The sequence below is a fragment of the Pristis pectinata genome, chromosome 13 (genome assembly GCF_009764475.1).
Source record: "Pristis pectinata isolate sPriPec2 chromosome 13, sPriPec2.1.pri, whole genome shotgun sequence".
In the NCBI taxonomy this organism is placed as follows: Eukaryota; Metazoa; Chordata; class Chondrichthyes; order Rhinopristiformes; family Pristidae; genus Pristis; species Pristis pectinata.
This window is the reverse complement of record NC_067417.1, coordinates 32,790,061-32,862,149: the sequence shown is the minus strand read 5'-3', so window position 1 is coordinate 32,862,149 and position 72,089 is coordinate 32,790,061.

Here is a 72,089-nt window from a genome sequence, read left to right as displayed (position 1 = left end):
TAAATGTTTTGATTGTTTTTCAAGTTATTAATTGTAATAATTATTATTTTTCAATTTTTTTTTGCTTTTTCTGAATATCGAGAAAGTCCTTGTTTTTGACAGCCAGTGTGAGTGGATTAACCATCTGTCAAACTTTTCTCAGCATATTTGTGGAAGGGGTTCATTCTGGCCTGTTGACGTGACACTTGTCTTGCAGCAGACCCTGTCACCGCTCTGGGCCTTACCAATGAGCATCGGAGCTCCATCTGGGAGGTGCAGGGTTGATGTTGATCAACAGCCCAAAAAAACGTAGATTTCACTGAGTTCTTGATCAGTTTCTGAACAATTAACAGATCTCTCCAGCCACAATGACTGGTGGAAGCCTGAGAGCACGGATAAGAACTTGATTATGGTGTAGGAAACAGAAGATCAGGAGGAAGATCGCATTCACCATCAGGTAATAATGCCGATAGAATGTGTATTTTTTGATTGATTTTGACTGACAATGTAGTGAGGTCATTTTTTGCCAACCATTTAACAACTCTTCCATTCCTGGTTGGCTTTGGTGCTGATGCTAAAAGCAGTTATTTATTTTTCAGTTAACTGTTTTAAACCTGAGTTACATCATTTTCTTGGTGTTCACCCTGATGTCTGATCCTTCATACAAAGAGAGTGGTCAGACATGCTCAGGTATTCTGATTTCAGATATGGATTTTGAAGACCCATGATAATTTCATTATGAACCATATTTTGCTGATTTTTTTTTGTCCCTTCACTTTGACTCCAGAAGATTATTAAGTTTCCTGGCAATACTTTCAGTCAGCGATATCCACAATGTTGGGAACAATTGTTCCTAAATATGAAATCTCTTAATTAAGTTTTTTGGAACACCGCAGACAGCACAACGAATTGGCATGTACTGACGTCCCAGACCATTAAATTTTGTAAAGGTAAGGATAACAAAGAGAGGTAGGTGGCACTGAGGCCCAGTACTGAAGATTGCAAAAAGCTTAATACCCTCTGCCTATTCTTCAGCTACCAGCTACCAGATGGGGACTGCCCCCACGTGGGGTTACTTGTAGTCTCTGTAGACTCTTCAGTGTTGGTTCTTGCACAAGTAAATAAGAAGAGGTAAAGCCATTGACAAGTTATCCTTCACTGAAGCCAGCAACTCTCACCTAAATAGCTGTGTCTGGAACAATGTATCAATGTAATATGACATGGTACAGTTGATTCTTAAAAGCACATTACACTCAAATGCAATGCAATACTCTGCTCAGCATCGCACATTCAGATACATACACCTAGTTATCATGATGGAAGAATGGCAATACATTTCCATGGAGGGATGGAGTGTGATTTGGAGAGGAACCTGCATCGGACGGTTCTTCCAAGCAAGCATGCCAACATGTATCAGAGAGCAGCAATCGAATTCACACCTCAAATTCTCTTCCTCTGACTGCCTCCAGACATGCTGCAATTGGGAACCTGGTTCTTTACAACTTCCATTTCACTAAGCATGAAATTGGGACTGGGCTTAGATACAACAGCATCACTTGGCCACAGGTATTTATTGTGACAGCCTGGTGCTTTCACACTCAAACAGTTTTGCAAGTCTGAGATATGTATTAATATTATTAATTGTTTGTTGTCAATTTGCCCACTTACTGACCTTGATCTAATATGAGCCAGAAATATCCACATTAATTAAATAAATCTGATTTTCTAGTACCAGGTAGCTGCTAAGAGAGCAAGGTTCCATTGGAGATCGAGTCATTTAGATTATAAGGTGCAGCAATAATGTTCTGCACTCAACCATTTGATTCAGGGATCATTTTATGTCAAATATAGATTCATCTTTAAATAACTGCAGGACTTTGACCTGACCACCTGGTGAACATATTTTCCTATTCGATCTCTTTTTGTTTCCATATTTCCCCACCCTTGCCCTTCATCTTTCACTTCGTCCTCTGACTTTTTGTTTCTCTGGATCTCCAAAATCTTTATCAGTCTATCTACATGGACTTCTGTAAGGCATTTGATAAGGTCTCTTGTGGTAGGTTGATTCAGAAGATAAAGACGCATGGGATCCAAGGTGAATTGCAAGTTTGGATTCAGAACTGGCTTGCCCATAGAAGACAGAGTAGGGGTGGAAGGCTGTTATTCTGGCTGGAGGTCCGTGACCAGTGGTGTTCCGCAAGGATCAGTGCTGGGACCTCTGTTGTTTGTGATATATGTCAATGACTTGGATGAAAATGTAGATGGGTGGATTAGCAAGTTTGTGGATGACACCAAGACTGGTGGAGTTGTGGACAGTATGAAGGACGATCAAAGAATACAGTGAGATATAGATGGGCAAGTGTGAGGTGTTGCACTTTGGGAGGTCAAATGAGAGGAGAATGTTTACAGTTTATGGTAGGCCCCTTAATAGCACTGAACTACAGAGGGATCTTGGGGTCCAGTCCATACTTCACTGAAAGTGGCTCTCCGTGTGGATAAAGTGGTAAAGAATGCGTATGGCATGCTTGCCTTCATTGGTGGGGATGTTGAGTATAAGAGTAAGGAAATCATGCTGCAGCTATGTAAAATTTTCATCAGACCACACATGGTGTATTGTGTGCAGTTCTGGTCGCCCCGCTATAGAAAGCATGTGGAGACTGTGGAAAGGGTGCAGAAGAAGTTTACCAGGATAGGGCCTGGATTAGAGGGTATGAGCTATAAGGCAAGGTTGGACAAACTTGGGTTATTCTCCCTAGAGCATTGGAGGCTGAGGGGAGACCTGATAGAGGTTTTTTAAATTATGAGAGGCATAGATAGGGTAGACAGTCAGAATCTTTTCCCCAGGATAGAAATGTTAAATACCAGAGGACATGCTTTTAAGATTAGAGGGGGGAATTTAAAGGCAATGTAAGGGGCAAATATTTTACGTAGAGGGTGGTTGGTGCCTGGAATGGGTTACCAGGGGTAGTAATGGAAGCAGGCAGTTTGGTGCAGTTTAAGAGTCTTTTAGATAGACACACAAATATGAAGGGAACGGAGGGATATGGAGGAATATACACAGGAAGAAAACAATTCGTGCAAATTGGCATCAAGATCGGCACAACATCGTGGGCCAAATGATGTCTCCGGAGCTGTACTGTTCTATGTTCTATAATTACTTGGCATGAAAGTCTGTATTATTGATTGTAATTTGTTTATAATTTTAAAACCTGAAGATGTTGAAATGAAAAGTACAAATATGACAGTGCTAGGAGCCTTGTGATGGGAAACCTCTCAGAGGAAAAACCAAGAAATATACACAGATGCACAATGAGGTCCAATGGCTGTATATACTTTCCAACTGGGTAGGCAGCATATAGACACAGGAAACACAAAATATAAGTCACCAGTTTTCTCAGCTTCTTGCAGTTCCATGTCATTGGTCTAGCTCTCTTATGCTTTGCTGTTTATGAACTCTACTCTTAAGAAAATTGCATGTGTACTTTACTGTTTTGTTCCTTTTAACCCTTGCAGACTGCCGCAAACACTTATTTGAATTAATTAATTGAAATGAAAAGAAATTTTATGTTGCATTGAATTTTATTGCTTTGTACTGAATGTTATTTAACTGTTTACACAACTATGTGAATATTGAATTTTCCAATTTCAGGTAACCTACACCCCCAGTGTTCCTTTTGCATTGCCACTGATCTGCCGAGGTTCTCTCTCCATTGGTTACCTAGATTTGTCACTTATCTCCACCTGGTTCCATCTGCCATCACCCACGCACCTGAACACCTGGGTTTCTTCTCTCTTGGCCGACTGTTCCTATCTCCTCCCCCATCCGGTTCCATTTTCCCTTCACCCATCCCTTATCTGGTTCCACTTATCACCTTCCAGCCTCTGTCTCTACCTTCCCCCTCCCTTCCTTCCACCCAGCTCCATCGGCCCATCATCCCCCACCTCACCTCATTCCACCTATCATCTTCCAGCCCTTGTCTGACCCCTTCCTTTCATCCGGGTATCTTCTCTCAACACTCTCAGTCCTGATACAGGGGCTTCTTGCCTCCCTTGACGCTGCTTGACCCACTGAGTTCCTCCAGCAGTTTTTTGCCATACTTCTCCAATGTTTGATATAACAAATTAGGAAACGAGTCACTATGAAGGATTGGGGGGAGGGTGGAGACTCAATGAACTGACCAAAGGTGGAATTCGTAAGTTTATTTTTGAAGTAGCCTTTGGAAGAGTTAAGACGACAAAGTAAGGTGGATGGGAATTCCTGAAATCAGGTTATGATTGCAGAAGACTCTCCCATCCAAGCTGGAAAAAAGAAGGGAACTTGCAATAAGGCAAATTGAGAAGATCAAAGGCTGGGAGGTATGAGCTGGGCAGCAGACAGATATAGTTGGATGGAACAAAGCTCAGAATAGATATGTATATAGGACTGATAGCTCCCTGCATTGGGAATTAGAGAGCTTTTGTAGGTTGATGAGAATAGGGCTGTCAGTAAAATGGGATGTGATTGGAGAAGATGCAATTGGTGGGATTTTGAATGAATTAGGATGAATGTAGAGTTAGATCTTCAGAGACCAGTGAAGAAAGAAATTCAAAGTTGTTCATTGGAAATGGATGTGTTGCAGAAGAACTCTTGGAGGTGGCTGAAGATTAAAGTTCAATGGTGTCCTGAGCATGGATTATTCTTGTGGAGGTAGATTTGAAGTTAAAATCAAAATTAAAAGTTGAGTCCGATTTAAATAAAGGGTAGCACATAATATTAAACCAACGATTATTCAGCAGAGTCAAATATTGATAACAAACCATATGAAAATTATATAGAAGAATGGAATACCAATCCACCAAAAGTTTCGAGCTTCATTATCCACACTAATTAACTTCTTGTAAATGTCAATCCCAATAGTTGAAAGTATCACATATCTCAATTTCAATCAACACATTGAGGTGATCCATGGCCTAAGAAGATGCAATACTATGAAATGCATTAAAATATTAAACAACTAAGTCATGATAAGTTATTATTTGGAGTGAACTGCATCATGTGACAAAACTAATAGAAATTAAAGGTCCATTTCTTGAGGCACTGTACAGGTGTTAGGCCTCAGACATTTTGTTCTTTAAAGTTACAGGTTTACAGGTTCAAGTTGCAAAGAATGGACCAATCCTGGTCATTCATTTCCCTTTTAGTCTTGTCTGAAACAAAATTACCTTTCTGGAGGCGTGTATATGCATGCTGAGTGATTTATATTGTATCACAAAATATTTTTTTACAGAAGGAAGAATAAGATGTTGAAATTTAAATAATATGTTTGGTGCACAATTGGAATGTCACTTTGACAGCTGTTGCAAATTAAATTATGAGTCTGGTGCTGGTGGATTTGATCTCTTCTTCCCAGGTTTACTGATGATATATTGCCGTTTTAACGGACCATCGTTCATCATCTGATAATGACAAATGTATTATTTCTGAGCTTGTCATCTGTTCCTTGATGACAAATAGTCTGACTTCTACCAGTGATAATGGAATTTTATAATGATCTATCCTAAATTGAACCTAACTGACTTCACTGTACAGCGAGTGTTGTTTCTTTAAACCTTTGTGCAGTTTATGACAATGGATATCCAAGTTGTGGACAAGCATTCAGTTATTTATGGAGGATGGTGAATGCATTGCTTGGTAAATAAGTCTCAGGAGAATATAAGTACTTATTTCTTTTTAACCTTTAAAGATTGTTAAAAGCACCACACTGGTGTAATTATCATGCTATACTTTGCAGGTAAAAGTGGACAAAGTGTAATACACCTAATTTATTATCTGTAGAATGCTGAAAACAATATGTGAGAAAAGAAGGACTCCCCCCAAAAAATTTTTACAATGTACATATTTAGTATCTTCTTGACATACCCTGTTAAGAAGACTGAGATCCTTATTGAATTGGAACATCACCTACACCGAATATTAGCTTTAAATGAATCATGTTTTGTACTTAACTCAGAACAGCTGTAAGTGTTTAAGGTTGCTGAATTCTAAGAAATAATTGGTCTTCGTTTTCCTTCAGTAAACTTGCTGCAGAACTCATGTCATATTGTAGTAAAGCTCTTTTTACAACTCAAAGCCCCAATGTCCCCCTCCAGTGAAAGTACGAATTGCCCTATTGATGTTTTGCGTGAACCATCCAAAATGGAAATGAACATTATGAGCCAGCGACGACAATTGATACTTGTGCTACCTAGGCCAAATAAAAAACATCGATAAGATCAATGGCATTCTCAACAGACTTGGTAGATGCTAAAGCATAAAAGTAAAATATGTCTTTATGATTCTGATCTTATATGAAAAAAAGGACTGCAAGGAGACAAATTACGATAGAGGTGTTCAAGTGGCTCTTAGGCACATGAGTATGCAGGAAATGAAGGGATATGGACATTGAGCAGGCAGAAGGGATTAGTTTAGTTGGGCATTTGATTACTAATTGAATTAGCTCAGCACAACATCATGGGCTGAAGATCCTGTTCCTGAGCTGTACTGTTCTATGTTAAAAATAATTAGGGTGCTGCAGGTTATGACTTTGGGTAACTAAACTGCTGAAAAAAGGTGCCTGTTAGTCATGTTATTTTGTCATTGTAGAATAGAGTATATTGAAAAAGCATGTTCCTATAACAGTTCTGACAAAGGGTCTTCAAAACATTAACTCTTTCTTTTCCCATCGATGCAGCCTGACCTGCTGACTATTTCCAACATTTTCTGTTTATATTTTTGTGAAACATCATTTAGAAGGGAGACACTTCAACGTGGATTTTAATCCTGCCCACTTGGAAAAGAGTGAGTGAGTGGTGGTTGAAAAAACAGGTATGGAGTACTCACCCACGAGGAAGTCACCCAGCTCCTTCATTTGTCATTTCAACCTGCAGAGCTCTGCAGAGAGCTAACACTTGGAATGAAATTGACAATTCCTAAAATTAACTGAAAGGAAGCTAAAGATAATAAAGACTTCTAATCTACAGTTGCTTTAATAAAAGAGGTTTGGCATCACACAAACAAAAGAGAACCCTTGATGTCACTATTTATTAGTATCTCTTATCTCTAACATTCAGAGCATAAAGAACCTTCTGCAAGAACTTGAAGGTTAATGTTTGAGGAAAGATGTAGATATGAGCAATAATGCATGATGGATAAATCCTGAAGATGGACATATGTCATAAAAGAGGATTTGTAGAAGTTCTAAGAAAAGGGAATGAGAAAGCATCGGACTACTAATAAGAAGAAATATGAAAGTAATTAAAAATAATAAATTAACCAGTAATGAGTAAGATCACTAACGACAAAGAAGTTATCAGTTTTGAATTGTTATATAGGGCACCACAGGAAAGAAAATATATCTATTTTCAGATAACTTAAATTTCAATGTTACACAATCTATCACTTAAATCGCTTGGTAGAAAATACCTTTCAAAACTAGGAGCTGCAGTCATGGAACTGGTACAGGCCTAAACGAAAATTTGGAACTCAAGGCAAATAATGCATGGCCCAGCAGCATAATGATAAAGCCATCAAGTTTCAAATTAATTAATGTTTGTGTAACTGGGGAATATAATTAAACAAAAGTCAGATGCTTGCCATTTTGTATGCAGGTCAAGATGCTCTCTTCCTTGCTGTTGTACAAAAGTGGTAGTAGGCCTTATTCTTGAACTTCTGATAGGTGTTTAGTGCAACCAAATGGCTTGCTACGCCACCTTAGAGGGTAGTATGAATTGGTTTCCTTGAAACTGGAGTAATAGGTAGGCTAAGATTAGGATAGCAGTTTTCCTCTTCTAAAGGACATTAATTAACTAGTTTGCTTAAATAACATTCCAGTGGCTTTGTTGTTTTAAATCCAGCTTTTTCTAAACTGAATTCAAATTTTCATTGTATTGTGATTTGAACTCATGTTCTTCCAGATGACTGGGCCAGGAATGCAATTACAACACTATCATACCCAACATTGTAACCAATCACATTAAACAAATGCAAATCCAACCTACCATAAAGAGCTTTATAAAACTGAGGATCAAACTGGTGGAATGACTGAGATATATTAAATTATTTAAGTAAATGGGAATAGATTAGATTAGTTTCTTCAATAAACTTGCAGATTTTTCACAAATGGAAAAAGCTAATGATGAAAAAAGAATTAGCAGGTAAAAAAAAACTTCCCAAACCCAACAATAAGAAGTTGTCACTATCCACAAAAAGCAAAATATAGTCAAGAATAAAATGGAGAATATAGCATTGGGAAGTTCAAAAATACCAGATCCAGATGGAATGTATTCAAAACTATTCAAAAATGGGTCAGAAGTGAGGTTTAATTGGTTGATATATTGCAAGGCAGTTGGACATATATGCTTGAAAGATCACTCAAATCTGACACTTCTGCTATACTCTTGAAATCTTTAAACCGTAGCTGGAATGTAACCCATAGCTGGTAATTTAAAACAACTTCTCAACAAGTTGTTTAAATTATATTTTCATCAGACTGAAGAAATTCAAGAGACATCGAGATGGGAAACAAGTCCAGCATCCATAGCTGAATAAGAGATGGAAGTGAGACATTCCTGAACAGCAAAGAAAACATTTAACATTTAAAATGAATGCATATGTGGTATTTACATCAGCAAAGACATATTGGTGGGTGTTTTCACCAAAGTCACAGTGAATAATCCAATATCTTCTATGTTGTATTAGTTAACAGATAGCCAACAAAGTTTCATAGTGAGATCTAAATAACTTGATTGCCCTAAGGACAAATATACTTTTTTTTTAAATTTTGGAGTTACTTCGTGAGAATACTTGTTTATGTTTCACCCAGTTGTTGGAAATAGCTGATATTGGTTGGTTTGAATTTGTACATGACAGATGGCTCAAAGGTCACCGTGTTTTGTTTCATTCAGTTGGTTGTATTTTCACTTCCAGAATTTCATGGATAAGTGGCTAAATTTCTTGAATGATGGCACTCAGTTTTTAGAGATTTATACCCTTCCTCACTTCATTTTGTGCAATTTTTTAAAAATCCTTGCAGCGTATTGGTGAAACTAAGATCAATGGGTGTGGGGGGGGGGGGGGGGGCGTGGGGGGCGTGGTGCTCTGAAGCAGTCTCCAGTTCAGGGTAGGTGGAGTCCCAAGAGAAGGAGGTGAAAAGCAAAAGAGACCCTTTGACCTCCATCTTCTGCCAGAGGATTGTGCAGTTTGCATGGGAGGCAATATTACCCTGTCCAGCTGGAAAGTCACCCTGAAGGGAGGAACATTTGGAGAAAGAGGAGGCTGAGAAGAAACTCAGTCCAGGTATCCTAACCATGTTTCTTCCAAACGCAAAGCAGGGAGACTGTGAAAAACATAGGGATGGTTTCAACTGAACACAGTATAGGGATCTTACCAAGCAGACTCTGAAAGGTCTACGTTAAGTATAACTAAGATAACAAATATGTTGTGATATCATTGTCTTTTTTAACTGATTATTTTTGCTTTTTCTTTCTGCTCAATCTACTTTCAATATTTTTGGGAAACCGGTTAAAAAATAAAAATAACAATATTGCAGAGCCCAGATGACACTGTTAATTTAGGAATAACTGGTCAGTTTAAGGTTGGTTGTTTTTGACTGACTCAGGTTAAGCCATTATACTACCACTGTGAGAATGATCTCCTGAAGAACGGTAAATGCTTTCTCACAGCAAGCTCAGTGTTTCCCTTTCCTCCCTCAAAAACACAACAAAACTTCTTTTCTTTGCAAAGCTCATTTTGATTCCTGACTTCATGCTTGTTTGTTTGTGTTTCTGACAAAACCAACCAAACATCCTCAGGAACTCTAGAGTGATCAGTCACCTTATCGTGATCTTCCCACTGTTCCTTCAGTTTGTCAGTAATTAAAGTATAGTTTCTACCTCTGAATGGTTCAATAATAACTTTCAGAAGGGAACTGAATAAATCTCTACAAGGAAATACTTGCAGACCAAAGTGGAAAAAGACATGGGAGTGGGACGAATTGATAGTTTCCCAAAGACGTGCTGGGTCAAATATCCTCCTTCCATACAGCGTCATTCTTTAGCAAGGGAGTATTATATCTGGCTATTTGCAAACACAGCTCACTGATACTGTTTAAAGTTATAGATTAGTTTAAAGTACCATTGAAATTAGTGCTTATTCACCATAGGGCCATTTATTTCTAACAACCCCCTCAAGGTCAATTCCATTAGGAAAGAAAATAATAAAAATTCTCAATAGGTCAGACAGCATTTACACACTCAGAGTAGGGCTTGAATTTTTCAGTTTTTACTGATAATAACTGCAAAAAGTTGCCCGAAGACATATTTAAAAAGTTTGTTTGTGCATTTTAAAACTCTAAATTTCATTTCTTTCACACATAAAACTCTGTGTTGACGGTATAGTTTATAATGTTAATCATGCATTTTACTTTAAGGATGCAGCTCTTATAACATGGATATTATGCATAGATTACTAAACAATAATATTTGTATGTCCACAAGTAAGAGAATGCAATGGTTAATGATGTGTCTGGGTAACTCAGGAGGAGGTGGAAGGGGAATGTGGGGAAGAAAGCCTGGATTAGTATAAACATAGGCAACAAATTGAACCAAAAATAAAAACAGAATGAAGCAAGCCCTTGGAGTGAGAAACAGGCTTAGGGTTTCAGTTCAATGACCTTTCTTCCTCATCGACCTGAAATGTTAACTCTGTTTCTAACTCCCCAGATGCTTCCTGACCTGCTGATTCTTCTCAGTAATTCCAGGTTTTAGTTCCGAGTTCCAGTATCCACAATCTTTCACTTTCATCTTACAAACGTGGTTTTTGTGCCTTTTCCAGATCCAACAGCTTGCTGACAATCAAATAGTCAGCATCCAAATTCAGACATGTGCCCAGTAACAGACAGGTATTTTATTTCTCCTCAGGCAACATGGTCTCCTAGGCAAAGGTTCTTCCAAGTTCCCTTTCTACCTCTTGTACCTTAGACGCTGGTGCTCCTCGTGGTCCTTTAGATGTTCATGGGTTGTGATGGAGTCATCTATTTGAGCCCTAGATCCTAAAATGAACGGGAAGAGATCTTTGAAGGAATTCACAATGTTCAGAAGACCATCCCATCAAAGCTCACGATAAGTCTGTTACTCTAACAACTGGTCTTGCAATTGGCAAACGCTCAACTCATCAGCACTTTAATTCAGCCTAATTTTAAACAGTGTTGGTAAGCTGAGTACTTGCCAATGGTAGGACCAGCTGTTACAATAACAGAGAGAAATTTCCTTTACTGTTAGGCGGGCTGTGAGAGGTGGAAGCAGCGTTTGAAAACATGCTACTAATTAATATTAAAATGCATTGAGGGGAGAGACTGTCTAGGGAAGTTGCGCTACAAGGTGAAACATCTCCGGATTTGTCACAGGATGTTGCACTTGTTTTATTCATCGACACCTAAGTTTATTACAAAATTTTAAAGACTGTAGGAACACATTTTGGAAGTATCACTTATTTCTGCAGCTTCGTACCGGGTCTCCAATCGGAAGTTTTGTCTATCCTCGTAACTGATGCTCGGTTTAGGTTTATGTGCTTTGCTTGCAAAAGGTAGTTCATTAACCTCATGGGGTTAATTATTGTCCTTCATGATTATTATCAAAATCCATTATTTCACTTATCCTAAATATGAAGAAATGAAGATGATTCAGAGCAGGACAAGTGACTCCTTATTAAAATCTTTTATCAGTTCTTCAGCTAGCTTGTATCTTCCCAACAAAAATAGTTAAAAAAAGTTACTATTGCCACTGCATCGAGTCCAAGGGAAAGATGGTCATGAAATTCAGGCATCAACCCAAATTGTCTTCTTTTATTATATTAAAATATTTTGAAAGTAATTACATTTAAGGAATTAGGAATTCTATGCCTAAAGCTGAATTATTTTTCCTTAGTTTTCATTTCTTGCATTGAATAAAAGGAAAAGTCAGGTTTTATTGAGGAAAGGTTTTATTGAGGGAAGTTGCTCTGCACTGATATAATATTTACCTGGTATAATATTTATAGTGTAGTATAATGTTTACTTCATCAGACATGGTTCAGTTGTGGGACTCTTGTCAGTTAACGCACCAAAAGTCGTAGGTTCAAGCCCGAATCCAGAGACTTGTCACAAAGTTCTAAGCAGTGTAACACTGAAGGTATGCTGCATCAGGTGCTGACTCTCAAATTAGAGGAGGAGGGCAGGTAAGTTTTCTCCAATGTTCTGGCCAAAACATATCCCTCAATCAACACTGTGAAATCAAATTATCTGGACATTCACACGTTGCTCTCTTTCAGAACTTGCTGTGTACAAATTGGCAGCTGTGTTTTTACTTAGGAGGGTGACCAAATTTCAAAAGTACTTCAGTGGCTGTCAAGTGCTTTGGGACTTCCTGAGGCTGTGAAGGTGACTTATAAACGTAACTCATGTTTATAAATAAATATTTCTTTTTTACAAATATTGTGGAGCCTTGATGTAACATTAGTGTAACATTAGTTTTTATACAACCAAAATATTTGTTTGTGTCGGCTGTTATTATTAACATCAAGAACTTCTCTTTTCAAATAAGTTACATTACACCATATATTCTGACAAAGAAATGATATAAGCTGCTCTATTTTGGAGATCTCCAAATAACTCAAAGACGTATTCTGATCTGTTGTCATCTATTTTTAGAACTGCTGATCATTTTATAGACTGCACTGCAGGAAACTTGAAAAGTAAAATGTTGTCAATTGCATAACTCCACTGTAATGGCAAGGTTTCCTTCAGTATCAAAAGGCATTAGTGGGTTGATTCAAGGGAAAAGGCTTTTAAGGAACCATGGCATTCTCTGCTCCTCTCCATCGTTTCCTTTATCTTAATAAATAATGAGTCTGCCATTGGCTGACAATGAAATATTTTGAAAATAGTTTTAATGTATAGCTGGCAGAGGACCTGTTGGGCATTGATGAATTGAGCAAACAGGGAAGATGGCAAACCTGTGAAATATTAATGACCTGTTTCACAAGTGTTATTAGAAAATTCACTTGCTTGTTTTATGCACATTAAATCTCCACAAGTTAACCTGCAGCTGAGTGAATGCTGTTGAGTACAGAACATTGCTCTGTGTGTGTGAAGACAAAACAGGAAGGACTAATTATGCATGTGTGTATTGTACAACCATTCTTATTTCCAGAGGTCATGTTTAGTTTAGAATCTGTGCGCAGAATAATCATTTTCAAATCTGGTTTATCTGTTTAACTGATAAACTTAGTTTTGAAATCTTGTAAACTTGGTTGTGGTGAGTAGATGGAGTTAATTTAATGAAGGTTAAATCATAGTGTTAATTTCCAAGCTGCATTTCTCAGATTAAATGCACTGGAGGATACTTTATAGGTCAAAGAAATAAGCCTTTGCCAATTTTATTTATTGCAATGTTATTATTCATGTCTTGGAGGCATACAAGATTACAAACAAGGATTATTGAGTCCATTACATTATGATTATTACATTCCACATACTGAAAATGAATCAGATCCTAATGAGGTTATGGCTAGTATGATTTTTGCAATATATTTTAGTTGTAATGCAGATTAAATCCAAAATTACTTCTCAAAAATCTACCTTAACAGAACTATTTCATTGTACTTCTTTTCAGGATACATGCTAGGTTTGATTGACTATTAACATACACATCTTTAAAACGCTGACCATCTTCCTGCATATTAAAGTTTGCAGAACGCATGAATAATAACCGTTGTAACCATTGTAGTAATAAACTCCAAGTTATTACTGTATTTGCGCTCTAGGTCTTGCATGAAACTGATGAAGATTAGCATTCCCAGGGGTGTATGGAATTAATCCAGTGTTTTAGCCAGTTACATGAAAAGCAATGAAAGTACATATTAATTATGTTTATAAAATGTCATAATGAATGTGTTTATTAGTGCACTAAGTGACCTAGTAATTCATATTAATCTTGCACAGCCATCAATGTTATATTAATATTCTTTGTTTAAATAAGATGTGACAGATTAAAAGCTTTGTGAAATGTATTAATTTTTATTGTACTAGACATTACACAAAACCATTACATCATGACTGTACAAGACAATTTGCAGAAGGTAAATAAATCAGATCAAAGCCATTATCCTATGATCTAGCTCAATTATTCACAACATGTCCACATAATATTTAATAAATAATTCAGTATTTTTATGTGTATATTTTGTGCACATTAGAGTCACAGTAATCTAAATAATATCTGGTAGATATATTTTGCAAATAAGAATTCAATATTTCAACGAATATAACAATTATAATTAGCTCAGCTGATGATAAAAATTTGAGATCATTGATTGATTATAAATATTTGTAATGGCATGGCAAAAATTGTAGTTAGTATCTGATAGCAATGTATAGATTTGAATTTGCTAAAGAAATCTTAATCAATGCAGATTGTAATCTATTCCAAACCAACTATCTTCATTTAATTCTGTTTTGCAGAGCTCATCTCGTCCGGGTTTCATCTTTCTTTTTGCACTATCCCCCCACTCCTACCACATAGTGCATCCCTCTTCCAATGTCCTTTCCAAAATCCTGGGATGCTCAGCACAAAACAGCCAGACTTTTGCAATCATTAGTCACTGAATCGATCTACTTTCCACTTTAACCCATCAAATTAACTGGAAATAGCAGCCACAAACAGCTGAATACAATCCACCGTTTCTCCAAATAAATTACCAATGAGGCAACTTATTTAAGATTTTATTATTTGTCATTGTACTATTGCAACAACAACACAAGATTGCGATGGCACTCCCTTGCCTAATAAAAACCAAAATAGTAAATTGATAAGAGCAATTATAACTATAAAATAAAACAAACATTCTTACACAAATATAAAGTGTAAAAAAAATAAAAAGGCAGTGTGCAAATAAACCATGATAATATTAACAATGATCATCAGCAGCATATCAATATCAATATATTAAATAACACCATGATGAGTCCAGCCAGTAAAGGAGGAAAGACATAGTATGTGTATGTATGTATGTATAGGAGGTGCCAGTCCATGTTCAACAATTTAACAGCTTTGGGAAAAAAGCTGCATTTCAGTCTTGTAGTGTGTGCATGTGTTGTCCTATATTGCCTACCAGAGGGGAGTAGTTTAAAAGGGTAATGATCAGGGTGAGCTGGTTCTCGAATGATGTTTAAAGCCCTGCTTCGACATCAACACCGACATTTTGGAAAATTAAAATACAAAATATTTCCTGAATAACGTGGAGGAATTTGTAATCTCACAGGAAAAATGGAAGAAAGGGTTCAGCCCAGAGATTGCTGCATCAAAGTTAAAACAAATTGAGCATCGCTTGAGACATTGAGACCCAGTGGCAGCTTGGGTGGAGGAGCGCACTAAGGACTTGCATAGGACTTTACAATCTGTTTTGAAATCCCTGCTTGTGAGAGCAGCAGGGAAATCTACAGTGGAAACTTCCTTGACTGAGGTCAGAAGAACTGGCTTTGCTTCCTTCATGGTCAGGTTCCTTCTGTGGAGGAGTTTAGGTTCTAGAAATGTGAGGGTAGGTTTTTCCATTTTACAGAGGTATAGCAAATGGATACAGAGACACATCTTCCATTTGGTCTGCTCTCTTGTAAAGTAGAACTAGTATGTGACACCAATAACATGGGTGGAAGGTGCTGATTTTTCTCAGGAACCCTTGATTTCAGCCCGTTTTTGTGATGCTTGCAATTTGCCAGAAAGTAACAAGACCTTGCATACTGAGACCAAAACCAGTTTTAGTCCAAAGAGCTCCTTTTGATACATGGCTGCTATCCATCTTAGCAACCACTTTGCTATCAGACAGGAGAACATCCTAGGTTAGTGTGTATAGTACTTCACACATTGGCACCAAATAATATGATTGTAAGATACATTTCGTATTCACGAAGACACAAAGGAGTGGGCAAAATAATTATTTGGGTATTAACGTTCTGTGTATCGATTTTGCTTTTGGAAGTAATATTAAGTTGACTTCTTTAAGTGAGAACACATTGAATTCAAAGATTGGGGTCCACAAACAAGTATTTTACTATCTAGAGGAAGAAGAAGGCAGCGGCAGAAGAGAGGCCCTTTTGGAATATGTTGTCAGGTCAGTCTGTTCTCCCTGTGGCTCAGCCAAGGACCCCACCTTAAGGAATAAGAGTCCCCAGAACAAGAGGTGGTTTCTGCTCCCTGCAGAGTGAGCCATCATTTGGACCTAGGATCATAAGTAGCAAGTTACCATCACACCACACATATGCCTTTGAATATTACTGGTCAGATAAAGTTTAACCATTTAAACCATTGCACATTCACTCCATCAATATTCTGGTATCACTACTGGCCAGAATGTGTGTGGATCAGTGACATGATGATTGTGGTTGCAACACAACATTGGAGACTGGTTATTGTGCAGTACAGCTCCAGCAATACTGAATAGCCTTGAATTTGTTCAGGTCAAAGCTATCCCTTTGATTACCAGCCCATTTCCTGCCATCAGTAGTTAATGCTTTCACACAATGGAACTATCTTCCCCTGGATACTCAGAAGAGACGTGGAAGCCTACATATGAAGATTACACCTCTGGGCGTCATCGTGGCCTGGAGAAAGGCCTCCATGACACATCTAAGAGTATGTGGAAATGTTGAAAGACCCATTCTTTCCATCAGAGTAAAGCATTTGCCATGTTGAAATAACTGACATTGTGTATAAGCTGTGCAATGTAGAATGCAAGTCTCGGAATAAGATTGAATATGCACAAGTCATTTCACAAAGTGTCTGTTTGAATTTCAGGTGAATCCAGCACCGAGACAAACAAACCTGGATCCCTTATGTAATACTTTGTGATAAATTTGTCAGTGCAATTGAATTTTTAGATGCTTTCAAGACTGTTAAATTGGCATATTTGATTTCTTGGTCCTTGGAAAATCTCACCAATCTGTACAATTGCAATGCTCTGATACAATGCTGCTGCTACAGAGGAAAATAGATGAATTTACTAACTCGGGCAAGCCATTCCGTGGCTTCCTTTTTCCATCTGTTCACAGTCCAATGGCGAATGTTCATTCTGTCTTCAGGACACCTCAAATAATTGTGATACACAGATCCTCCAGCACAGTGCTGGGGGAGTGATATATTGTCAGAGGTTTCTCCTTTTGGGAACTAGAGTGGATGTTAACATTAATGGCAGTGACACTTTTAGATTTAATGATGTGGGACTAAATTAGATAATGTTCATAAAAATGAGCTAATAAATGAAAGTCATCATGGAATTGTTAAAGGCACTTGATTGCTTTTATTAAGTTCCTTGATGAACTAGTAAAGAGGGTTGATGAATGCATTGTGTTTTTTAATTATGTTTAGGGACTTCCAAGAGCAATTGCCCAGTACAAAGGATGGCAGAAAAGTCAGGGAATCATTTTTTTATGCAGTGATCTAAAATGAACTGATGGAAGTGTGGTGGGATCAGATTCAACAGCAAGTTTTAAGATATTGGGATAAATAATGGAACAGAAAAACATGCAGGGCTGTGGGAACAATGTTGGAGTGTGGCACTAATCGGCTACCAAGGCACAATACCCCCAAATGTCTTCTTTCTGTCCTGTATCATTTTATGATTCTATGGTTAATTTTATCATAGAACTACTGGGATAAAATAAAACCTCTTTCACTGTTCTGCTCGGTATTAAACCAATATGATCTCAAAGAAATGATTAGGTCATTTATCTCTTTATTACTTGTTGCACCTTGTTATGGAAAAAAATGACTGACAATGCAGCAGTGGTTATGTTTCAAAGGTATCTGATTGGTTACAATGTGCTTCTGAACATCCTGTGGAGAAGTCCAGGTGAGTTCATTGATTCTATAAAGCCAGTTATAGTGTAGAACCTGTACTCTAGGATGGACTTTACACTGATGAATTCCTTTGCAAAGGGCAGCATCCACAAGCTGTTTCTGGGTCAGCTGGAGCTTGAAAACCTACCGTCTGGAGGCAACTTACGGTGGCCAATTGACCTACCGTCCAGCACATCTTTAGAGCGTGGGAGGATACAGAAGCACCTCAGGGAAATGCATGCGGTCACAGGGAGAATGTCACAGAGGTCAGGATTGAACCCAGGTCTCTGGGGCCATGAGACAGCAGCGCTACACACTGGGCCACTGTGCCACCCATTATTCTTTAGGAGAAGGGTTCTGAGAACAAATTTTATAAGATTCAATAAAATTAATGGCATAAAATGTGAGTAATCAACACAAGTTGTTTTTGAAGGTTTTCTTGTAAATTTAGTTTAAATTGTTAAGGCATTCAAAGTTCCTGGGAGATATGGAATCACTGGTGCATAATTACAGTAACCCACTCTCACCAAACTCCACTGAATCCAGAATGTCACAATTTGGGAAAGAGCAGGAAAGTAAAAAGCAAAGAATGTTCTCGATTATGAACTGCACAACAAAGTTCAATTGTCTTTTTCTATTCTGAGGTAAATAGATCTTTTTCTAATATTAAAGTATCTGTTTTCCAACACCTTACCAATGATCTTCTGAAAAGGGTAAGGTATGTATTTGTTCCTAGATAGATGCAGGGCTTCCATCAGCTATAATTGTGATTGATTTGTCTTTCTGAGCATCACTGAGTCAATGCACTCAGTGTCCCTTCTGGGGACACTGGGAATTATGAGACTGTTGGCAGCTACTGTACCCTGTGCTTTGTGAACACCCTTCTACACATTGCAGAACTCTCAACTCAAATGTAATCCTGAATTGATGCTTTTCGTATCTGTGTTATCATGGGTATGGGCAACATTTTGTACCCTGGGGATAGATGATTGTTGTTTTTACTCCTTTCTTACAAAAATTTAGGTGCAATGTTGTGATAGTATTTTTAACATTGTACTCTTTGTTTCAACAATATTTTCAAATCAAATCAAGAAGAAATTCCTGCTGAAAATCCTGTGTTGCAGTAAAGCTTTGAAAGCAGAAGTTAATTCTTTTAAACTTGTGATTAAGCAAGTTTTGAGGGACTTACTGAAGTCTCTGGTCTAAAAGTTGGACTGTTCTTTGTTATATTATAATTTATATGCTAGATTGCACTCGTAGCTTTGTGAGAGCAGATCATAGTCAATGAACTCATCAAAATCGTGGTTTAAAAATGGAATTACTTAACATTCATCCCAGTTTACCTTGTCTACTAATGTTACAGGTGGGAACTTCCACTTGATTCATGCCAGTTTGTGCTGCCATGATAAAAACACCACTGTGCGCCTTGGGTACAGTTATTTGTTAATTTTATTTGCTCGATATAATGCAGTGGGTAATTTAACAGAATTGTGTATTCAGGACAAGTGACATGAGGACGGAATTATCATTGTTGGTAAGAACCTGGAGCTCCTCATCTAGGAAGTTGTTGAGGCAGGTGGTATGATTATACTTAAGGGAGGTTAGAGAACCACTCGAGAGAAAGGGGTTCACAATGTTATTCTGATGCCTTTAGAAATGGAAAGATGGGTGGAGGTTCTAGTGGGGCATAAGTAACAACATGAACTGATTGTGCCAATTGGCCTGTTTCTATGCTTAATATGCCATGCAGTTCATTCTAATTGTTACCAGTTGCTGTGTATAAAGCATATAAAACTGTTGGAAATATTGGACTGGCAAACTTCTCACGGCTGATTGCAAACTTCAGCAGTCTAAGTTAAATAGAGAGAGCAGCATTGTTGGAAGTGGAAGTTGGGGTGGCAAATTTATCTGACAACTCCGATGTGAGGATAGTTAACCCAAATGCCCCAGGTAGTTGTTGGGCATGTGTGGGAGAGAACAAGTAGCAGGGGTGCTGGAAGATAAGGAGAGAGAGATTGGGTCTAATGGGATTGCTCTCCATGGAGCCAGCAAGGACTCAATGAGCTGAATGTCCAACTCCTGTGTCATGTTAAATACAACATGAGATCTCACTCGTACAAGCAGACTAGGAAATAAAATGGATATATTTATTAACACAGTGCCAAGGTTAGAGTAAGACCAGACCTTGGTATGTTTTGGGGTGTGTTTGCAATCTTCTATAAGTGATGTAGAACAACAGTTGGGGTGTTGCACCATCATAAATTGGTCTTTATTATTGTTCTTTGTGCAATAATCCTTTGGGTTAAATATATTTTTCAGTGGAAACATGGTAGAAGACTGATGCCTAGTGCAACAATAAAATACTTGGTGGAACTCATTGGTGAAAATGAGAACCAGGTCACATATTAGCATCTGTTACACAATTATACTGTCCTATATACAGACAGCAGACGCCATTTGTACACAAAACTCTCCATTCAGAGGCCTGTAGTAATGACTGATGTCAAAAGCACCTTCTGCTGAAAATGTTGATGGATATATCAGAATATGGTAATTAAATCACTCTGCAATTGAATATAGTACTCAAAAACACTGTGCAGCTTGGGAGTTCAAAAAGAGAGTTACTCCCAGGGGAGTTTGTCTTAAATTCTGGATTAATTTCTCAAACTGGAAATAGCTGCTTCCTGAGTACCGAAGTGTGTAGTAGCTATGCAATCTTGTCATCACATATTCACCCTCAACCAGCAGGCATCTGTTCTCCATTTGAATTTTCACTGTGTTGTCAAAAATCATTCCTACCTACAGATGATTTAGTTTTAGTTGCAGGACCATTCCTAACTTTATTCATACCATAAACTTTTACTGCATTATTTCCATTACATGAATCAACTAATTAATTAGAAACACAAGTAAGAATCAATGCACTTTATCCACCTATATAGCGAGAACACCTGTCAGCAGCGACCGCTCAGAGCCAGGTAACAGTCACAACCTAATCCAAATTATATGGACAGGAAACTTGCTTCTGGCAATCAGGGCCACTACCAATACAAAACACAATCTGGAGTTTCAAAGCAGTTACTCTAATAATAGTTAACATCAAGGAAATAATTGGGAAAACATCAATCCAACCACCTGTCTTCATGATGTGACTTTTATTGTACAGATAGAGTGTTAGAATGGACCTCAAATTGAACTATCCACTGCAAAAGTCACAAATTTTAGGACAAAATGAAAAAGATGAATTTGTTCATTTGATTTCATTTTCTCATCCCCTCTGCTACACCAGCCTATCCTTGGACGAATGTAGTAACGTGGCCTCAGCCACTCTTTCTGGCAATCTGTTTGTGAATCACCCTTCCTGCAAAAATATTATTGGCTGTTCATCTGAACTTACCCTTCACTTGATTCCTTTTGTCCTGATCTGGTTGAATATTTGTTCGAATCAATGTGTATTTGCCTTCTCTCTCTCATTAAATATCAGTCAAAGGTCCTTGGGTACCTTGTATCACAGCTATTCTCCCCTTGTCTGTGTGGGTTTCCTGCGGGTGGTCTGGTTTCCTCCCACACTCCAAAGATGTACAGGTTAGGAAGTTGTGGGCATGCTATGTTGGCGCCGGAAGCGGGGCGACGCTTGCGGGCTGCCCCCAGAGCACTCTACGCAAAAGATGCATTTCACTGTGTGTTTCGATGTACGTGTGACTAATAAAGATATCTCATAAAAAGAACCAAAATTTGAAAACATTTATAATTCCTGTAATATTATGAAACTTGGGGTTTATGTTTCTGGAAGTACAAAAGATAAATTAGTTGACTGTTTGGAGTTGCTAAAATCAATAGATTGATTGAAATGGAGAAGGAAAAAAAGGAACAGATGGAATTCCTAAAGTGAACATATTTTCATATAAGTGATGGGTTGGTGCAAAATGAAGGTGCTGCAGTGTGAAATGGACACAAAAATTGTTCCATTTAACTCTGTACAACAATACTGCACAGACCTGTAATAAAGTCTGGCAGAAAGCTCTGAAGAGTAAGCAAGTGACCTAGGAACTGGCAAAGGAAAGTGCAAGTTCCATGGCCAATATCTAAGAGCAAATTATCTGATTATTATTACATTGTTGTGTGTGGGAGAATGCCGTGTGCAAGTTGGTGGCCATATTTCCTTCATTAATTACAAGTCAGAAGTACTTCATTGGCCGTGAAGTATTTTGGAATGTGTTGAGGTCAGGAGGAGTTCAAAATTAATGCATCTTTCTTTTTCTTACTCTCTGGTATGCCCAGGAAGCTTGGCTTCACTGGTACATTCAGGCGCCAGGTCCGTGAAGCCTGTCTAAAAAGGGCGGACCTATCACACCTCTGCCCCTTTCTCTGCATCTTCTCCATAGCCTCAAACTCCAGGATGAGATGAATTACCATGGAAAATTTCATGGTGCTTCAGACTCCAGAAGTAGCTGAAATGCAGTCCTTTGAAAACAAAAAGTCAAAAACTGCTAGAAATACGCCAAATAAAAAATAAGGAAAAGCCAAATCAAAAATAATAAAAACGTTGCAGAATGCAGTAATCCCTCCAAACAATAAAATCATGTGGGGATCTTATCCAGAGCCAGTGGATTGTAGTTTTAAGAGAGGAAATATCAAAGATAGGGTTTTGGAGTAGGAAGTATTTGAGGACTTTTACACATTCAGATTGATGATTTGATCTTCTGGGACGAAGATATAAAGTGAACATGAAGGTTGGGGTGGGGCTTTTCTCTCACTCACATATATTTGGAATCTCAGATGAACTTAAACTATGCCACTGTGTAGAGACAACAGCAGTCAGGTTACAAGCCACATCATCAGAGTATTCTGGTGTTTTCATAGCTCTCTGCAACAGTCTATTTTATTGCTCAGTGTTCTGGATGTGCTCAAAATCTTTCATTTCTCTTTAGTGGAATGGTCAATGTTACTTCTGTGGCTGCCATCTTTTTCAAATGTTTAATATTTTGGGAGTTGGTTTTCATACTTATCTCATTAAGCAAACATTAAATTAAACCTGTTCTAAAGATAAGTAATGGAATGAGTGGATTGCAGTTAATTCTCCCAATTCTTTACCCAAGATATTAGTTTTTGGAATTTCTCTCCATACGAGGTTTGCTGTTCTATTTCTCCCATTCATTCATTGCGATATATTATTCGAAATGTTAGGATATATTTTACCAGCATTCACTCCTGAACATTACTACTTATATTAACTGGAAATGTTATTATTTTTCTCACCATTAACTCTTCATTTGTACATTTCAGCAGTAGCAATCACATTCCTTATGTTTTCCAAGATCAGATTTTTGCCTGGGATATTCAACAGGTCCAGCAGCATCTGTGGAGAAAGAAATAGAGTTTACATTTCAGGTCAATAACCCTCTGCCTGCATTGGAAAAGTAAGAAAACGAGCATGTTTTAAGTTGGAGAGAAGGGGAGGACTGGAGAAAACAAAGGGATTGTCTGTGATAGATTGGAGATCAAGGCTGTCAAGATGCCGTCCAATGGAAGGAGCTTAGCTGTCAAGGAATGTAAGCAGAACAGATTAATGAGGATAGTGGAGAGAAATAAAACATGCTGGGACTCCGTGGGATGCTCAGCACAAAAGTTGCTGGAAATCTGAAATAAAGGGGAACGCTGGATATACCCAGGAGACCAGGCAGCATGTGTAGAGAGAGAAAAAAAAACTATTGGGGAAGACCTTGCTGGTCAGTTCTGACACAAACAGGAAAAACTGGATATCTGAAATTGTTGAATTCGACACTGAATCCTGACGCCAGCAATATTCCTAACTGAAAAATATGATGCTTTTCCTTCAGCTTATGTTTGGTGTCATTGGAAGAGTGTGGGAGGTCAAAGACAGAGAGATCAGACTTACAGCATCCGCTTTCCTAAACCTCATCACTCTTCCCTGCTCAATCTGTACAGTTCGGAGTACAGTTCATTCCAGGGTATCTTGTGTTGCTCAAAATGAATGGCAGTCAGGCTATGGATTGGATTTTCCTTATCACCAAGAATTTCCGGCAATAAGTTTTCAGAACCAATATGATTCAACTTTTCAATATGACATCATTGTAAAATATCTTTTCCCAGTGGAAAGAGTTAATAAAGGAGTTTATGTTGCAAACAATCTGATGTAATTCTGAAATTTTTCATTGAAAAATAAAATATGGAGAGATGTTGTCTCAACCATGAAACATATTAGAGCACCCTTCTCTCTGTCAGGAGATTCAGGGTTCATTACACTAACACCTAGGTTGCCTCTTCAGTGCAGCATTGTTGGAAATGTTTCTCTGAGGTTGAAGAGACCCTGGGCACCTTTTCAAAGAAGAGCTGGAGAGTTGACTCTGCTCAAGAAGCAAAAATTGCTGATGTTGAAAATCTGAAATAAAAGAAGTAGCTGTCCAAATGCCTTTTAAAAGTTGGAATTGTATCTGCCTCGACCACCTCCTCTGGTAGTTTGTTCCAGATAACCACTGCCCTCTGTGTGAAAAGCTTATCCCTCAGATCTCTTAAACTCCTCCCCCCTCACCTTAAATCTATGTCCATTAGTTTTCGATCACCCTACCCCGGGAAAAAGACTCTGACTATCTGTCCTATCTTTGTCCTTAAATGATAAACATTCTTTCATCATCGATGCTGTTCGACTTGCTGAGTATTTTCAGTATTTTCTCTTTTCATTCAAGTTATTTGTGGTGTCCTAGGCAATACTCACCTTGTCGTCAACCTCACAAAAAAATGTTTGTTCATTATCACGTTGCTGTATGCGGTTGGCTGTCATTTAATGTAGGTGACAATAAAAATTACTGGATGTAAAGTTACTATATAAATTCATGTTATTCTTTAGTTTGGTCTCAGAAGAACATTGAATCCAAACCATGTGCGAAGTAAACCATAACAATAATCTCTTCAATACTTTGTGCTCCCAATCAATATTTTCATCTATTATTGTATTGACCTCAGGTTTAAGCTTGTCACCAGCAAATTTCAGGCTCTCAGGTGACCAATGAAATGAAAGAGTAATTCAGACACATGCATTATGGTTGCTAGACAGAGAGGGATTAGATTAGGTTTAGCATAATCTTTGTGTAAAATAATAGCTTTTAATACTGCCACTACCTTTATAGTTGGGTAGACATCTTTAGCTTTGAAATAAAAATTGAAATTTGTTTCCATGCAGGAATATTTAATGAAAGTAGAGCTACACACCAATGTCAGGATCAAACCTTAAAGTGGCATGTTAGTGCAGTATTGTGCTGCTGCCTCATAGCTCCAGGGACTTGGGTTCAACTCCGACCCGAGGCATGTTATCCCTACTACCACGTGATTTTTGCAGGGTGACTTAGTTTCCTCCCACATCTCAAAAATGTGCTGGTGGGTTAACTTGTTACTATAACTTACCCGTTGGTGTAGGTAGGTGACAAAAGAGCCAAAGGGGAGTTGATGGAAATGTGAGAGAGAATAAGTTGCAGGGCAGCAGGAAGTACAAGGAGAGGGGAATTAGGATTATTGGGGTTGCTCCACTAGAAAACTGGCCTGGGCCTAATGGGCCAAATGGCTTCCTTTTGAGTCATAGTAAGAAAGAAACTAATGCAAACAAAGTTAATCTTTTCAAACTCAAAGATCATTTTGATAAAACGTAAATATACCCTTCTAATATATGTTGAAATATCTCATTTTATTGTACTGTCATTGCACTGCAATGTTGTTGCTGACTGAACAATGACTGAGTCTTTGAAAATAATGTCTTTCAAGTAGATGAGTTTGCCATTAAACTTGACATTTTCTTAAAACCCCAAGCTCTAATTGTTAGCCCAGGTCCATTTATCTTCGATATTTTTGCATGACTTGGGTCAATTCTCGCACTAAGAACAAAAAGTGCAGGAAACACTTAACAGCTGAGGCAGCATCTGTGGAAAGTGAGAGTTAAAATTTCAGGTTGAAGACTTTTCATCAGAAGACCCTTTGTTTTTATTTCAGTTTCCAGCATTGACAGTCTTGTTGATTTTTCAGTTCTATTCTGGTTCTGCATTAACCTATGAGCAACTGGGACAAGAAAATTCAATATCATGGTTCAGATTTCCAGATATCAGAATCAAATCCAGAATATACTGAGGCTTTATCTGATGCTTTGCTCCTTCATTTGATAACTTGGCGATACATCACTTCACAGCATCATTTTCCAGAGGAACTGGGCTCTCTTAACGCCAAAGCAAAATTTTTCTATGTAGAAATTTTAGCACAGAAGATGACTCTTTGGGTTTTCTTGCCTACACCGCAATGCTATGGTTAATGACGTGTTGGGTTTTATTACAAGGGGAAAAGAGTTCAAGAGTAAGGAAGTCTTGCTGAGATTGTACAAGCCTTTGGTGAGACCTCAGTAGAAGTACTGTGCACAGTTTTGATCTCTGAACCTCAAGACAAATGCATTTTTTAGAGTTAGTGCAGTCTACATTTATTTAATTGACTCCTGGGATAAGGGTGCAGTTCCCTGAAGAGATGCTAAGTGAGATTGGTCCCTGATCTCTGAGGTGTGAGAGAATTCAAAGTGATCACATTAAGACATTCAGAACTCTGAGCTGGATTGACAGGGTAGAATCCAAGAGGCTGTGTCTTCAAGCTGAAGAATCAAGAACTATGTTGTGAAATATGCAATCTTAGTGTGTTCTTAACCTCCAATGAAGTTCTTAAAGTGTGGACAGACTTCTGCATCCAAGACATGAAGAACTCAGACAAGGTGAATTAATCACAGGATCTTCAAGAACTACCTCCAAAATTTTCTGTATGCAGGCTAGATAGCAGTAAATTACATGACATAATCCTTAAAGGAGTGACAGCCTTAATCTAACAATAATTGTTCATATCCAATGTTACATGACATGGGGGAAGGACGGTTCATCCATTTTCAATGGCAATGAGGAGAAACTTTCTTACACAGGATTTTTAATATTTGAAGTTTCTCAGAGGGCTGTGGATACCCAGTCTCTGTGGATATGTAAGGTTGAGATTAGCAGATTCTTTTAGAATCGACTGGAAAGTTTACTTCGGGCACAGGATCACCCATGATTTTGTGGAACTGCAGCGCAGACTCAAGGGGCCACATGTCCTACTTCTGCTCCCAGTTCTTATGTCTTGTGCGAGGCTGATATTTACACAGACCCATTTTCTTATTCTAAACACTAACCTCTCTGCTTCTTTATGTCTTATGTGTCCTTTCTAAGAGTCATCAAGTATCTGTTTGAAAGCTGCAATCAATTTAACATAAATTGTTGTTTGAGACAAACACTTTATGTTGCAATAACATTTGGCATGAAAAAGTTCATCCTAATCTACCTCTTATCTTGAGATCCTGACCTTACTGATTTATTTACCACTGGAAATAATTTATCTCCTCAAGGGGATTCACAAAGGTACCCACTGCCCCATTACTCCATAATGGATCACATATTCTCTTTCAACACCTTTTTAACTAGTTTTGCATATGCACACAATAAACAACAGAGCTATTCAAAATATAAGGTACCTAGTGAAATAATTTTCATAAGCCCTGAATAGTTGATTAAGATATTAAATTTGCTTGCTACAAAAATGAACTCAAATCGGAAAAGCAAGCTGCTGTTCAGACATCAGCAGAAATACAATGCAATATTATTTCTTGTAGCCTTTACTCTCTGGCCACACCTTCTGGATATTAACAATAAATAATCAAATGGTTTTATAATGTTACTTCACTATAATGTAGGGAGCAGAACTGGGCATATTGGAGATCTCCCTTCCAAAACAGAGAAAAATATTGGTCATAAATGATTACCTAATGGCAATCATATCCTACTTAGAGAAGGTTATTTTCTTCACACCTAGTATTAAAAGCGAAAGCACCAACATAGTAAAATCAGAGTTTTTGTACACTGTTTAATTTTGTTTGTGTGAATTAAAAAAAAACATTATTTTTCCATTGAAGATAAAGCACGCTGCTAGGAATCAAATTTTTAAAATTAGACCATATAAAATCCACTAACTACCTCAGTTTTCACAGCACCACATATACTAAAGTGCACCAAAATGAAGAATATGATTCCGGTAAATGATTTCATTAGAAGCAAGGCACAAAAAAAATTCATCCGCCACCTCTTTCTAATAGCCATTTAGTCCAGGGTCAGATTTCAATAAATGAATCCCAGATTTCAGGAAAATGTGTCTTTTGTGCACCTTCCACATGGCACTCCATGTCACCTTCCCTGTTACTTCTCTCAGCTCTCCCCATATTTTAAAATGTAATGAACCCCCTGCAGTGCGCGCATGTTCGCAACACAGGATGTTTTATGTAATCTGCACATTTCCATATGAAGTCTACGTCTTTCAGAGTGTGATCAACGCAATTCTTTGTTCCATCCTAGCGAGTTTGCAGCGCCTCGCATTTCTCTGCAGGTTTAAATTATCTTTTTCCCTATAATTCCAACAACTGCTGCCACTCCTCCCTGAATAACTTATCTGCTCCTCACAATTGTTCTACAAGAGGCCAAAATGACCTAGCTTTTGGGAAGTATGTGGCTTCTGAGAAATATCATTCAGTCCTTAGCAGGAACAAGAGTGACGCTGTAAGATAACCTACTAGTTCTTAAAAATGTTACAAATATACTAATTTTTTTTCCTTTTCTCAGCACGTTTAGAAACTGCAGCAATTCAGGTGACAAACTGCACATCAAAACCACAATTCACACTTTTCATTTTAAAAAAACGAATCAAAAAGGCATTATTGAGATCCTGAATCTCGGGGAATCTGTGTCTTATTCTCATGGAACATTTCTCTTTACATGTGGCTTGTGTTACTTGTCTGATACCCAATATATCCTATTTTAAAAAATACAAGGTAAATTTTCCAGCAGGATGCATGTAACTGAATAATTTCATTACTTTTCCTGTCACAATAAGGCAGACAACATTCACACGACATGGTGTTATTGAGTGTGGCTTACTTGTATCACAGTCTGCAGTCATGCTGTATTAAGAACTGAAGGTGTCAGTAGAGTCTAACAACAAGTGATACAGTTCCTCATCTCTAAAGTACTACCATTTCTGCTTATTGGCTTGCATCACTGAAATACTAAAGTTTCCTAACTGACTGTGGCTGTTTTTCAACAGTTTGGGCTACAGTAGTTATTTTTGTGTTGATGGTGTAAACACTTCCTTTCTATTGCTGCTCATAGAGGTGGGTGTTTTCTGTTAACCATGAGTACTGAAATAGCCGCCTGTGAAATGATGGATGCTCTGACTATTCAGCTGCCTATTGCTGAATTGCAGTGGGCAGCTACAGGCTATTCACATGGAAAGATTACAATTTTGGTTATTTCTCTACCTAAAGAAATATTTTCCCCCACTTTGTGGGATGTGGTTAACCGGGCTTATAATTTTAGATGGCCAGTAAATTGATATTATAAAAAGACCAGGATTTAAAAACGAAAGTTTTTTTTGTTATCTTTAATGTTGCCCTTGTACGTTCAAGAAAACAAATAGAGCAAAAGCAATTAAAAATAACTTGTAGGTGCTGGAAATTTGAAATAAACAAAAAATGCTGGAAACACTCAGTAAATCAGGCAGCATCTGTGGAGAGAGAAACAGAGCTGGCATTTAACCTGGAACTACATTAGAGATGAGACAGGATTTATGTCGAGGCAGGGCACGGTGTTGGAGGCTGGGGGATGAAAAGGAAGATCTGTACGATAAGTTATTAAATAACAAACAGGGTGATAGCATGAGACAAAAGACAGTGTTAATGGAACAAGCAAAACAAAAAGGGGTTTGGGAGGAGTTGCAACAGCAGAAACATCTCAGAAAAACTTAGCAGCACTGTTGATTTCATTGTTGAGTCTGGAAGTCTGTAAAATGCCTAATCGTAAGATGAGGGTTGTTTCTTAAACTTAAATTGATCTTCTTAAGATTTCTTTTGGTGCTCGGGGACAGGGAGAAAAATAAATACTGTTGTTGCTCATTCATCCACCTGCTCTCCCAGTGACCCACTTACATTCAGATAAAGAGGAAAATGCAGTGGCTGGCAATAATACAGACTTTCTGCTGTAAACAGGCATAAATTCTGTTGCTGGCATTGGCAATGCCAGATCGGGTTATTGCCAGCTGAGGAATTGCACATAAATCTTTACAATTGAATTTTTGTAAATTTCCCAAACTTCACTGAGGTTTTCTTGGCTGATTTCAAAGCAACAGCTGACCCCAATTTGGAAACAAAATAGAAACATTTGGAACAGATACAAAATCCATGCATATAGATATGACATTTGTCGAAGGAGAGTTTAGTTCTTTCTGAGAGTTGGTCCTCCACTGGTGAAATTCCTCATTGAGTAAAAGAATGAGGGAATGCCCTTCCATCTCCATGGCTAACCTTGGAATGAAATTGTGGGATTCACAGCTTTAAAACTGATGACTTTTGTGTATGTCTTACTTGAGGAGCAAAGTAGAGATCTTGCCTGAAACAAATGTGGTTTAACACTTAACCAGAAAAAGATGCATCATAAAATATCTTTCATGGATCCAGGACACCCCAAGAGATTTGCATCCAATGAAGTACTTCACATAAGTGATAAACATGGTCACAGAAGAAGTTCTGATCTGAAATGTTAACTCTGTGTCTCTTTATACAGATGATACCTGATCTGTTGGGTCCTTGCAGCATTTTCCATTTTATGTTTCAGATTTCCATCATCTGCAGTTTTTGTTTTGAATTTCACAGAAGTGCTTCTCCTTCCCATTCCTGTTTCTTGTAAATCATAATCTGAGATTGTTTGGTAAAGCTCTTGAGGTTAATGTCATGTCTTCTATATCGTAGGTTGTGACGTTGAAGTGCCTTGGATTACCTGCTGTATGTCAGGGAACTGAGGAACGACCTTTTCAAAAGAAGGATTATTTTAAAATACATTATAATGGGTCAGACCTTAGAAGTTGAATCAGCTGTAACTGATTAGAAAGTAGGGTAACAACTTTACATTGATTCTCAGGTATATTAAGTAGGACTTGTATACCTAGAATTACATGGAATATCAGCTAAATTAAGATAAGATAAGATAAGATAAGATAAGATAAGATAAGATAAGATAAGATAAGATAAAATATCTTTATTAGTCACATGCTATGTTGGCGCCGGAAGCATGGCGACACTTGCGGGCTGCTCCCAGAACACTCTACCCAAAAAGATGCATTTCACTCTGTGTTTCAATGTACATGTGACCAATAAAGATATCTTATCTTATCTTACATAGTGGATTAAGTTACAAAATCAGCTTTGATCTTATTCAATGGGAAAACAGGCGATGGGCTATTTGGCTTCTTCCTGCTCCTATGTCCTATGTTCTTTATTTACTGCAGCACTAACCTTCTCCCTCATGATTATCTAGTCTCTCTCATGTAATCCACATTCTCAGTATCCTTCAAATATATTTTAAAAATTGTCTGAGTTTCCTTTTTGATTCCTTGACTCTCATATACTAATTGCCTTCAGCTTACTCTTCTACACATGTGGAAATCCAATCTTTTCTCAGTAGTATGGGACCTGATTTTTTTCTTTCATCAAAATATACCACATCACACTCGGCTGCATTGAAGTATATTTGCCAGTGTATTCATGACTTCCTCAGCACTGCTCATTACTAGTAATTACACTTCGATTTGCTTCCATAAATTTACAAGTTTTGTTTTTATTTCCACAGCCTAAATTGTGAAAAATGGTCTGAGCTTTGTTTCATATGGACCCCTCTTTCCCCCTCCTGTCACTGAATAGTTACTCTTTGACCTTATTCCCTTCTTTCTGCCTTGAAGTTGGTGAGCTCTCCATTCTGCTACAGTGAACAGGTAGTGTGTTGAAGTATTGATTGAGAGGGGAGAAGGGGAATTGATCAAGTGAGCTTGTGGCCAGGAGCAGTCCATGGTTTTATTTTGGGTTTGGTGGAGGTGCTTTTGTATTTAGTGCACTTTCAGGGTCTGCATTCACTACCTGGAAACAGACTCATTTATTATTTTCTACAGTGAATTGGATTGATACTTGAGGGCTATGGGAACGAGCTGAGGAATGAGGCCTCACTGGTTTGTTTTGCAAAGGACTGCCACAGACACGGTGGTTCAAATGGTCTCCAGGCCTATAGCATCTCTATCGTTCTGTGATCATGTTGTCTGCAAATTCAGTGGTACAAGCTGGTACATCTCAGCATAAAGTCAAATTTTTCCATGAGTAAATAACCATTATTTCTGGGTTGTTTTGAGTCATTTGGAAAACTTGACCCACGACTTCACATCAATACCCCAATACAATTTCCAGTTGGTGCATGGGATGACATTACTCCCCAAGCAACATTCCTGTCAGAGGAACCTGCTGGGGCAACCTGGACCACATTGTTCCTGGGCAGATCCGTTGTGAGACGCTGCAAAACAGCGTGCTGTTAATTCTGCAGCAATGATCTGAGTGGTCTGCATGGTATTCTAACCTCTGTCCTTACCCCTCTTCCACATCCAAAACAGCTCCATATCCCCTAGTCCAACACCTTCTGATCATCAGCAGGCTGGGACTGGGCTCCATATGTTCTCCTCCACAGCCAAGCATCCAACTACTGGCTGGCTTCCCAAACACTCCCACCCTGCCCACCAAATGTTGGACCATCCACCATAGGCAGCACACTTTTGACCAAAATGGTTGTAGATTACCCCTTTATATATATTTTTAAAATATTCATTTGCATAATATTGTCTTTATATATTTCAACATCATTTTAGAATGGAATGTGGTGGCTGGTGGACCAGATGTTAGACAGCATGTAAAGCTGGATTTTCTGTATATCGCAAACATCAGTCCAGTCATGTTTAGTACAGGCTAATTTATTGAAGAAGCAAAAAGATTTTAGATCCCTATTTTGCATGCACCTGATTCAGGGTAAGCCTTGGATTTCCCTTGATGTTTATACCGATATTGAGGATTTCCTGTGCAGAATGTGTGTGCAGTTTCTGCCTGCTGTGCTGGGTGTTTTGGACTCAGTTGTTAACTGCCAACTGGGTAATGTTCATCCCCTGGGGACTGACCTGGTGGTTGACTTCCAACTTAACAATGGGATAACCGCACAAAGAAAGCTTGCCTCATAAATCTCACTGGCATTAACATGATCATTGAAAGCCAGATCCCAATCCCTCTCAACCTTCCAGTTAAGTTAGCATTTTAACTAAAATAGTGAATCTATCTTGAAGTGATTCTAGTAACCGTCTAATTATATTATTATATTTTTGAATCCAGTATGGAAGATCGTATTATGCAAATGAGTAACTTAAAAGTATATACTTCAAGTTTTCTCTTAACATCAAAAAATCCTCTACTGGGTGGGCTTATTTGTATTAAAACAAGAAATTGAGAGTTGGAATTTATAAGGTAATAAACTGGTTTCCATTGACATAGATTGGACATTTTCCTTCTCCTTTGAAGAGTATGTGACTTAATGAGGACATTGCATCTAATTCCAGGCAATTAGAGGTGTTTACATTGTGCACCTTAACCTAGTCACCAGCATCAATACATATGGATACATATAATCTCTCTAGCCGTATGAGCTAATTCTGTTACTTTCTGCTTTCTACATCTTTGTCTCCTATTCTTCAATTGGCAATAAAAATGGCTGTTCAGTTGCAGCTACAAAAACATGGTAAGTAAGGAAAGTGGAAGTTAGTCTGCAGTTAAATTATGTAAGGGATTGTTTTACCTTCAGGCAATGGTGTAAACAAGTGATAACGTCTACTACTTAACTGTCCTGATGAAGTCGACAAAATAAAAAAAAACTGTGTAACACGTCCAGGTGACATGACTACAGGAAGCTTCCATCTGAAGAGAAGCAGGAGTTTAATTATAATATTGAAGTAAATCTCCATATGATGGGTTGGACTGTGCTGGACATCGCCCTCTGCCCTAAATTGTCACCTCTACTGGCCGCCCGCTCAGATTAAGTTCCTCAGGAACAAAAACAGGAATGCTGGAAGAACTCAGCCAGTCAAGCAGCATCTGTGGAAAGAGAAACTAGTCTATGTCTCGGTTCAGTGATCCTTCCTCAGAACTCCACAGTTTTCCTTTTGGTTCCTCCAAATGTGCAGTGCTGGACAAGCTGACCTTACACACCTGGGAGGCATCTGTGAAGTGGACTGGGCTCCAAACGGTAAGTAGACCTCAGGCTTCATTTTGTTGAGCCCCTACCTGTGGCAGCCTTGACTCACTTTGACAGCTGGCCTCTATCAAGTGCTTTTGAACTGTTGTTTCATGTCTTGAATGGACTCAAAGCTCTCCTATCTCTTTATATGCTGTTTTCCCCATTATCCTTCTCTCTGTGACTGAAGCACAGTTGATTGCATCATCCTACTCCCCATCCATCTGCGATTAGCTCCATTCCAACCTTTCCCTTGCCCTATTATCTTCTGTAATTGCCTCTCTCTCAGAATACACTGAATCTCTGGTGTGCCTCAAGCTCTTGCCTGCTGTTTCTTACAACATAATCCTGGGTTAGCTTCCATAAATGCATTCACTTTTTCATCTATGACCATGGCCTTTACAGTGTCTTCTGGCTGGCTTTTGATATATTTGTGAGTGAATCAAGATTTTTCAGAGAAGTATTGACAAGTTGACTACTTTGTCTTCACCTCATTCCTAGATATATATACTTGAGTTATCCCTGACAAATAGGACTTCCATGTCCTGTTGAACTTTAGGCTGAATTGATCCCAATTGATAGCCCAGTTGATCCCTGCCACACTCTACCTGAGACTTCACAATAATCCCCTCATTGACCTCTCAGCTCCACCATCAGTGGCACACCAGCCTAATCTTTACACAGCCCTTGATACCTTCATTGGCTCCTTATTATCACTGCATCATCTTCAGAAATATCAGCTTTATCCAATGATATGGTCACAATTATATAAATCTCAGTCACATGTCCCTTCTCACATCCAACAAAACATAAGAAATAACTAGCCCCTTGCATCAATACTACTCTCCTGCACTGAGCCTAAATCTGCATCTGCAGAATTTCTTGTGTCTGGGCCTAAATCTGTTGATTTCCTTAATATTCAAAAATCTATTGATCTCTGTTTTGAATGTACTCAACAACTGAACTTCCACAGCCCTTCAGTATCCTGTGGGTAAAGACATGTCTTCATGTCTCGGTCCTGACTGGCTCATCACTTACTTTGAGACTGTGACCGCTAGTCTCCACACTCCAGCCAGGAGAAGCATCAGTTCTGCATCCACCGGGTAACAATTACATGTCTCAGTGAGGTCCCTTCTCACTCTTCTGAATTCAACAGGATATAGGCCCAGTCTGCTTAATCTCTCCCCTCCCCTAAATAATTGTAATAAGGTATCTTTACTCTTGAAGTAAAGGCCAATGTACTATATACCTTCCCAATTGCTCGCTGTAACTGGTCATTACAAAGACACAGAACTTCCCCTGAAAGACAACATCTTTCAGCCTTTCACCATTTCAATAATATGCTGTCTTTCTCTTTGACTTTTACTAAAGTGGGTGTCCTTAGATTTTTTTTGACATAATATTCCATTTGCCATGACGTTATCCATTCATCTAGCCTTTCGATATTCCCTGAAGTAATTCTGTATCCTCTTTACAATCCACTCTACACCCACTAACAAATATATCATTAACAAATCTGGATATATTATATATAAACCATGATATCCCTTTTGTAAATCCATGCTGACTCTGCACAATCCTAACAGAATTTTCCAAATGCCCTATTTCACTTCAATAATAAACTTCAACATTCACCTATTACTAGAGCTCTTCAAATTCTTTCCTTAATTCTCTGGAACTGTTTCCCTCTTCTAACCTCCTATCTCTCTCTCTCTCTCTCTCTTATTTTCACAGATATTCTTAAAAATAAGCACTTTATCTGCACATTATTGTCACCACCTAACTCCCTTGCACTTCTGGTTATGAAAGACATTTGGCTGTGAAGTGTGAATATCGGACATATTGCTCTTTAAAAATCATTGAATAGATGGAACAAACAACCAGCTGGAGGAACTCAGTGGGTCGAACAGCACCTGTGGGGGGATAGAATTGTTGGTGTTTTGGGTCGAAACCCTGATGCAGATTTCAACCCAAAATGCCGATGATTCCTTTCCCCCCCACAGACGGTGCTCGACCCACTGAGTTCCTCCAGCAGATTGTTTGTTGCTCCAGATTCCAGCATCTGAAGTCTCTTGTGTCTCCATTGATTAGATGTTTTGTTTTGGCTTTTGGCTTAGGTTTATTTTTCATTATTCACTCTATTATGTGTTTTTTTTATAATTTCATCCAATGAAATAGCAGAATAAAACCTTCAACATCCTGCTACTATGCTACTTGTGTTCAGGCCATAGAAAACATAACAGTTTTAATTTAAATGCTCTATGTTTTGTGGTACATGCATCATTGTATGTTCCTTGGAAAATTTCCTCAAACGCCTCACAAGATTTACGAAGGGCTGGAGTTTGGCATCAGAATGGAGTCATGTAGATATGAGTTCAGAAGCTGAGGGGTGATCTGTTAGGCATAGATGCAGTAGATAGTTAAAGCCTTTTTCCCAGGGCAGAAATGCCAAAGACTAGAGTGCACAGATTTAAGGTGAGAGGGGGAAAGTTAAAAAAGAGATTTGCAAGGCAAATTTTTTACATGGAGTGGTAGGTGCCTAATGCCAGGGGACGTGGTAGAAGCAGATATGACAGGAACATTTAAGAGGCATTCAAGCAGACACATGAACAGGCACATGAATGGAGGGATCATGGACCGTGTGCAGGCAGATGGGATTCAATAAATTGGCATTATGGTCAGCACAGACACTGTGGGCCGAAGAGCGTGTTCCTGTGCTGTACTATTCCATGTTTTATGAATTCATTATGAAGACATTCAAACCAGAATTAGAGGGGGTTGACATAATAACCAGGAAGCAGATGTGGCTTGGTGCAGGAAGAGACGAGCAATCCAACCTTCCCACTTATAACATTTACAGAGGAGACAGAGAGGGAAATGGTGGGTGGGGTGATGATTCTGGTTAAATTATCCTGTTCGACTGAGGAACAACTAAAATAACACTTCAGATCATGCGGGCAGTGAAAGATAAATCAGGAAAGTATAGATCAGTTAGCCTTAATGTCAGTTCTCAGATCCATAATTCAATATAAAATTTGTGAGCATTTGGAGATGCATGGGTTGATCAAGGACAACAAAAATAGATCTGTTACAGGCAAGTTGTACTTGGCAAATGTAATAGTGTTTCTTTGAAGTATTAGCCAATTATATAGATAAAGAGAATGCAGTAGATTTAGTGGGTATGGATTTTCAGAAAACATTTGATAGATGTCTCAAAAGAATTAGCACAAAAATTCAAGAGTGTGGTAAAAAGGAAATGGAATAGTATGGATTGAAAATAGTTTGACAGACAGGAGGCATAATGATAAGATAAATGGTTATCGCTTGGATTGAGGGAAATTTGGAAGAGGGGTACTTCATCATGTATTCTGAGTCAAGCTTTGTTCTCTTTAAGTTAAAATTATTTCAGTTTGGGGTCTGGTAAACATCAAAAGGATTCACAAAATGTTTTAGAATTCATTGATAGAAAGTTAGTGGATGCCAATTAATCTGAATAAATAAGAAGTAATACATTTTGGGAAGGCAATCAAGGATTGGGAAGTACATACAGAATACAGAGGTTTGAAGGATCTGGGAAGAATTCATCATTCTCTGAAAGTGCTAGTGTAATGGAATAAAGCCATTAACAAATTATCCAAAGGGGCAAAGTGCAAAAGTAACTTGTTTACTCAAGTCATTGGTTAAGGAACATTTAATCTGCTCGGGTCCTCACTATCAAAAGCACAACATATCTGTTCATTAGTGTGCCACCAGATATGAAAAATTATGGCCCTGAATCTCCTGGCAACAGTGAACTGTCTGTGGTTGCTGCTCACTGATGTATTGGATCCAATTTGACTGGAGTGGATTTCCTAGAGGCAACATACTGAAGAGATACAGTCTGGCCAGTGTGGTCGTACGCTATGCAGAGCCTTTCTCTCATAAGCAACATCATCTGGTGGGCCCCAAACAAGTCTCACCCATACAAATATGGTGAAAGTGGATGAAGCAATGCTCCCAGGCTGAACAAACGTTCAAAAATTATTACAAATTAATCACACTTTTAAAAATATTTTAAAAGCTGTTGAATATCTTTTTAAAAATACTTGAGAATAATTTAAAACAATTAAAGTACATTTAAGTTTACACGATTAATTTGAAAGGTGTAAATCATCTGGAACTTGCCTCTTTCCCTTGCAGCTGTTTTTCTCCAACAGAATAACTGGAGTTAATGCATCTGCACCAGGTTAACCTTGCATAATCCGACAGATTCCCCAGATTCACTTTTGGGTGATCGGAGAAAGTTGGCACTTCACCACTGAAGTCTGTGATGTTAGAAGGCATTCAGGAAACAGCTTAAAAGCAATGCAGAGGAAGTTTGAGACTTCTGTGTTCATGCACAGTTATGCAGGAGTCCTGAGCTTCTTGACAGCTCATGAGAGAAATGCCATGAGTTCCCTGTGAAACTATCAGCATTTGTCAAAAAAAATCCAAGTCTATCGCTGAGAAGAATATTTGATATTAAGATATTTCTACTGGAGTTCAGATAAGATTAAGAAAAGACTTCTCAGAGATACTTAAGATTATGTATGGTTTCATTTTTGATGGTCAGGTCCCATAGCATCCTTTAAAGGAAAAATAGATAAATATTTGAAGCAGAGCAAGATGCAGAATTATGGTTACAGTAGTGCAATGACATTGGGTTGTTTGAGCAATATGTTGGCTCTACCAAATGGGATGAAGGGCATCCTTTTATGCTATAAATTAATTAGGGCTTCAGGATTGATGAGGATTATTGGCAAAGGACTGAAAGAAAGAGATTGGTAATCACTTTCAAAAAGAAAAATAAACCGTGGAAAGTTTTTAAATATATAACTGTTTATTTTAAAGGAAAAACACTCAAATAAACTAATATAAATTAATTTCCTTATGTGATGGTTTTATCAAATATTATTGAGCCCTGTACCATTCAGTATGAAATATATAAGAAGCTATTTTCCAAGAAGATCTTTGATCACTACACCTTAGTTGGGAGATTGTGTTTAGTTTTGTTTAAAGTTTAAAGGAACCTGGCCAGACTTTGTGTTGTCCAATTTGATTTCTACTTATCTATCAACTGTGTCATGACTGAAGACTCCCTTACTGAGAAACAATGCTGAAGCTGTTGGTCAGAGATGTGGATTTGCTGAGAATTCATAACGTTTTGTGTCATAGTTCATTAGGCTTCAGTTGCAACTTTGAATTATAAAATTAAATGACAGCAGAGGTTACTGTTTGTCTTCCGTCGTTCTGTACTCTCTGCTTACACATTTAACCAGGAATTGTAAATTCTTTTGGAAGTCATTTTGTTCAGATTGCAATTGAAAACAGTAACTTAACTGCAGTGGATCTTTTCAAGGGCAAATAGAGATGATGGACTATAAATGCTGGCTGTGTCAGCAATGTCACAATTCCTGATTGAATAATTAAAATAAAAATCATTAAGTTTTTCTATGTTGTAAATCTGAGAGTCTCCAATATTGACAGATGGAGAAAATGGCAGCTGTCCCTGGCTATCAATTATTTTGTCAAACACATTTGAGGCTGCTTTACTTTAACTTGTGCATTACTAAATAGAAAACGATCAAGTATTTGTTTCCATCAATATCCATCCTCTCAGTGTGAATGGTGAGTGCCATAGTGAGGATATTGAAGTAGATAGGTGGAACAGTGGTTGAGGGAATGTTTAGATGGGGATGGGCAGCAGACAGACTGAATGTTGGTAGCAGAACAAACATGACGTCAGACTTTCACTTCCAGTGACGTGCGCTCCTTTTGAACAAAATACATCCAAAACCTTGAAACCTTTCAATTTTCTCAACAGATGCAGACTGACCTGTTGTGTACTTTTAGCATTTTCTATTTCAGACTTCTTACCCCTGAGGTTTTCCCTTTTTTATTGTACGGATCACTGAGTTACTTTGTTTGTTTCCGAAAGTCACCTCCTTAAATTGAAGCCTGATTTTGGTTGGTGGGGGTCAAGAGAGGGTGGTGAAGAAGAGCTAAAACACAACAAGTAGAGAGCAGCTCTGGCCAGGTTGAGTTTAACCTGCTAGTGACAAGTAAATCCAAAAATAGCTTTCAAATTCCAATTCATCGAAGGTTAAATAATCAATTTACTCAATTCAACAACTTGTCTTCAGACTGGTCAGCACTGACACTTTGCTGTGATATTTCTCAAACTGTTCCACTGCAGACAGCTGACATTGTTGCAAAATTGAATCAAACACTGAAGTTAAATGGCCTTTAGCTGTCACTGCGTAATTAAAGCTCCTGCTGAAAGTTGAGTGGTTTACTGTAATCATCCTGGAGTGTTTTCTGTCTGCAGGCAAATTATAAGCTCTCGATGCTTCTAGGTGATGACTTTGACTGTAACAGTGGATATCTTGATAAATTTATTGCACATTTAATCCTCTAAGCAGACCCATTCAAACAAATTTTAGAATGTGTGTGTATGACTGAAAATTCTGGCTGTTTTCTTAAACCTAAAAAAGTTTAACCATCCCCTTTTCACAGAGGGGGCTAGTTTAAAATGACCCCTCCATGTGAAGAATGGTGTACCTTGTTAAGTTTCCAGTGACTACAGTAAAATCACTAAATTAGTGTTGCCATCTTCAGATGTCAACTTATTTCTGTTGTTATGAGAAAAATAGGAGAATAACTGCTGATATTGAGCTTATAGATAGTCCAAAGGTGCTGAAGTTTGCTGTGTGGTTGGTACCTAATATTGTGGTGACCTCCACACCAGAATTATTTCTCTGATAAGTGTTCTCTCAATCTAATGACATTTCATTAATGCAAAATACCATTGGTACTGGAAAATCAAAAACATAAACAGGGAATGTTGGAAATGCTCAGCAGATCAGGCAGTATCTGTGGAGAAAGAAATACAGTTCATGTTTCAGGAGAGCGTCCTTTCATTAGAAACAGGAAATATTATAGATACTTTGAGCAAGTAGAGATCCCAGGAAATGGAGCAGGTGAGCAAAGAGTAAAAGGGAAGGTATATGATGGGATGAAAGGCAGGAGAGTCTCAATGGTGAAATGATCAGTGATGCAAGATGCCAAGCACTGGTGCCTGGAGCACGCACAAGTGCAGTTGAACGCTGAAATTCAGTTGTTGCTGTCTATGCTCTTCCACAGAATGCACCATTGCAGCCTTCTTCAGTGTGATCTTGAGAAATCAGGTAAGATTTTGAGGTATTTATGCATTATTGTCACTGTAAAAATCCTTGGAATCGTTACAATGTGTTATATGTGGTTTACCTGATATTTAATGCTGTACTATGTCATTATTACTGCTTAAAAATTTTTCTGACTCTAAAGTTTGATTTATGTGTGAATTTATTTTGTCAGATAACTTTTTCAAAGCTCCACAATTGTTTAAGAAATGTTAAAAAATCACCTTTAAGCTTAATTCCATATGTCTTCTCATCTTTATTCCACAGTTTGTAAAATGTTTCAAATATCAGTTAAAAGTTGTGGCTGCATTGGTTTATGGCTTACCGTCTATAAGAATTCTTCAGTGTGGTTGGCTGCTCTGCTACGGATGCTCTAAAGCAGCGATCCTTTGGAACTGATGCAGGATGGCAAGCAGCATTGAGGAAGGGGAAGTCCCTACCTCAGGGATCACTGTATGGTTGGGGGCAGCTTTCTTCAAGGTAGTGACAAGTGCCATCACTTCGCTGTTGACAGCAAATTCCTGGCCAGTACGTCTGTTGCAGGTTGCTGCCAGAAAGTATAAAAGGTTGCAAAGTGGCTCATGGAGTCACGAGCAGCCGGCTGTCCATTGGTCTTACCAACACTTAGCTGACCCAGTTGAATACAATTACATGAGCCAAGGACCTACTCCTTCCGTCATTGGGAACATTGCAGTTAATGCCAGGAGTCAGGCTCCATCAGAAATCCTAATATATTCAGGAGGAGGCTCAATTAAAACAGGTTACTTTAGTACTTTGATCATTTGTGTTATATGCATCCAATCAAGTATCCAGTTTGGTTAATATCCCTCTTTCTCTTTCAAATGTTGTCAAGTTATTTCCTGTTGGAAGATCATTGATAAAACGCTAACTACTTTGGCAAAACATAGAAAAGGAATTCAGTGTTTCGGCTCACTGAATGTCACCTCATTAAAGAGAATGCAGGAGCTTGATCCTCATTTAAAATCTAATTTTACACAACTTCATGCAGGAAAACAACTTCTTCTTAAGCACTTGCTTGGGATTGAGGATGATTTGCTTTCACACCAGTTCCTGCACATCAGCAGGGGCTGGTATGATGTAAAACTATCCTGTGGGTGGACCTGAACAAGTCCACCCATAAACTGAATGTAAACAAGTGTGAGTAATTTTAATTCTTTTTAGTTGTTTAATTGATATTTATATGTTTTAAATGTCAGGGACGATCAGAAACATTCAAAATCTCTAACAGCTTTGATAAACTTTATAGTTTATCAAAGCTGTTAGAGATTTTGAATGTTTCTGATCGTCTACCTGCAATGCACTTCCCTGTAGCTGTGACACTTTACTCTGTACTCTGTTATTGTTTTTTTACTGGTAGTACCTCAATGCACTCTGTACTAACTCAATGTATCTGCACAGTGTAATGAATTGATCTGTATGAACGGTATGCAAGACAAGTTTTTCACTGTATCTCAGTACAAGTGACAATAATAAACCAATACCAATAATACCTTTGACTCTCACAACTGTTCCTCTCCATTCAAACAAATAGGTTTGGCGTTCCTGTATCAGTCTAACATAGTGTTAGGTCAGTAGGCAAATTCCCCAGCAAGTATGCCAGGGAATCTGGGAGGCTCATGCTCTAATGTACAACTGCTGGGGGAGCAGGGAAGGGGTACATCCTGACAACTGAGTATGGGATTGTTGGCATTTCCCAGTGAGCTCCTGCCTGTGATTTCTTTCAGCTTAAAAAAAATACAATTCCTATTTTAGCCTTTATACTCTATGAGTAGCTTGTGATGTCTCATAGATTTTGCACATTCTGAACTTAAATCCTACACATTGGTTTGGCCTGACCGCTTTAGACTGCTGATATCAGAAGCTTGACTGGAGGCCTGTGTCTAGTGGTGTGCCGCAGTGGTCGGTGCTGGCTCCTTTCCTTTGTTGTTTGTAATTTATATAAATGATTTGGATGTGAATGTACAAGGTGTGGTTAGTAAGTTTGCAGATGATACTAACACGGGTGGTGTTGTAGATAATGTAGAAGGTTATGAAAAATTACAGGGAGATCCTGATCAGCTAGGTGTGTGGGCTGAGAAATGGCTTTCAATCCCGATAAATGTGAAGTATTGCATTTTGGGAGATCAAACCGGAGTAGGATTTATACAGTGAATGGGGTAGGGCCCTGGGGAGTGTTATGGAACAGAGGGACCTAGGAGTGCAGGTGCATAGTTCGCCGAAAGCAGCATCACATGTAGATAGGGTGGTGAAGAAAGTGCTTGATATGCTGGCCTTCAATCAAGGCATGGTGTTGGGAAGTTGTGATGCAGTTACATAAGATATCAGTGAGGCTGCACTTGGAGTATTGTGTACAGTTTTGGTCACCCTATTACAGGAAAGATGTTATTAAACTAGGAGTGCAGAAAAGATTTACCAGAATGTTGCTTGGACTTGTGAGCCTGAGTTTCAAGGAGAGGTTGCATAGACTAAGACTTTATTCCTTGGGACCTAGGAGATTGAGGGGTGACCTGATAGAGGTATTTATGATCATGCGGGGCATAGACAGGGTGAAAGCACATAGTCTTTTTTCCCAAGGAGGGGGTGCTAAAAACGAGAGGGCATAGGTTTAAGATCAGAGGCGAGAGATTTAAAAGGGACATCAGGGGCAACTTCTTCACACAAAGGGTGGTGCGTATTTGGAATGAGCTGCCAGAAATAGTGGTTGAGGAGGGCACATTAGCAATATTTAAAAGCCATCTAGAGATGTACATGAATAGGAAGGGTTTAGAGGGCTGTGGGCCAAACACGGGCAGATGGGACTAGCTCACCGGCCAACACAGTCGGCATGGACGAGTTGGGCCGAAGGGCCTGTTTCCGTGCTGTATGACTCCAATGTGGTGGAGGTTCCATTTACTCCTCAGTAATTTAATGCAACTTGTGGTTCATCCTTAAGTATTGATAAATGCAGAGCAGTGAATATAGATGCATATATTATAAGTGACTCCACCTGCTTGTAGAAACTATACTACAGTCCTGAGGATGAGAGAAAATATTTGAGAAGAGCCCAGACAGTGGCAGGTTTAATTATTAGTTCAGTTATTGTTTTAGCTAAGAATGATCTGGCTGTGAAGTCATAGAAGTTTTGAGATGTATTAGCTTCCTAAGGAGGCTACCGTATAAAGGCAGTGTTATCTGCAATATGTTAAACTACAAATTTACCTTCAGGAACTTTCCAGATTTCTGATAAATGAACAACTGCAGTACAGATGTGTTGCAATATAAAATGTGCTAAAAGCAACAATACCCAGCATGATAGCTGAGCACTTTGAACACTAATCAATAAGAACAGATGAGAAGAAGCTGATCTGCAGGAATATTGCAATAACTTTTCCTGGGTAATTTGCTCTTGACTGGACACCAGACAAACGGTTGAAATAATGAAGTTGTCCAATCAGTCAGCACCGAGTTTCATGTTGAGTTCTCTTGAAAGGTTGTGCTAAAAGTTGAAAGATCTTCTCAGATAAAATTCTTCCCAAAACATTTAAAATTAATTTTGAAATGTAATCTGCTTTCTTAGATTGTTTCAAACTTGTTTCCTTCTCCCTTCTCTTTCAGTTTTGTCATCTTTTGAATCTTGATCTCTCCTCTTGATTTAACACAATGTAATCATCCTGCAGATTTCATTCTGAAATTGACTCCATTTCCTCACAACTTCATAAAATCATGTTTGTTTTGAATTGTTACTGTAGTCCTCCACCACATCCAACTTCCTTCACTCTTTCCTTGCTGTTTTTTTTTAATTTACCGACCTTCTACCAGTCTGTGCCTAGATTAAAACTGTCCCCAGTGGCACTCAGTTGCTCTTGTCTCACTTTGGTGGAGTATTTCCTATTGCTGACATGAGGAGTGTTTTCAGGAATGATGGGAACACTTGAATGCTTGTGAAAAGGACTCTATTCAATAACCACCAACTAGAAATAAAAAGAAATAATGACAATATTAATTGCTTTGTATTTAAGAAATTAGAGTTCTGGCAGAACCATAACTAACAAGAAAGGGATCATCTGACGTTAGTCTCCTGAATGGAATCCCGACTGTACCAGGTGACATAGTCAGTGTCTGTCGGTCTGCTGGAAGTGCAGCAGCCTCATGATTTGATTAGCATTTGGGAACAGTAGCCCACCTGGAGCAAAGCTTAACACTTCTCCAGGAGATAATGGGGATTTGGATATTTTTTCCTGACAGGAAAGTAGATCTGCGAAATAATTCCTACTCACTCACTCACTCTTGTGCTCTCTTTCACTTCATCTCTCTAACTCTCCCTCAATAAGTCACACGATCATTGACTCCATCACACACTTACTCTTTTAATCAGTCTCTCTCACTCTTGTCCTTTCTTTCTCACTCACTTTTTCTTTCACTTTCTATCTTTATCCTCCTCCTTTTCTTTGCCTCACCCTCTCACTCGCTCTCATGACTTATTAGTGGGTTCTTATTCTAATTTTGTGTGATACCATGGACATGACGCATCACAAGAAGAAATAGGGAAACTTGTTCATTCCCCTGTCTCCAGCTGCATGATTTTGTATACCAGCTATATGCAACATCATTATGCAGTCATAGAATGACAAGACTGTCACTCTATGACTGTCACTTAGAGTTGTATAAGCCACTTTTATTTATCCTAATTAAAGTAAACAGTAAAAATCAGGTTCATTTGGGTTAAGGTTAGAGTTAAGGTTAGCATTTTCTGATCTTACCCTTCTCAAGTTGAATGACCAAATTCTCCATCTTATGATTTCTGTGTCACATTATGAATACCTGGGACTTCACATCAACACTCTGTATGCCTCAATCTTGTACACTTCAGTGAAAGAGTCAACAATGACTTTGAACGTGCACACCTGCAAGTGACATTCACATTCTAGTTTCTTCTCACATCCTAAATGTCTGTGGGTTGATAGGCTAATTGGTTATGGTAAATTGCCCCTGTTGCTCCTGGTTTAAATTGGTTGTAAAACTATTGGAATCAATAGAATCGGCGACGGGATTGTAGAGGAAATAAGTTCTCAGGAAAATCAATGAGGTTATGGGATTGCTTTGTGAGTTCTATAAACATTTTGGGCCAAATGGCCTCCTATGTTGCAAGGAAATATGGAACAAGTAACATAGTGCCTAATCTGGATGATGACATAATCTAACAGGGGCCACGGAGCAAATGTGTTGCCGTGAGACGTTGCACTTGTTTGTCTGGTGAAACAGGGTGTTGGCTCTGAAAAGACCATATGCCAAGCATTTTGTCAGCTGGAGGACTCAGTTGGAGTTGGCTTTCTTTACTCCTTCCATGCCAAGCACACCTTTCCAAACTCCTGCCAAGGAGGATCAGCTTTACTACACTTTGCCAGACTTTACTAATCAATCAAAGATGAGGACTGAAACAAACCACTATGATGCCAACTTTAACCTGAATGTCTGTGCACTAGTTTTCTAGATAATCTTATGAACAAACACAAAGCAAAATATGATCAGAGGAATTTTGTTTATCAGTTTATAAAAAATGCTAGCAAATCAAACTAACTTGTCATAAAACTAGCTAATGTTGGCATGGTACAGTGCTGTATACAAATTTGATCCAAGATTCATATCCTGTTTACAGAAGACAGCTGACCTTGCAATGACTAAACATGCTGCAATGCAGTTTAGGTCTTTCGTTGTCATTTGGGCAATTTATGAATGTGTTGGTTCAAAACTGGCAAATGAACAAAGAGGGTTAATTCAGAATAACATTAGCTTACTGATTCCAGAAACATCTAACCGAGGTTTAAACATGAACAGACTAATTTTATGCTGATTATTAATTTTAATAATTCTACAATTTTATGATGAGAAAGTTGATGTCAGAGTGGATAAAGAATGCCATTCTTTTAGTACCATGACCTAGTATGAACCCATCTGAGTCTGTTACGTTGACTAGAAATGGTGGATGTTAAATAACAGGACAATCTCTATTAGGTGCACAGTAGATAGACCTGCACTGTAACATTGCTTCCAGCTCCACACAAATTAACATTAAGTTAATATCTTCATTCATAAAACAAAGATTTCTCTATGGGAATTTATGAATTCATATACTGGAAGGTCTCTTTAGAGAATGCAATTCAAGAGATTATTGAACAAAATTAGAGTGCAAAAGGCTGGAGGATGGGGAATATATTGGTGTTGCTTGAAGATTGGTTAATTGTCAGAAAACAGAGAGTAGTAATAAATGGGTCATTTCCAAGTGTGGAGGTTGTGTCTAGTGGAGTGCCACAGGACAAGAGTAGAAACATCCCATTCCCATTATATAGGGCCCTAGAACATTGTGTCCAGGTCTCATTGCCCTACCTGAGCAAGAATATTTTTGTGATACAACAAGTGCAGCAATGGCTCACTGGATTGATTCCTGGGATGGGTGGGTTGTCTTATGAGGAGAGGTTAAGCAGACTGCACCTATACCCAGTCATGTTTTGGAGAATAGGAGGTGATCTCATTGAAATATATAAAATATTTTCAGGGAATGAGAGGGAACATGCAACAATGATGTACTAGCTGGAGTGTCTCAAAATAAGTGATCATTCAAGACAGATGAGAAGAGATTTCTTCACCCAGCGAGTAGTGAATAGTGAATCTTTGGAATTCTCTAAGCAAGAGGGTTGTACAGGCTTAGTCACTGAGTACATTCAAGTTGCAGATCAATAGATTTTTGGATATTAAGAAAATCAAGGGATATGTGGTTAATGCAAATGGCACCATGATTTAAAAAGCAACCGTGATCTTATTGATGGTGGAGAGGTCATGAGGAGCCAAATGACCTATTCTTGCTTCGGTTACCTATGGTTTGAAGTCCTCTATTTTGCACTTGTATTGGGGATGTAGATATTGAGAGCATTGATACAGGTACTGATTAAGTGAACTGGGTTTCTAGAGATATAATTGCAAACCAAATTCAAACAAGTGTTCCACGACACATCCGACAAAGAGCTTTGCACATGGCAGAGTGGTTTAGAGATGTCAGGAGATATGAAATTAATCACAGAATACCCACACTCTCCTCTCTTACTGGAGCTATGACAATATTGTGACTGGTCCAGTCCAACTTCTGATCAATGATTCCAGTCCCACTATTCTGATTGCTGGAATCCCAGTGACAGAGGTACAAGGATTTTCATGAATTTTCTCTTGTTCCAGGTGGTTATTACTGTCCACTTATATGCGCTCATTGTCCTGTGCTAATTGTTACCCTAATTCTGGGTGCTATGCAGACCCTGCCAAGGGCTTGCAACGGTTGCTTCATTATTGGAGGGATTGTAAATGGGGCTGAACACAGTAGAATCATCAGTACATAACCCATTTCTATCATACAGAGAAGATCATGAAATGATGAAGTTGACAGTATTTGAACCAGGGATACTTCCCCCAAGAATCCCTGCACTGATGTTCTGGGACTGTCAGGGCTGGACTCTTACAATATAATCCTCCACTGCAGATGTAACTCCAGTCACTGGAGGTTTATGCTTCCTTTTAGTTCTGCAAGAGCTGCTTGGGGTGAGGACAGATATGCTCACTTCTCCTCTGCCATCCAGCATTTCTACTAACTCTCAATCAAGATTTTGATGAGTTGGAAGTCAAATGATACAGGTGTAACCTGAAATGAACAGTAGTGAGAATGTTGGTGGTAAGTATGTGTTGCTTGATGACATTAGTAATGGTTGATCCCATCACTTTACAGTTTGAATGCTTTGGTCACTAATTTCCACACAATTAGTTCCAGTCCATAAGTTGTCATTGTGTTCAAATGTTCAAGCAAAATTGCTGCAAAATTCAGAATATGTTAAAAGGAATTTTCTTCAGATAAATGTTTGCTTCAAGAGCAATGCTTCACACTCCACCACAATGCATTTCTCATTAATTTGCTTCTGCCCAAACCCCTTTTTGCCTCCACATGAGATATGGCATTCCTTCCTTGCTGCAGCTTTGTTTCTTGCTTCCCAATGAGCTTATCTTCTCCCTTCCTCCTCATCTCTTTCCTTCTTAACTCACACCCCACCCTCGCCTCCTTATTTTTCTATTTCACTACACACTGTTGGAATGTAAGTAACTGTTTTACTTACATTCCTATTTTACTCTTTTACATTTTTTTGTCCAAAATAAAGTATGTTATAACGAAATAAAATGTTGAAACTGGATTGTGCGAATTACTGAGTTCAGTGTGCTGTGATCTTTCATCAGCGGCTGGGTTCAGTGTGCTCTCTTTTTTATGCCAGTGATGTTGGTCACTAACAGTAGAGTAAAAGCTTATTACCTGTTTATATCACATGGCAAAGACTATTTACTGCTTGAATGATCACCTAAAAGGTTGAAAGCTTTCTTTGATTTTTATAGAATTTAGTTGATAGGTGCAATAAAACAAGTTTAGATTGCAATTCCAGACTATAAGGAGTAAAATATTGCCCCTTGGGTTACAGAAATGACTTCAAGTGTGAAATAATGCTCTTAGCATTCTGGTCTGGGCAGTATAATATACGCCTGGTTACTTATGTATGTCTTAATGCAATACATCTGCTACCTCTTTATCAAAAAGAGTTGTTTAAATAATTTAAAATACAAGTGTAATATAATAAGCAGAATAAGTAAAGATTATACTTCATGTTATCCTAACAACATTATTCAAGCCATATTATTTCATGAATTCAAAATTATACAGGCATACAGTTTTGTTCATCACATTTTGTTTCTTAAAACTCCACAAGTGTGCCATTAAAACTTGTATGATTATTTTTCTCAGAATAATTTGAGTAAAACATGAGAAGTTCACCTCCAAACAGTTGTACAGTGCAATGTCATCCTCCCTTGTTAAAACACATATTGTTGACCCAGCAAAATGTAGCATTATAGTTGCATTGGCTGTTGGTCATTACTCTGTTGAAAGTACGTATTCAGCAGTTCAGAGGCTGTCTAACATATTCATGTTTATGTTTGTATATTTCATAATTTTTCCATGTAAGAGGGCTGAAGTGATGTGAGAAACCACTTTGTGTCCCTACATATGTATAAACCCTTTATTTTGTTTTCTGGCATGTCTTATGTTGCTCTTCATTACAATAACAGTTATAGGGTATTTATGAACTTCATCAGAATAGGTGTGCTGGTGTTTTCTTTGCCTTTTGTGATCTGCCAGTTTATGCTTTTGCAGCCAAGATCTTAGATTCTAGAATGAAAAGTCTTCAGTTACAAGAACTGGGCACAGTTTTGCCTTCACTTCATAATGTACTTAATATGCCCTAGTATGTGCTTCCCCACACCTTTGAATATGATTCTTGCATCATTGTCACATTGCCATGTAGTACAACACAAACATAATTCATGGTGTTGTGTGTGTGCTTGAATCATGTCCATATTACGTTTGTGTAAAAGATTAGCACTTTTGGAGGCTATTCAGCCCATGAAGACTATGTTATCTCTTTGAAGAACCTGTCTGGTTTAAAAATTCTGAAAAAACTTACTTAAAAAAAACTTTAACTTCCACTTTTCAATTTAATTTTTTTTCAGGTGAAAATATATTTATTTCCCCAAAATTTATGAGGATACAGTATAATTTAAATCAAATTAAACTGAATAATTATATTGGAATTAGAATATGAATGCAACACACCAAATATTTGGAGGGAAAATGCAACTTTGCTTCACTCTGTCTTCCTGGCATGTGATGGTGTCCCGCTGGGAGTGTTGGGAACAATAATGGTTGTTGCAGTTACAGAAGAGATAAGTCAAAACAGCAATTCTGGCAGCAATAGCAATCATAGAATTCTGTCCTTAACTGTTAAATAATTGGCAGAGAAATGGATGTCATTTAGCTGTCATAGATTTTTCAAATCACATTTTCACTTTCATGGCTGTGCTCCTCAAAATCAGGTCTGAAAATCAACAATTTGTTCCAAATACAAATGAAGTTATACTCCTACCTACCACATTTCACTTCTGCATAAAAAGACATTACCTCGTAAAAATCCAGCAAATGGAAGTTTTCTCTGAATTTGGCCAAAACCGGCATGCAAGAAATCTCCATTAAAATCATGCATTATGACATTATTTATTTGTGTATAAATATTTGAGCAGATTCATGTAAATTTGACTTAGTATTTGGTGATCAGACTTGGCTGTTCAGCACTAAATGACCAGTGATGGGAATCTTGTTCCTCATCAGACTAGAAAGTACAAAAGCGCATCTTTTAGAATAAAATAACCTTACTTTGGTACAGTTGCATCAACCTTGGCAGGAGGGAGGGAAAGAGCAGATGCAGATCACCCGTTACCATGATGGTTTTCAAATTAAGAGGACTGAGAAAACTAGAGCAGAATTCAAATACTTGGAAATTTAATGCAATTTTGTTTAGAATTCAGCAATGATTACTACAGAAAGTGTGAAGGAATCCACCCTTAAAATAGAGTGATATCTATTAATTCCATCTGCTTAAAAATCAGTTTAACAGTTGTTAAATTGGAAAGAAAGAAATTGGGAGTAATCAACAAATGATTAGTTACAAGTATTAAAAACAATGAAATCTGAGATGAGATGTTAACATTGTGACCTTAGATTTTTTTTTGCTGTAGTGTTAAATAACCAGTTGCTGCACAGCTAGGACATGCACTGATTATATTTGTTGAGACTTAACAAAATGTACTCAATATATTATGTGTTGACTGACCTTACAAAACTTTAACCGAGTTACTTGGCAGCTGCACTTAAGGGACTGAAGGAATAGTATAAGATTGCTTAATCAATCTTGCTTTACTGGCCTGACCTTGTGGGACTTGCTGCATAGCAATAATCAGTGATTGATCATTTCTCATTTGCCAGCAAATATTTTTTACCTTTGACCCTCAAAAGCACCCTTTTCCATTTGCCCTGTTAGGAGCATTTCAGTAGCAGTTTGTAGCTGCATTTTTTTTTAAAGGCACACAATTTTATCGCAAAAATTGCAAACTTCCAATGAGTATCTCCCTGACTGCAGGAATGCAAAAAATACCTAAAGGAAAAAGTGGATCGTTCCCTTTACAATGACAAATTATTTTTCTGTTAGGAAAATGAAGCAAATATTTGATATGTGATTGTTTCTATTATTAATGTCAGGAGACTGAGTAAGTGTGGCCATACAGAATGATATGAAATATTACACTGGAGTTCGAGCTAGGAAATCCAGATTTGAGAGCGTATTGCTGCTTGTGCACAGCAGGCAATAATGATCCATTATCCTGGAGGCGGAGGAGCTTGCAGCAACACATAAATAAGAAGCAATTGGACCATCTGCTTTGATTTCAGAAACATCCCTGGAGAACGTGAGCAGGAGCTGACACCACGCTCCATCTGCCCTTACATTATCAATTACAGTTAAATTATGCTGCGTGCTAGCAGGCTGGCAGAAATGGATTGAGCATGATGGCACTAAAAAAGAGGGAGAGAATGTGCACATGCTGCATGCCAGCTGTTTATTTACAAGACCTTGACATTCTTCTCACTTTGTCTGGTGCTTTTTGAAAGGACACACTTCCTGGAGACATTTCCTATTTTAGTGCGAACTTGAGAAGAAATGATAGATAGCAACCAAAAAGATCAAATGCACCAAAAACTTGCACACATTTAATCAGTATCTTACACCTTCATTAATTTTCAGTTTGCAACTCTCATGATTTCCTCGCATATTTAAAGGCTGGTATTGGGTGCTTTTCTTTTCTTTAACCAGGTTAATGCTCTGTACCACGCTGTGATTCATAGAAATATATCAGTTCATTTACAGATTAACTGTTGATATTGTCAATGTATGCATGTTGATAAATGACTCGTGGTGCATTATAAATTTCAGTGCAAAGGTCACCAAATGTAAATATTGGTAGAATTAATACATTTGTAGAAGATGAGAAGAGAATTCTAGGAGTGGTCAAATTTTCATTGGTCATGGTAAACTTATTAAGGCTGAATTAAGTTAAGTTAGCTGAAAATAGTAGAGGCTGATGTATATTTCAGCTAGCAAGCTAAAGCATTCTTCTTCACTGAATTGTGACGTAACCTACCTTTGGTTTTAACTGTCTATGGTTTCCCAATTATAGAACAATTGATATGTGGACAAAGAAAATAGTAAAATGAGTTGACTGATGCCAGACAATATTGTGTCAGCAGTTGAATTGCCTTGAGTGTGGTCAAGTCTCTGGTGGATTTGCTAAGGGATATATGTCTTTTTGAAGCTACATTTCCAGTTCTAAATTCTTATTCAAGAAACAAAATTACTCTTCTCAGATGGTCCCTCAGCATAAAGGATGAGCTGTTTCCACTCCAGACTGGGACTTCTGAAGTGGCTGTTGAGATCATCATGGTTCACACCGCCTTGGTCACAGGTGGGGCTTGAGTCACATGAAGGAGTGCTGGGTGTGTTGTTTGAGAGGTGCTGCTTTCCTTCCACCATTTTCACTGGGCTTCTACATGCTCGCCATGAAGGGAGTCAAGGTGCTCAGTGCCATTTTGAATGCTTCTTCTTCACTTTGAATGGTCATGGCCCAGGAATTCACATAAGTCGGTGAGGATGTTACACTTTTTCAGGGAGGTATTGTGAGCATCCTTGAATTGTTTATTTTGTCCACTTACTGATCTTGTGCTATGATAAAGTGTGGAGTAGAGTGTCTCATTAGTGAATCTGATACAGGGCATGCAATGATGTAGCCTTCTCATCAGAAGATAAGATATCTTTATTAGTCACATGTACATCAAAACACACAGTGAAATGCATCTTTTGCGTAGGATGTTCTGGGAGCAGCCCGCAAGTGTCGCCACGCTTCCAGCGCCAACATAGCATGCCCACAACTTCCTAACCCGTACATCTTTGGAATGTGGGAGGAAACCGGAGCACCCGGAGGAAACCCATACAGACTCGGGGAGAACGTACAAACTTCTTACAGGCAGCGGCCAGAATTGAACCCGGGTCGCTGGTGCTGTAATAGCATTATGCTAACCGTTACACTATTGTGCCTGCCCTCAGTGCCAGTTGGTCTCAGTGCTAGAGATGTTGACTGGCAGAAGATACTGACATTGGTTTACTTATCCTACCAATGAATTGATAGGCTTTTGCAGAAGAATGTTAGACCAATGATACAACTTGCTTGATCCCAGTCTGCACTGATACTTAGTTCATGGGTGGGTTCAACAGATTGGAAAAGTATGGATAAAGTAAAAGGGAAGGAGAGTGCAGGAGAGTTTAGTGAAATCTCCAGAATAAAGAATAAGACAGAAAGTTTAGGAAGGGATAAGAATTTAACTTCAGGCAACATAGAGTCAAATTTAAGAAGAAGGGTGGTGAATACAGGACTGAAGGTGTTATATCTGAATGCAAGCAGTATACAAAATAAGGTAGATGAGCTCATAGCGCAGTTAGAAATTGGCAGATATAATGTTGTGGGCATCACAGAGTCGTGGTTGAAAGAAGATCACAGCTGGGAGCTAAACGGCACGGTAGCGTAGCGGTTAGCGCGACACTATTACAGCGCCAGCAATCAGGGTTCGATTCCCGTCGCTGTCTGTAAGGAGTTTGTATGTTCTCCCGTGTCTGTGTGGGTTTCCTCCGGGTGCTCCGGTTTCCTCCCACATTGCAAAGGTGTACGGGTAGGTTAATTTGTGTTTCAAATGGGCGGCGCGGACTCGTTGGGCCGAAAGGGCCTGTTACCACGCTGTAAATAAAATTGTAAAATGTTTTAAAATTTTAAACATCCAACGATACACATCCCATTGAAAAGACAGGCAGCTGGGCAGAGGGGTTGGGGTGGCTCTGTTGGTTAAAAAATGAAATCAAATCCTTAGAAAGAAGTGATATATGATCAGAAGATGCAGAATCCTTGAAGGTAGAGTTAAGAAACTGCAAGGGCAAAAAGACCCTGATGGGAATTACATACAGGCCTCCAAATAGTAGCCAGGATGTGGGGTACATGTAAAAAGGGCAATGTTACGGTGGTCATGGGGGATTTCAATCTGCAGGTAGATTGGGAAAATCGGGTTGGTACTGGATTCCAAGAGAAGGAATTTGTAGAATGCTTACGAGATGACTTTTTGGAGCAGCTTGTGGTTGAGCCCAGTAGGGAAAAGGCAACTCTGGATGTGATGTTGTGCAATGAACCAGATTTGATTACGGAGCTTAAAGTAACGGAACCCTTAGGAAGCAGTGATCATAATATGATAGAATTCACCCTGCAGTTTTAAAGGGAGAAGCTGAAATCGAATGTATTGGTATTCCAGTTGAGTAAAGGTAACTACAGAGGCATGAGAGAGGAGCTGGCCAAAGTTGATTGGAAGGGGACCCTGGCAGGGATGAGGGTAGAGCAGCAATGGCAGGAGTTTCTGGGAGTAAGTCAGAAGTCGCAGGATCAGTTCGTCCCAAAGAAGAAGAAGCATTCTAAAGGGGGATGAGGGAACCGTGGCTGACAAGAGAAGTCAAATACAGCATAAAAACAAAAGACAGGGCATGAAATATTGTAAAAATTCATGGGAAGCCGGAGGATTGGGAAGCTTTTAAAAACCAACAGAAGGCAACTAAAAAAGCAATAAGGGGAGAAAGGATGAAATATGAAGGTAAGCCAGCTAATAATATAAAAGAGGATACCAAAAGTTTTTAAAAATAATTAAAGAGTAAAAGAGAAGCAAGAGTGGACATCGGACTGATGGAAAATGACACTGGAGAGATAGTAATGGGAAACAAAGAAATGGTGAAAGAACTGAATAAATATTTTGCGTCAGTCTTCACTGTGGAAGACACCAGCAACGTGCCAGAAATTCGAGAGAGTCAGGGGGCAGAAGTGAACATAGTGGCTATTACTAAGGAGAAGGTGCTTGGGAAACTGAAAGGTCTGAAGGTAGGTAAGTCACTTGGACCAGATGGACGACACCTCAGGGTTCTGAAAGAGGTAGCTGAATAGATTGTGGAGGCATTAGTAGTGATCTTTCAAGAATCACTAGATTCAGGAATGGTTCTAGAGGACTGGAAAATCGCAAATGTCACTTCACTCTTTAAGAAGGGAGGGAGGCAAAAGACAGAAAATTATAGGCCAGTTAGCCTGACCTCTGTGGTTGGTAAGATGGAAGAGTCCATTATTAAGGATGAGATTTCGGAGTACTTGGAAGCTCATGACAAAATAGGCCGAAGTCAGCATGGTTTCCTTAAGGGGAGATCTTGCCTGACAAATCTGTTGGAATTCTTTGAGGAAGTAGCAGGCAGGATAGACAAAGGAGAGTCAGTGGATGTTGTTTACTTGGATTTTCAGAAGGTCTTTGACAAGGTGCAGCACATGAGGCTGCTAAACAAGATAGGAGCCCATGGTATTACAGGAAAGATCCTAGTATGGATAGAAGATTGGCTGACTGGCAGAAGGCAAAGAGTGGGAATAAAGGGGGCCTTTTCTGGTTGGCTGCCAGTGACTAGTGGTGTTCCACAGTGGTCGGTGTTGGGTCCACTATTTTTCATGTTATATGTTATATCTGGATGACAGAATTGATGGCTCTGTGGTCAAGTTTGCAGATGATACAAAGCTAGGTGGAGGGGCAGGCAGTGTTGAGGTACAGGGAGGCTGCAGAAGGACTTGGACAGGTTGGGAGAATAGGCAAAGAAGTGGCAGATGGAATACAGCGTAGGGAAGTGTGCGGCCATGCACTTTGTTAGAAGAAATAAAGGCGTAGACTATCTTCTAAACAGGGAGCGAATTCAGAAATCAGAGGTGCAAAGGGACTTGAGAGTCCTAGTGCAGGATTCCATAAAGGTTAACTTGCAGGTTGAGTCGGTAGTAAGGAAGGCAAATGCAATGTTAGCATTCATTTCAAGAGGACTAGAATATAAAAGCAAGGATGTAATGCTGAGGCTTTATAAGATGTTGGTCAGACCACATTTGGAGTATTGTGAGCAGTTTTGGGCCCCATATCTAAGGAAGGATGTGCTGGTGTTGGAGAGGGTCCAGAAGACATTTACAGGAATGATCCCAGGAATGAAAGGGTTAACATATGGGGAGAATTTGATGGCTTTGGGCCTGTACTCACTGGAGTTTAGAAGGATGAGGGGGCGATCTCATTGAAACCTACCGAATAATGAAAAGCCTGGACAGAGTGGATGTGGAGAGGATGTTTCCAGTAGTGGGAGAGTCTAGAACCAGAGGGCACATCCTCAGAATAGAAGTGTGTCCCTTTAGAACAGAGATGAAGAAGAATTTCTTTAGCCAGAGGATGGTGAATCTGTGGAATTCATTGCCACAGACAGCTGTGGAGGCCAAGTCATTGGCTATACTTAAAACAGAGGTTGATAGGTTCTTGATTAGTAAGGGCGTCAAAGGTTACGGGGAGAAGGCAGGAGAATGGGGTTGAGAGGGAAAAATAAATCAGCCATGATCGAATGGCAGAGCAGACCCAAAGGGCTGAATGGCCTAATTCTGCTCCTACGTCTTATGGTCTAATGGGCTCATTGGATAGAGTCACTTCTTGCATGGCATCGTGTTGTAGAAGATGCATTTTGGGCCAAAAATATTGAAGGTATTTTGTGCATTTAAGTGTGATGGTGTTTCTTTTAGAAAGTGTACGTTACACCATTGGAAGCAAACTCTTTGTGATCATTCTATTTCTTTGGGACTTAAGTGAAGTCAGTGGGCTATTGACAATAAGTTTTGTACCACGTGCTAAGCTCCAATGCTGCACTCTTTCATCTTGTGCGGTAATTAAGTTCTCACTTGACGTAAATAAGACAGATCTAAAGTCTTCCCTGGGGAGTCACTATTCTCTACAATTGATCAACATGTCATAGAAATGCAAGTTCTAAACATCCAAGATCTTTCCTCATTTCATTCTTCTGAAGAAATAAACAAAATCACAAATTAGCAAAACCAAGGCAGAAATTAGCCATTGATGACAATGATTCAGCAGGCTGACCAGCTAAGTACTGAGCTCTGATTGGTCCAGACAGATATATGGCACGGCAAACAATCTGCCAGAGGAACTCAGTGGGTCGAGCAGCATCAGGAAACCATAGGGAGGAGTGATGAATTTAATGCACATCCCTGAGATCCAGGCTTGGGCCAAAGTGGGAGTCCTGGAAATGGAGCTGGTAGCCACACAGGACAAAGAGAAGTTCTGAGGAAGGATATGTGGCTGCAGCAGTGAGTCTTGGTAAGAACGCTGTCAAAGAGCCAGAGAGCAGTAGAAACCACAGAGGGGGAACAGTGAGAGAAGGTTGCAGAGAACTCCCATTGAAGAGAGCAGGAAAACTTCTTTGAAGTCAGCATACTTTCAGGACATTTCACAATGGAGTAGTAAAATAGAAACACAAGAGACTGCAGATGCTGGAATCTGGAGCAACAAACAATTTGCTGGAGAAACTCAATGGGTCAAGCAGCATCACATGTGACAAAGCACAAACTGAAAGTTTTTGAATTTCTAAGGGCCAGTGAGCACTGTAGCTGGGAGTTCAGTACTGGAGGTCATTCAGAACAAGTAGACAGTATCGCAACTGCAATGGATAAGTTTTTAGGTTAGGTAAGATCCTCTCTTTGAGATATTAATGAATGACTCCCAGGCACATTTCCATTGCCACTCTCTTGTTTTTCCCTGCTGGCTCTAATTTCCTCAAGTCCATTTACAGGGAGTACACAATAGCCCTGCCTAAGCCGCAAAAGGAATGCACTACCTCACAAACTCCCCATTCATGCACTCTCTTCAGCCCACCTGTGGCAGTGTCTGCCACTCCCACATGGTCCTCAGAATTTAAAAACTGGAAAGGAAGCAATTCATCCTCAATCCTGAGGAAAGGCTGAACAGGAAGAAAAATGAAGGACAGTGGACAGTCTTAGAATGAAAATATTGTGAAGGCTACCAGGGAAGAATGTTTTGACTTGTGGTGACAGTCATAACTCCATGAAACCCTCAAGCAAAGGAACGTTTTGCTCTTCATATAGTTATAACATTGCACAAAGGAGCACAGAAACTATACAATTACCATTTATAAATCCTCGATCTTCAGAAGACTTGTCTCTCCATAAATTTCAATAACAGTGTTATGTTCATGGTGAACAAGTAAAACATCTGTCTGTTGCTTTATAAATAGATTGTTGAATGTGGTTGATGTTATCAATGATATATTGAACTGATCCTGATGCATAGAACTTAACGATAGCTCTTTGTTTTATATCTATTGTCACTAAAGTGCCGATAGATGGGTTTTACTCATTTCACAACACAAAATGAACCTTCGTTACAGACTTCTTTTTAGGCCAAATGGTCCTCTGACATACTTAGCATATTCATCTTATTGTGTAAAGGTAGGAACAGGGTTGCTAGTGGGTAAAGGGAAAGTACTTCAAAACAACACAACTTGCATGACAGTCCAATTCTCTTCTTCCTTCAAGAATAAACAACCACAGAGTAAATCCCCATGGGGAAGGCCACCTTCGCAAGATCGCAAGGTACTATTTTGAAGAAGAATGAATGATTTATTCTTGGCGTCCTGCCCAATATTTGTTCCCTCAATCAATAATTCTAAAACTGATTGTCTGATCATTATCACATTGCTATTTGTGGGAGCTTGGTGTTAAGTCCCAAAATCTCCAGAGTTTCTTGCCATAACGTCACTCGGGCTGCATAAGGGACAGGTAGATTGCTTTGCTTTAAATTTCAATTCGCTTCAGCCAGTTTATGAAGAAATATGAGGAAAGCTGCACTACAGGAAGAATGTAGTAGTAACAGAGAGAGTGCAGAAGAACTCACCACGATGGTGCCTGGAATTCTGTAGTGCTGGAGGGCTGTCATGAAAAGGAGAGATCGGATAGGCTGAATTTATTCTCTCTGGAAAATAGGAGGGTGAAGGGTAACCTTATAGAGGTTTACAAAATTACCAGGTGCATACATAGAATATATGGTCAGAATCTTTTTCCCAGGGCAGGGGAGTCTAAAATGAGAAGGCACAGGTATAAGGCTTCAGGGGGAGAAAAAAAAGAAAATCTAAAGGGTAAGTTTTTCTCACAGAAGCTGGTGACTATCTGGAATGAACTGCCAGAGAAGGTGGTAGAGACAGATAAAATTAGAGTGTTTAAAAGGCACTTGGACAGGCACCTGGATGGGATAAGCATAGAGAGATAATGGGCCAACACACAAAACGCTGGAGGAACTCGGCAGGTCAGGCAGCATCTATGGAGGGAAATGGACAGTTGACATTTCTGGTTGAGACCCTTCATCAGGATTGAAGAGAAAGAGGAGATAGCCAGTATAAAAAGGTGGGGGGAAGGGATGGAGCAAGAGCTGGCGGCTGATAGGTGGATCCAGGTTGGGGGGGGGTGGTAAGCAAGTGAGGGAGGGGAGAGTGGGAATGATGTAAGAAGCTCGGAGGTGATAGGTGGAAGTGACAAAGGGCTGAAGAAGATGGAATCTGAAAGGAGAAGATAGTGGACTATGGAATAGGGAAGGGGGTGAGGAGGGGAACCGGAAGGAGGAACGTTCTGGGTGATGGGCAGATCGAGGGGGCAGGGGAGGGGGAAAGAGATGGGGTGATGGGGCCGGTGGGATAAGGGAAAAAAGGGGACAGAGAGGAGTGGTTACCAGAAGTTAGAGAAATCGATGTTGATGTCGTCAGGTTGGAGACTACTTTGGCGGAACATGAGGTGCTGCTCCTCTAATCTGCACCTAGCCTCAACTTGGCAGTATAGGAGGCCGTAGACAGACACGTTAGTGCGGGAATGACAAGTGGAATTAAAATGACTGGCCACTGGGAGATCCTGGCTAGTATGGCGAATGGAGCAAAGGTGCTCAACAAAGTGATCCCCCAATCTGCATCGGGTCTCACCGATGTAGAGGAGGCCGCACCAGGAGCACCAGATGCGATAAATGGCACCAGTGGATTCACATGTGAAGGACTACCTCAGCAGGAAGGATATAAGGGCCTAGTGCAGGCAAATGGGATTAGTGGAGAGAAGCATTGCGGTCATTATAGACAAGGTGGGCTGAAAGGGTCCATTTCTGTGCTGTACGTTGTTATGATTCTACAATTGGAAACTTTGGGATATTGTCAAACTAATTAGTACAATCAGACTCATTTGTATAAGTTGTACAAGGTTCCTAAAGATGGGACTTATGAGCATTTGGAAAACCGTGTCCTAATTAGGGACAGTCAGCATGTCTTTGTGCGGGGCAAGTACTAACTCGATTGAGTTTTTCTATGAGGTGACAAAGGTGATTGATGAAGTAGAGCTGTGGATGTTATCTACTTGGATTTTAGCAAGGCATTTTACAAGGTCCCTCATGGTAGGCTCATCCAGAAGGCTAAGATGTATGGGATCCACGGTAACTTGGCCAAATGGATTCCGAATTGGCTTGCCCGTAGTAATGGTCAATGGTACTTGTTCTGGCTGGAGGTTTGTGACTAGTGATGTTCTGCTGGGATTTGTACTGAGATCTCCGCTATGTGAATGGGTGGGTTAGTAAGTTCGCAGACAATACAAAGATTGGTGGTGTTGTGGATAGTGTAGAAGATTGCCAAATGATACAGTGGGATACAGATCAGTTGCAGATACGGGTGGAGAAATGGCAGATGGAGTTTAATCCAACAAAATGGGAGGTGTTGTACATTGGAAGACCAGATGTAAAGGGACTATACACTGTTAATGGCAAGATCCTTAACAGCACTGATGTACAGAAGGATCTTGGGATCCAAGTCCATAGCTCCCTGACAGTGGCTGCACAGATTGACAGGGTGGTAAAGAAGGCATATAGCATATTAGTCAAGGTATTGAGTTCAAGAGTCGGGAAGTTATGCTGCAGCTTTCTAAAACTCTAGTTTGGTCACATCTGGAGTATTGCATTCAGTTCTGGTTGCCTGATTATAAGAAGGATGTGGAGGCTTTGGAGATAGTACAGAAGAGGTTTACCAGGATGCTGCCTGGATTAGAGGGCAGGTGCTATGAGGAGAGGTTAGACAAACTTGGATTGTTTTCTCTGGAACGGCGGAGGCTGAGGGAAGACCTGAGGGAAGTTTAAGATTATGAGAGGCATAGATGGAGTAGACAGCTGGTATCTTTTTCCCAGGATCAAAATGTCTTATATGAGAGGGTAAGCATTTAAGGTGAGCGGAGGCAAGTTCAAGGGAGATGTGCGGGGCAAGTTTTTTTTACACAGAGTGGTGGGTGCCTGGAATGCACTGCCAGGGGTGGTAGTGGAGGCAGATACAATAGAGGCATTTAAGAGACTCTTAGATAGGCACATGAATGTGCAGAGAATGGAGGGATATGGACATAGTGTAGGCAGAAGGAATTAAGTTAGTTAAGCATCTAATTACTAGTTTAACATTTTGATCTCAAAACGTTTAGACTCTCCTCTTTATTCCATTTCCAAACTAAAAATTACTGTAGTTAAAACAACTTGGGAAAAAACAAAAGCACTTGTCTCAACATTGCAAATGCACATTCGAATTATAGTTAACCTCTGCCTCCAGAGTTTAGCTGTAAGGGACTCTTTAATGCCTTTAAATCCTTATTGTCACTAAATCACTCCACCTATTTGTGTTGAAATACTATTCATGTTGTTTCCTCAGCTGAAATAGCAACAGTGCAACACTAGGTGAACAGCACTGTCTGAGCCTATTGCAGAAGGGTCAGGGAGAAGTACTACTGTACTTTGGGCAGGCCCTGGCAGCTGACACATAACAAAATGCAACTACTGCCTCAGAACCAAATGTATTGATATGGCTGCAGAAGACCAAATGGGTGTCTGCGTTATTCCATCTTCTGAGAACTAGAGGGACAGTTGAAGTGTCCAGATGCCTGTATTTTCAGGCCTTGGATTATTCCAGGTTTCCTAAAGTCCTTCATGAACCCAACACTGCCCCAAAGTATTCATAGATTCTGCTACGGCAGACATATTTTTGCATTGAGTCTCAGCCGTAGATAGCCAGGCAGCCAAGGTGTCTCATGCCTGATAGATGGTAACAGTAGCAAGAATAAGCCATTTAGGGTTCATCGGTAGTGCCATGGTTAGTGTAACGCTTTACAGCGCCAGCGACCCGGGTTCAATTCCAGCCACTCCAGTTTCCTCCCACATTCCAAAGACGTACAGGTTAGGAAGTTGTGGGCATGCTATGTTAGTGCCGAAAACGTGGCGACACTTGCGGGCTGCCCCCAGAACACTATGCAAAAGATGCACTTCACTGTGTGTTTCAATGTACGTGTGACTAATAAAGATATCTTATCTTATCTTATCCTATCTTACCTAATATTCCCTTGTTGTAGAAATGAATAGGATGTTGGTCAGTCAGAAAGCAAGTAGTGTGAGACATCAGTTGACGTTTGTTTGGGGTATGCCATCTAAGTGTACTGACAGCAGAGCTTTAATTCCCACATCTGATCCATCACAAGAGATTATTAGAAAAACAAAGGACTGCAGATGCTGGAACCTTGATGAAAAACACGATGATGCTGGAGCAACTCAGCAGGTCAGGCAACATCCGTGGAGAAAAGCAGGCAGTCAACGTTTCAGGTCAGGACATTTCTTCAGGACTGAAGGTAGGAAAAGGGGAAGCCCAATATATAGGAGGGAAAAGCAGAGCAGTGATAGGTGGACAAAAGAGGGGAGGCGGGGGGGCACAAGGTGGTGATAGGTAGATGCAGGTAAGAGATAGTGATAGGCAGGTGTGGGGAAGGAGGGGAGAGGAGATCTACCAGGAGATGGGTAAAAGGTAAGGAGAGAAGGGGAAAAAAAGAGGCTCGGAAAGAGAAGAAGAGAAGAAGCATGGTGGGTGGGTAGGGTTGTGGAGAAGGTGGGTGGAGATTACTTAAAGAGATTATTGACTGCTTCCACTCATGGTTTAGCCCTTAAAAGAAAAAAAAATAACTCTTACCTGCACTTACCTTTTCAAACAAGATTGGCAACCCCATTCAAATGTATTGGTATTGGTATTGGTATCGGTATTGGTATTGGTATTGGTTTATTATTGTCACTTGTACCGAGGTACAGTGAAAAACTTGTCTTACAAACCGATCACACAGGTCAATTCATTACACAGTGCAGTTACATTGGGTTAGTACAGAGTGCATTGATGTAGGACAGGTAAAAACAATAACAGTACAGAGTAAAGTGTCACAGCTACAGAGAAAGTGCAGTGCAATAAGGAGCAAGGTCACAACAAGGTAGATCGTGAGGTCATAGGTCATAGTCCATCTCATCGTATAAGGGAACTGTTCAATAGTCTTATCACAGTGGGGTAGAAGCTGTCCTTAAGTCTGGTGGTACATGCCCTCAGACTCCTGTATCTTCTACCCGATGGAAGAGGAGAGAAGAGAGAATGTCCCGGGTGGGTGGGGTCTTCGATTATGCTGGCTGCTTCACCAAGACACTGAGAGGCAAAGACAGAGTACAAGGAGGGGAGACTGGTGTCTGTAATGCACTGGGCTGTGTCCACAACTCTCTGCAGCTTCTTGCAGTCTTGGGCAAAGCAGTTGCCATACCAAGCCGTGATGCATCCAGATAGGATGCTTTCTATGGCGCATTGGGAAAAGTTGGTGAGAGTCAAAGGGGACAAACCAAATTCCTTTAGCCTCCTGAGGAAGTAGAGACGCTGGTGAGCTTTCTTAGCCATGGCATCCACGTGGTTTGTCCAGGACAGGTTGTTGGTGATGTTGACTCCCAGGAACTTGAAGCTGTCAACCCTCTCGACCTCAGCGCCATTAATGTCGACAGCTGCATGTACACCACCCCCTTTCCTGAAGTCAATGACCTGCTCTTTAGTTTTGTTGACATTGAGGGAAAGGTTGTTGTCATGACACCATTCCACTAAGCTCTCTATCTCCTTCCTGTACTCCGACTCATCGCTGTTTGAGATACAGCCTACAATGGTGGTATCATCTGCAAACTTGTAGATGAAGTTAGAGCAGAATCTGGCCACACAGTCATGAGTGTATAGGGAGTAGAGTAGAGGACTGAGGACACAGCCTTGAGGTGCACCAGTGTTGAGAATAATCATGCCGGAGGTATTGCTGCCTATCCTCACTGATTGCAGTCTGTTTGTTAGAAAGTCAAGGATCCAGTTACAGAAGGAGGTGTTGAGTCCTAGGTCTCGGAGTTTGGTGACAAGCTTGCTTGGTATTATTGTATTGAAGGCAGAGCTGTAGTCAATAAACAACAGTCTAACGTAAGTGTCTTTACTGTCCAGATGCTCCAGAGCTGAATGAAGGGCCAGGGAAATGGCATCCGCTGTAGACCTGTTTCGGCGATAGGTGAATTGCAATGGGTCCAGGTTGGAGTTGATGCATGCCATGACCAACCTCTCAAAGCACTTCATGATGGTGGATGTCAGAGCCAGTGGTCGGTAGTCATTGAGGCATGTTACCTTGCTTTTCTTTGGTACCGGGATGATAGTGGTCTTCTTAAGACAGGAGGGAACCTGAGACTGAAGCAGGGAGAGGTTGAATATGCCCGCAAGTACTTCTGCCAGCTGATCAGCACAAGATCTGAGCACGCAGCCCGGGACACCATCTGGGGCAGGTGCTTTCCTCATGTTCATTCTTCGGAAGACTGATCTTACGTCCTCCACTGTGATCACAGGTTCAGCTGCGTTGGTGGCTGTCAGACTGGATAGTGACAATCGTGCATAGAATGCGTTAAGTTCAACAGGAAGGGATGCGCTGTTGTTAACTATGCAGCCTGACTTCGTCTTGTAGCCTGTTATGGCATGTAAGCCCTGCCATAACTGGTGGCTGGTCAGGGACTCTATTTTGAGTTGGTATTGCTTCTTGGCATCCCTTATAGCTTTACAAAGGTCATACCTCGCTTTCTTGTACAGATCAGAATTACCAGATTTGTGTGCAGCAGTCCTCTCCTACAGTAGGAAGTGCCATGCTACATACCCTAGTCATCCTTGTAGTACAGCTGAGAGGCTGAATGCAAAGCGTCTTTGGCCTTTCAGCTCAGGATGTTTGTGTTCCAGTGGCAGTCTCAGAGTTGTGTCCTGCTGCAAAGTTCAGTCATCTGATCAGCAGCTCATTTCTGATCTTCATGTTGCAATGTGCAGGTCGTGATGTCGTCAGAAATGAGCTGATCCCCAAGGAAGGTGTTGTGGCAAAAGCTAAGTATGTTTCACCCCAAAATGTCCATGTGGGTGAGTCTCGGATTTTTGTTTGATGCGTCCTGGGAGGAGTTGTCATGTTAAACGTGTGATATAAATGACAGTTTGTGCACTGGCTTCCCAGTCAGTCCTACTTCCACCTGAGTCTGAATGTTAATACATCAAGCTGGATCTCTCCCATCTCTCAAACCTGCTCCCAGCGCACTTGGCAGGCATTGCAACCTCCATATACTGTCAGTGGGAACTTTTGCCATCAAGTAATATCACGCCTGCAGAACTCAGAAAGGAGTAACAACAAATTTTCATCTGAAATACACTTTTATTGAAATAGATTGGCTAGACTGCAAAAAGAACACACATGGAGAAAAGCTGCAGATAATGAAGCCAGTTCTACCAGAAACACTCAAGTGGAACATTTCGTATGTATAATTATTGAGTAGGATTTACAGTTATGAATGGATTATATAAGAGAGTGCTGTGCCTTGCTCATTTTGGGCATTATGTTCCTCTATTGACCATGTTAAACTAAATTAAGAACATTCAGAGGTTGCTTGGGATTCTATTTATAATGTAGAACTTGACAAACCTTTTGCGAAGGTTTGCAGAGGTTTTAAGGATTTGTTTTGTGCTCACTTTTCACAGATATTAAACCAGGGATGTTAAATTTGCTCAAGATATTTCTGTCTACATCAAATGATTTTAGATCCATAGCATGTGCTGAAGATGTAATTTGAACTCATCAATTGTTAATTTGACAATTTGTGCTGAGCAATAAAATGTCTTTATTAATAATGTGATGTATCTCAATCTGCGTATTTGCACATCATAAATGTCATAAATTATATGCAATAATATAATCACTAGGAAGGATTATTTACCTAAAGCAAAAGCTTAACCAATCAGCAGTTTAATAGGAATAAGGAACAATGGGATCAAAAGTTTGATACTTTACTCTTTAAGTTCGCAAAACATTGGATTATCGTAATGTGCATTTGAAAGATATTAAATTTTGGTTAAAATTAAATTAACCTATTAAATTGTCTAACTAATTAAACCAAGACCAAGCTCTCTAAAAAGAGATTTGTTTCATGATGTTTTTGTGCCATCATCAGAACTGTAGTTTTAAATTTGCTGTTCTTTAATACATGTTCGAAAATACATCTTGCATAGCAACAGAAATTCTTTCTAATTGATATTAATTCGAGCATTTTAAATTCCAGAGATGATCACTGTCTTTTTAATTGTGCTATTTTGTTTTAGAATAAATCAAGCTCACATTTGAAGCATTCATTTATAAAACAAATTGCAACTACTTATTCTTACCTTTTGAAATTCTTCAATTCTTTAGATGAAGTCACTTGGAGACAATCATGGCATGTGAACAGCAATGCAAAATAGGGCATAGAATTTTGACTTGGAGCACTGACATGATTGTGTCCTCATCACTAGAGTCATTTAGCAACTGTGAATCCTATTCACAAAACTGTTGTGAATGTATGAAAGGGTCTATCTAATAGTTTCCATTGATAAGACATTGTCTCACTACCAGCAAGAAGAGGCTGTAAGATTATTTAATGCACAATGATTCTTCAGAATTAATTTGGGGAGAATTATTATTAAAATGAGGCACCATAACTCAAAGCATTGGAGAGACTAACCGGACTGAAATCAGATAGTTCCTATGGATCAGATGGCCTGCACACCAAAGTTTTAAAGGAGATGATTATGAAGTTATTGGATGCATTGGGATGTCATCTTCCAAAACTCCATAAATTCTAGAACAGTTCTCACATGTTGCAAGATTGCAAATGAAACTCCACTATTTAAGAAAGGAGAGAGAAGGAAAACAGGGAACTAGCTGACATGTGTAGAATGGAAAATACAAGAACACATTATTCAAAATGTGATTTACAGGGCACTCTGAAAACAATAATAGGATTGGACAGAGTCAACAATGATTTATAAAATGGATATCATGTTTGACAAATCTATTGGAGATTTTTTTCAGATTATAATTAACAGAACTGATAAGGGGAAACCAGTTGATGTGATGCATTTGGACTTTCAGAAAGGCTTTGATAAGATGCCACACAAGAGGTTATTAAACAAAATTGGGGGTAGTAAATTGGTGTGAATTGAGTAGTTAATGGACAGAAGACAGAGAGTAGGAATAAGTGGGTCATTATTTTGGTTGGGAGGCTAGAATTATTGGGTTGATACAGAGATCAAAGATGTAGTCTTATCTATTCATAATCTATTTCAATGATTTGTATGGAAGGACTAAGTATAACATATCTAAGTTTGTTGATAATGAAAAGCTTGGTGGTAATATGGGTTCTGAGGATGATGCAGAAAACTTCAGAGGGATATAGAAAAGCTAAGTGAATAGATGAGGGAAAATATGAGGTCATCTGGTAAAAAAAAAGTAGAAAAGCAGAGTACTTTTTAAATGGCAAGAGTCTGAAAGGTATTGATGTTCAGAGGACCTGGATGTCCTTGTATAGAAAGGACTGAAAATTAACACAAGATCATAAGAAATGAAAACAGGAAAACATCACTCATCTCCTCATGCTAGCTCTGCCATTTAATAAGATCATAGTTGACCTTTACCTAAACTCTACTTTCCTCGCATAACCACATATCCCTAGGTTCCCTAGATACCTAGAATGAGTGATCACAGTCTCAAAATAAGAGGATAACCAGTGAAGAATGTGATGAGAAGATTTTTTTTTATGCAGAGGGTGATGAAACTTGGGAATTCTCTTCCAAAGAGGGTTGTGGAGGCTTGTTCACTTGGTATATTCAAGACAGAGATTGATAATATGTTTCTAAGCAAGCAATTAGGAAGGCCTTCATTATAAGAGGAAAGATGTCAAATTGGTTATATTGGGGCCTGGTGATAATACAGATAGAATATTGAGTATCTGTCTGGTTTCTCTATCTAAGCAAGGATACACTTACAATAGAGGAATGCAACAGAGGCTCACCGGGTTGATTCTTAGGATGTGGCTGGTATGGGCAGGTTTGTCCTTTGAGAAGAAATGAAGAAAATTGGGTCGAAAGTTTCTTCAGCCAGAGGTCTTTAGAAATCATGAACACTGAGAGTTATGGAGCTCAGTTGCTGAGACAGAAACAGAAAGATTTTTGGATGTAATGAATCAAAGGATATGGGATTGGTACAGGAAAGCAATTCTGAGGTAAAGATCAACCACAGTCCTACTGAGGGTGGATGAGCCATGATTGACTGAATGGCTTACTCCCACTATTACTTATCTTCACATCTTCAGTCACATGGTGCACCTCACTTAAACAAACAGTGTCTTTGCAGAGACTGGCCAGTTCAAGAATGCACTTCTAAAAGGAAAGAGAGAGTTTCGTCATTGGATTTTTTTGCATTTAGTTGTATTTTGCTCTGTTCATTGTTTGGTTTTACTGGAAGGTCTCCTAATTCAGCACTTCTTTACAGTCTGTTCAGTGCCTGTTTCTCTTAGTTGCTAATGCCAATTATATTACACCATTGGAGAGGATGGATTTGTATTTCTGTGGTCTCGAGATGCCGAATGTTGTAGAGTTCACACGGCACCACAAATCTGAAGGCACCTGGGGCATTTTATCACCTGGATAGGATGCAGAACTATTGCCAGGTGGCAAAACTCTCTGAAGTGTAAGCACATATCAGGGCTGCCTGTATTACTTCCATGGCCTGTGGGAACAACAAGGGTTTGAGTTCAATTGGTATTTAACCAAAAATCATCATTATGCACATGAATGCTCACAATCTGGGAAGCAGCAATTTGTCTTCATTTTGCCTTGCCATGACTGTTATGTTTTACCTCATCTGAAGACTGCTGAAAAGGGGCTTGAGTCTTGGTGACTACTTTGATCCTACAACTTCATTACAGAATAAATATACTTGTTTAACCTAATGGCAGATCGTCAGCTTTGAACTGGAACTGTCCACTTTTGTACCCTCCTGCAGTAGGACATACAATGCTTCAAAATGAAGGGAATAGTAACAATGCAAGGTCTCCACAGTGCTAGCGTGAGCAATTGGTGGAAGTTCATTGTGGTCAGCAGTGCCAACTGAGCTATAGCAACATGGCAACCCCTTTTATATATTGTCCAACTAAAATCAATGGTAATGAAAATAAAGGAACGTAAAATGGACTTTTGTTTCACTGTTGCATTATACAGTCATGCAAGTCTAATCACACCTGGTGGCATTTCTGTCACCTTGAAGACATAACTTTTTAGAGTTATTGCCACAATAAATTTTACTCTCCCAAGCCAATTCGCTGAAGACCACCTTTAAAACCATTTTTTCGTGTAATTCAAAGTAATGGGCAGGGTGTCATTGCAAAATTTGGAATACTCCGCTCACCAAACTGGGAATGCCACTCACATTGACATTCTGAAATGCACACATCCCGAGCAGATCTCCAGCCATCAGATGCCTGTATTTGTTAATTACAGAAGGGGAGAACTCATGGATGTGTGGATGCTCATCATTGTCCCCTGCCGCCCACTACCCACACACGCGCACATCACAGATAATGACACATACATGATAATTTAATTATCCTAAGCCTCACCTCCTAGTAACACATTGGAAACTTGAGTTTGTGCAACACAAGATTCTCTGCCATGCCGCAAGATTCAAGCCATGCACGGGGTATAATTGGGTTCCAATATGGATGCAGCTTTGGATAACAGTAAATAATCTGCTTTTTTTATTGCTTGGAGGGTAGGTTGTCTGAGACTAGAGAATATCATTTAAGCATAATGTTTATGTTTAAGCAGCAACAATGAATCAAAGGCAGTTAAATCGAGTTGAGTTACAGATCAGGCATGAATGGTGGATTTGGCTCAAAGGGTTGGAAGTCCATTTCCCTTTTTTCATGAAAATTTGATTGGGATCTTCAAATGTGAAGCTTGCATTGCACGCCTGGCCCTTTAACTCAATCATGCAAGTGAGTATTAGGATGCCAAGATTAAAGGCAAAGAAATGCAAAAGATATTGGACTCTCACATAGATGTGTTTGGGGTGAATCCAAAGTCTGATTACAATTTGGAACTCTACTTTTTGGAACTCCATATCTGAAGTTGAAATTTGGATTCCTTCACCAACTTTCTGGTGTGCAGGCAGCACAGATTGGTGGGCAGATGGTGGATTCTTCCTGAGCAACTATACCTGTATTCAGAAAAATAAAGCTGTAACTATGCTTCATCAATATCAATCATCTAACAACCCAAGACATGTGCAAATATGAATACCATTGAATTGCTCATTACAGAGGTAAATTTGACACTTTAATAATCACTAAGTTACGAACTTCCAGTGAGACATCAATTTATTTAGAATTATGAGTGGGTTTTCAATTATTATTACCACAATAGATGTGCCTTTGATACTGAAGAGCTTCATTTGCCCTCTGGTGGAAATTACATACAGCCAGATCACCGTGGGCTCAGCTTGCTGACTGGACTCACTGTCCGCGGACCCCAAATCCCACACTTTATACAAAAGCAGAGGGTTAAACAGGCTCACCATCTACACCCAGCAAGCACCAGCAAGTTGAAGAAAGCCCTGGACTGCAAGTAAGTCCCAGGTATTGTATCCCAAGACCCCAGCAGTGGAACACCCAATCAGTCTTTCATGGTTTGCCAACTATCAA